This window comes from Cervus canadensis, chromosome 23, assembly GCF_019320065.1.
Source record: "Cervus canadensis isolate Bull #8, Minnesota chromosome 23, ASM1932006v1, whole genome shotgun sequence".
NCBI classification, from domain to species: domain Eukaryota; kingdom Metazoa; phylum Chordata; class Mammalia; order Artiodactyla; family Cervidae; genus Cervus; species Cervus canadensis.
This window is the reverse complement of record NC_057408.1, coordinates 6626096-6698184: the sequence shown is the minus strand read 5'-3', so window position 1 is coordinate 6698184 and position 72089 is coordinate 6626096. Positions and strand designations below refer to the sequence as shown.

General features: G+C 43.3%; 1 long non-coding RNA gene across 1 annotated transcript; it reads right to left on the bottom strand.

Annotated features, from left to right (window-relative positions):
- Positions 1 to 32035: 32035 nt before the first annotated feature.
- On the bottom strand, positions 32036 to 65025 carry LOC122425765. Its single transcript, XR_006264993.1, has 3 exons — positions 64916 to 65025; positions 56182 to 56411; positions 32036 to 32099 (listed from the first exon to the last, which is right to left on the bottom strand). It is a non-coding gene; the product is annotated as an uncharacterized LOC122425765 (long non-coding RNA).
- Between the last annotated feature and the right edge of the window lie 7064 nt (positions 65026 to 72089).

The following is a 72089-nucleotide window of genomic DNA, read 5'->3' as shown; positions in this document are numbered from 1 at the left end:
TCCTCACACCAGGAGATCTGTGTTAGATCCCTGGGTTGGGAAGATCCCCTGGAGGAGGGCATGGCAACTCACTCCAGTATTCTTGCCTGGAGAATCCCATGGATGGAGGAGCCTGGCAGGCTACAGTCCATGGGGGGGCATTTGAAGAAGCCTTTGTGCACTCTAATTTGAGGCTATTGGGGGAAATTTGACAATGTTTTACCCACAGTTTAAATCAGTGGCATGTTCTTGCCAAGTGGCCTAAGAGTAGCTGGTAGAACATCAGTCACTTTTTTTACTCTGCCCTTCTCTACGTGCATGTCTATACTTTGTAATTGAATCTAAATATGGCATTGGGGTACTTTTAAAATCCAGAGATTGGATATACTTATTGGAAGAGGCTGGCTTACAGGTTGGGAATTTGGCATTGTCAGCAGCTGAGGGGCTTGGAGAATATGGCAGGACGAAGGCTGCCCAGAAGCAGAGGGAGTGTAGAAAAGGCCAGGTTCGGCTTAAGAGCCTCAGCATCAGCTGCTGCAAACTGGCAAGTGGATAAGCAATTTTTTCACAGCCGGTCATAAAATTAAACGTATGGAAACAATAAAGTAAATGTTCTGCCTAGCCAGTGAGTTAAATTAGAGAAGAGGAGATGCTTCCAACCAGACCTGAAACCCAGTGCAGTTTGGTGGTCTAAGGATAGCCAGAAAGATAATGGTATTTCAAGTTCTTAGTCAATGATGTACAATACCAAGAGGTTGGCACACTATGGCCCGCAGGTCAAATCTAGCCCACTGACTGTTTCTGTAGGCTCACTGGAGAAGAATGGGCTTTACATTTTTTAATGGATGGGAGGAAAATCAGAAAAGAATAATATTTCATGACAAAGGAGAATCATATGAAATGTGAATTTCAGTACCCAAAAGTAAAGTTTTATTGCAACAGGACCACAAGTATTCATTAATGAATGAATGCGTGTCAGAGGTCACTTTCCTGCTACAATAACAGAACTAAATAGCTACAAAAGATACCACTTAGCCTGCAAAGCCTGAAGTGTTTATTTACTAGCTATCACTTTCCTAAAGTTTGCCAACCTCTAATATGCACTGCAAGGAGATCCAACCAGTCCATCCTAAAGGAGATCAGTCCTGGGTGTTCATTGGAAGGACTGATGCTGAAGCTGAAACTCCAGTACTTTGGCCACCTCATGCGAAGAGTTGACTCACTGGAAAAGACCCTGAGACTGGGAGGGATTGGGGGCAGGAGGAGAAGGGGACGACAGAGGATGAGATGGCTGGATGGCATCACCGACTCGATGGGCATGAGTTTGAGTAAACTCCGGGAGTTGGTGACGGACAGGGAGGCCTGGCGTGCTGCGATTCATGGGGTCGCAGAGAGTTGGACACAAATGAGCGACTGAACTGAGCTTAACTGAACTGAATATGCAAGATGAGTTCAGGTTCCATCCCTTATGAAGTAAAGGTCACATGTGACACAGTATAACGCATGAATTTAAAGTTCAAAGAGAATTTGGAAGACTCCTGGTCCAGCCTTCCATGTCCTGCAGAAATACAGGAGTGAGAACTCACAAGCTTCCAAAAAGCCTAGCCTTTCATCAAACACCTCCACTCTACATGCTATGTTTCTGATATTAAACTATAACAATCCTTACCTCCATCTATCTTATACAGATAAGATTTAAGCTTCCCTATCTATAACCTATTTCTACACTGAGAGGGTATTAACAAAAATCCTTTTGGATCAAAGAGAAGAATCCCACCTATTTCCGTGGGTTAGCACTTTGTATGTATTAAGAGGCTTTCACATAGAGTATTCCATTTTGCCTTCAAAACATCTTCCAGGGAAAAAGCCCTCATAATCATTCCTGTTATGGTGATGAACCTAAGGGTTAAGCTTATGGACTGAATTATGTCCTTCCGGAAATGCGTACAATGAAGATTAACTTCCAACATGACTGTATTTGAAGACAGAGCCATGAGGGAGGTAATGACGATTAAATGGGGCCCCAACCCAGAAGGACTGGTATCCTTGTGAGGAGAGGGAAAGACACTAGTGATCTCTCTCCCTCCCTCTCTCTACACAGACAAAAGACCATCTGAGGATACAGCAGGAAGGTGGCTATCTGCAAGCCGGGAAGAGAGCCCTCGTCAGAAACCAATGCTGATGACACCTTGATCTCTGCCTTCTGTCCTCCAGAACTGTGAGAAAATAAACGTCTGTTGTATGAGCCTCACAACCAGAGGTAGTTCGTTATGGCAGCTGGAGGAGACTAAGTTAAGAAGGATAGATATGTTCAAAATGAGGCAGCTCACCAGTGGAGAGCAAGGACGCATCACTCACTGCACAAATAATTGTTTATTAAATGACTACCAAGTGTAAGGCATCTTCTGGAGGAGGCAGGTCAAAGAATCACACAACAGAAGTAAAACCAGGACTATAATAAGTGCTACCACAGACAAGTGTATGTGCTACGAGATGTAAATAAGATGAACTGACTTACTCAGGAGTCCAAGAGGGCTAACTGGAGACACAATTGGACTGAGCTCTGAAAGGCAAAGGAGAGTTTACTCAGTGAAGGAAAGGAGGGAATATCCAGAGAGATGGCATGTACAAAGGCCCTGTGGTAGCAGGAAGCATGTGAGGATCAAGGAAATCAGAGAAGGCCAATGTGTCTGGACCAGAAAGACAGGGGGAGCAACATGAGAGGACACGGAAGAGGCAAGGATTGGTCAGATTTCTCACAACCTTGTCAGCCATTTTAAGCAAGTGTGGCTTTATTCTAAGAGCATTAGAAAGCATTAAAGGGCTTTCAACATGACTTTTTAAGATTTCTAATTAGAAAGGATTACTCTGGCTGCAGTGTGGAAAATACTGGAGAAAGTCAATGGAGCAACAGGAAGAGTAGCTGAGAGACAGTTGCAGAGGACAAAATGAGAGAGGTTTGTCTCTCGGACCACCGAGGCTGCTTTGAAGACGGAGAGAAGGAACTGGTTCAAGAGCTGTTTACGAGGTAAGACCATCAGGTTTTGTGACTGACACAGTACGAAGCTGAGAGGGAAATGCCAAGTGTGTGGTCGTGATTCCTGCACATATAACAGGATGGAGGAGATGAGGATGATGCTGACAGAGATGTGAAGTGGACCAGCACAGAAACCTACCTGTGACTGAACGCAGCTGGGTGTGCTGGCTGACAAGCAGGCGCACGCGACGGGGACCTGCAGAGCGCCTCAGTGAGAGGGAGCTAGAAGGGGCGTGTTGGAGAGTTTGGGCTTCACGTAGGTGATTTGGGGATCATGAGAGGAAATGGGGTTTCGCTCTGCTTTGGGTGCTGTAGAGAAGTGGGGGTGATTCTATGACTGGGTGAGTTCATAATTCGTTCCTGGAAGCACACAGGATGGGTGATGTTTGGTCATGTTTGTTGTAGGGACATTGTTCATGTTTTTGTCTGTGTTCAGAGACGACTACGGAATGACCTTGCTTGTGTCTTGTCTGAGCGGCCTTGCCTGATGCCAGTGTTCTCTGAAATCATTTCTGTTGACCAGAGAGCACCACGGTTTAGCTCTGCAGGACAGGAAGCTCCAGCAGCAGCACAGCCTCCCTGGCGGCCAGGCGCGTTTCCAGCTGTCGGAGCCGCTTTCTGTCCTCAGTCACCCCTTCCGGTCAAGGGCAGATAAAGTTGGGCGGCGGGACACTCATCTAGGATATTCCTATTGTCACCACTCCTGAGCTTTGGCTGATTGGGAGGTTGAAAAGGATGTAGTCCGTGGTGGGACTAGAGTTTGTCACTGCAATTCTCCTTGTGGTAGGACAAGTGGTTAACATCTGACAAGACAATGAGTGCACAGCAGCATTTACAACTCTGGACGGGATCAGCAGCCAGCGGTAACGCGGGCAATCACCAGGACCAGAAATAAAAATGGGACTTAGTTCATGTCATAGACCCAGAAGACAGGGGCCTAGATTACCAAACACAGGCAACGGAAACCTGCCCCACATTCCAAGTAGTGCTCTCTTCAGATCCAAATGGAGCCTAATTATAGATTTCTAATTTAGATGCAACAAAAAGTGTTTGCTACAACATAAATTTCCCCTTGGCTAGCTAAGGAGAAATTAAGGGCTGTGTGATTAGCCAAGACAATGCAGCTAATGAATTTAAATTTAAACTGGTTTGTGAGGTTTCCAGAGCCAAAGTTGTATCATTTATGATATTTGATAGGGTCAGAGATAACGTTCACACCACCTTTTCCATCTATATTATCCCTATTCTAGACTGCATGGTAATTCTCCCAAGTAGCCTGTGTTGGCCCCCTTGGGAAGGTTTCTGGGTTTTCTTTCCAGGGAACCTCATAAATCCATGGCCTGGCGCCTCATTTCCTCTGGCTGAGAAGGAGAACAGACTGAGTGCAGGGAGGCAACTGTCAGGGCCAAGAAGAGCAGTGACCCTCCTGTTGAAGAAGGGCTGACTGAAGCTGTTTCTGTTTGGGGTGAATTTTGCTAAAATTATCCCTTTTGAAATTATACATTTGAGTTTAATGTTTCAAACCCCTGATTGATTGCTCAAGTTAGAGCTGTGATGACAGTGTTGGTATTCTTCAAGAGGCTGAAAATGCCAGCTCTTGCGAAAATGACAGTACTTCGAGAAATAATCAGGTTCACTGCACATCTCTCTTCAATGGAGAGATTATCACTGGGTTCACAAAACTACCCATGATGGCCTTTCTCCCACAGCACTGAAGGTCTTTTATTACTAACTGAAATCCTATGGGAAAAAAAGGAAGCATTTCATTTTAACTTCCTGTTGGTGTCTATTTTCCTTTCACTAGCCATCTCATCACACATGCACAAATATTTTGCTTGAAAATAAAGTCTTTCCGAATGGTTTGAACATCTCTGAAAAGGAAAGGGTGGGGTAGATGACTTCCCTATGTCTCTTGGTATGTTGGAATGTTATGATTCCTGGATTCCTGAACTGGAAATAGCCAAAAATATATCATATGCTATTTCTGCCATATATAAAGTTAATCAATATCACAGGTAATAACCATACATCAGGATGGTGATGGTGATCATGCGAGTGCTGCTGCTGCTAACAGTGATCATGAAAACTTCTACTTTGGTTTGAAGTGGGGAGTAGAAGGTGTAAGACTCATGTGAGCTGAATTTCCAAAGAACTTGATGAACTTTGATTCCTCTTACTGGAAGTTGGAAATGAAAAAAAAAAAATCACAAGTTCACAAAGGGTGGGAGCAGGGATGGCTTAACATAAAGGTGCTGGGTTTTAGTAGTTGCAAAATAAGGATTAGACTCAGGTCCTCTGGGTCTAAGATAAAGGTAATATATTTGAAATCAATTTAAGGATTGATAACTTTGGGCCCCCAAAAGTTGCACTTTATCCTTATGAAAATGACTGACAAGAGCCTATAAGCTCAGAAACATCCCATTTTCTGTAGGAGAAGGTAAGCATTCACTCCCCACAAATACAAAGGCCACATCCATGCAACTGAGTTGACAGTTGCACATGGGACCATCTGGCTCTATTTATAATTGGTATAATGAACAGCTCCTCATTTCAAATATTACAAGCAAGATGATTTTATCACATGCTAAGTGAACATGAGGATGGACCTATCTAGTCAAATGATGGAAATGAATTTAATAATAAAAACCCACCAGGAGAAGCAACTGCTCATGTGGATTTCAAGGAAACTCATCTTGCCATCTGCAGTTGCTAGCGTTTTCAAGCACCATATTTGCCTGTTATCTTCTAGAGTCCAGTGCTGCTAAGCTCTTTGTATAGAATACTAGGCAGGAGAACAGTGATTGGAGGGATGGGAGTGAATGTCAAAGGCCCCTTACCATCTATAGACTGCTTCTACCAGCCAGGTAGACGCTAACAACATAGGAACCAATGCTGGGCATCGCCAGGAAAGGTTTTGTCATGAAGGACAAACAGGCGGACTTGCGTCCACCCAGAGATCCCCAGGGCCATCACGTAGAGCTGCCTGACCGCCCAGTGGTCCGCTGCCCCTCCTCCACGCCCCTCCTCTCCAGTACACACAAAACCCAGATGTCAGCAGTTCTAAAGACCAGGACAAAGAGGGTCTGCCCAGAGGAAGAACACATGCCTGCAGGCATCATCAGCAAACATCTTATGGCCATTTACAGTTGGCCCAAGGCCTGGGACAATGTAGAAGCTCGTTATAAGGGAAATAGGATTCTCATCACTAGGGAATCAGGAGTTGGTAGTGGTGGTGGAGGTGGAGGATTTTGACATTTCTCTGTCAAGAGAGACACTTAGGAGACAAGGTACTTAAATGCTCATGGGTCTAGGTGGGTCCCACCCCACAAGCTTACAGCAGAGAATGTGAAAATTTAGGGGACCGTGAGTACAGGCAGCAAGCAAGTGTTCCCCATCCCCTGGGGACCCTACTTGTTTGCACTGTGTTTCCTGATGAGGAGAAAGGGAAATCACACCTCAATGCTAGCTTAGTTCCGAAGGCTGTGGCTAGAGTCCACAATGTGGCCAGATTCTCCAGAGAGAGAACCACCCTGGTAACAGGGGGGCTCAGCCCTACCTCAGGGTAGATGATTTAGGCCCCTGTGGAGATACGCTATGCATTTCTTATGAAAAACAGAACTTCTGACAGTAGACCCTGGCAAACAGCTTTAAACCCAGAGAGGACCTGATGGACTGCCATCTTTGGGCACCTTGTAGGCCCACACAGGAACCAGAGCAGGGTTCTTCCCAGACCTGTGCTCCACAGGGGCACAAAATGATCAGAAAACATCTGAAGAGAAGCCAAATAAGTCACATCTGCATGCTCTGCTCCTGTCCATGGAATATAGCTGTGCCTGGCAAGGAAGACCACCTGTCAGCAATAGAAACCAATGAGGGGCTTCCCCAGTGGCTCAGCGATGAAGAACTGGACTGCTCACGCTGGAGACCCTGGGTTGATCCCTGGTCTGGGAAGATCCCACATGGCACAGAAACCGTGGAGCAAGTAAACCCTAGTAGCACAAGTACTGAGCCTGTGCTCTGGAGCCCGGCAGCCCAACTACTGAGCCCACATGCTGTAAGTACTGAAACCAGATGCACCCCAGAGCCCGTGCTCTGCAACAAGAGAAGCCAGCACACTGCAACTACAGGGGAGCCCTGCTCACCACAACTAGAGAACAGCCCGCATTGTAACAAAGACCCAACACAGCCAAAAATAAATAAACAAATTTTTTTAAACATGAGTTTCTAGGGCAAGGTCAGTCAGTGAGAGGATGACTAGCTGTTGGGATGACTAGCTTAGGGGATGACACAGCTCTATCAAGTTGGTTATAAGAGAAAGACTGTGAGAACTAGGGTGGGAAATAGCCTGGAGCTTGGAGACACAGTTCTTAAGCTTTTTGTTTGGTTGTGGTTTTGGTAGGAGTTGGCAGTGGGATAGAGGGCTTAAGAACATACGTAGGGACTTCACTGGCAGTTGAGTGGTTAAGACTCCATACTTCAAACGTAGGGGAAGTGAGTCCATCCCTGGTTGGGGAACTAAGATTCCACATGCCACGTGGTATGGTCAAAATAAAGAAAAATTTTAAAACAATAAAAAAAGAACTTATGTAAAGTGAAAACGACAGGTCAAGCTTCTTCCACAAAGAAATGCATATGCACATGATTTGCCTTCAAATTCAGGGAGCTCACAGAAACCCTGAATCCCAAGTATGCACCCAAGGTCAAGAAGACTTGCTTAGGAGGCATTCTTGAATGGACCAGGTGAGCAGTTTATTTATAGGACATAATAACCTCACTAGCCATTTCTCAGAGTGTGCCTCCTGCAGCATCTACATCACAACCAGCTGGTGCCATCACCTAGTCCTTGCTGTAAATGCAGATTCCTGAGCCCCTTCTCAGAATTAAATAATCAGACTCATCATTATAGGGTTTTGGAATTTGCATTTTTAAAAGCACTCAGGTAGTATTTATACTGTATATAGATTAAGAACTCCTGAGAGTTGAGAATGGCCCTAAAAAGGTCTTGGGAGTCCAATCAAAACCCAAGGCTGATTTTTTTTAAAAAGTGTCAGAAACTGATAACTAATTGATTGTCAATTGATTAAGGACTAAGAGGATAGGTGGAAATCAAGGTCATCTAACTGATATAGAAGAGGATGCCCACTGATACTGGTTATGAGCCAATATTTGAGTTGGCTAATAAGAGTCCAGCATCTGCTTTAATCCAAGCACTTGAGCATGTAGTTTATGCCATTTCCTTCCTCTCAATCAATCTTATATTCAAGAGGTCAGGGTTCAGAGAATTAAAATAAGTTGCACAGGGTCACGAAGCAAAATAAGGTGAGGAGCCCGATTCAATACTTGTGCATTTTTAAAAATTACACCAAACTGGGAGTATACAAGAGAAGTAAATGCATTCACATTATATTAAAAAATACGGAGCATATATTATCTCCCCTGGAGAAGAAAAAAGCTACCCACTCCAGTATTCTGGCCTGGAGAATTCGTGGACTGTATAGTCCATGTGGTCGCAAAGAGTCAGACACCACTGAGTGACTTTCACTCACTATACTGTCTCCAGTGATTAGGCAATACACTTCAGAACAAAAGATTTATTCAGATAAACCACTAAAGAGAAATACAAAATCTGATGCAAATCAACTGACAACAAATGAAGTTTGGGCCACATGTGCACTGGGCAACCAGGAATGGGACTCACCATACAATTCAGTGGATCGGGAATATCCTCTGGAGAAGGGAGTGGCAACCCACTCCAGTATCCTGCCTGGAGAATTCCATGGACAGAAGAGTCTGTTGAGCTATAGTCCAGAAGGGGTTGCAAAGAGTCGGATACAACTGAGTGACTAACACTTGTAATTTTTTCATACAATTCAGAGTCCCTGGAGGGGCAGCTAGAGAAATAGTGTTTTGAATCAGCTCTAAAGAACCCATATAATTTTGAATTCATTCTACCTTATGTATAGCCTGGGTTTAAACAGACCAGAATCTCCCAAAAATCCACCTCAAATATTTCTTTTGATAAGGAAAAATATCTATGGGTGACAGAGAGAGGAATTCCTGAACAAAGAAAAGCTTCCTGGTTTGTGAGTCCCCAGTTCTTCAATAGGCCTCTCCAAGGATAAGGCAAACTTTGCTGAGTGCTCACCGAGTGCCAGCCACGGTGTTAACTCACTTAAACCTCATCCAAACATTTCGGGTGAGGTATTATTGTTACCATGCGGGTTTTAAAATGACATAAACCTGGACAAGATGTAGCAGGTAGGAAGTGGTAGAAACAGGATTTAGACCCTGATAGTCCAGTGCCAGCAGGTCTCTCTAACAATCAGCTACACTGACACCCTAGCCTGGGTGGAAATTTAGGGGAATTTGCTGAGTTCATTACATTGAAAGAGAAATGTTAGAAAGATGATATGTAACAAAAGATTGATATTCATTTGGGTGCACATGTGATTATGTTTTGAAAGTAAAGGGCATTAGGTCATCAGTTTTGGAGTCAACTTCCTGAGTAACTATGAGATTGAGGGAAGAGGGATAACTGTTTATCTGTCTCTTTCTGTCTGGCAAATGACCCCATTCCCCGAGGAGAGTTTCTCAAACTTGAAAACATGTTTATTCCATCTCTGAGCAATGTTTTGTTCCCTTTGAGTCTAGGGAATAGTCCTGAGGGGCACTGACCTTGTTTTAAATGCCCTGCCTCTTTGCAATTCTCCCAAACTTTAATCTCACAATATGAGGACCCATATTTTAAAAACTGAATGGCCTGGCAGCAAAAAAAAAAAAAAAGGAGAGAAAGAAAGAGAAGGATCTATAAAGATGTGTAACTGTCCACCCAGGTGTCCACTGCCAACCCATCATGGAGAATCGTGCACACCTCCAGTTTCCTAAGAGGGAAGGTAACACTAGTACAGTGATAAAGGCTCTAGTGATTCAGCAATATGCACCCCAAAAACGATGGTCAGGTTTCAGCTGCTCTTAGAAGCTCATCCCTTATAGTTTCATGACTCGGAAAATATTCCCTCCAAAAGTGTCCATATGTTTGCCAATGGAATGATATCCACCTCAGCTTTCTTGTCAACATTTTTTCAGTAACTTTCTTTTGTTCATTTCTGTAGCCTTGATCTCTAAGGTTCTCAGCTTTGTTGTGGCTAATCTGGTTGACCCAAGAATGCTGGTGTTTCTGGCTCGGTGTTCATCCAAGCCATCCTCAACATGCTAATAATAAGAGCTAACATTATTAAGTGCTGGATATGTACAAAGTAATGTTCTGAATAATTACATACATTTAATTTAAATCTTAGTTAATAACTCCATGAATTAGAGTTGTTTTGCAGATAAAGAAATGAGAACACAAAATGTTCAGCCCTTTTCTCGGGATCACAAGGCTGATATGTAGCACAGCAGAACTCTGAGTCATAGTTTGGCTTCAGAACCTATGTGCTCAACCAGTGTGCTATTTGCCACCAATGTGTCTATACTTCAAACGTAATGTTACCTACTGTAGCTTTAATTTCTTCACACTATAATACCAACTCATGTGCACACACATATGCTAGAGCAAGAAAGATTCCCAGAAGATCAAAAATACTATTCAAATAGTAATAACAATAGCTAATGGCATTGTACCTTCTTTACGATTTTAAAAGCATCCTTGCAAAACTGTATAAATGACAATATTTTAGCTCTCTGAGTCAGACAAGTCAAGTAGATTGTTCAGGATTATTAGCAGATCTGTGGACATTTGAACCCAGATCTGCCAAATTCAGAGGCCCCTGCCCTTTCAACTATGACAGCATCCTTCTTATCACTTGCTAGGCAAAACCAGCTTAGTATAGTCAAATAAACACTCAGATAAATTGACTGTTGCCATGGTAGAACTATTAACAGCCAAAGAAGGAAGGAAGCATTGGCCATAACTAGACATAAAACCTAGACTTTAAGAAGAAAGTAATTTATAAAAGTTTGGAGAAAGGGGTGGTATGACTCCTTGGAGACATGATAAAAGTTAAAATGGCTAAAATAGGAAAGATTCATAGAAAAGAATTCCATCAGAACAATCACTAATGTCTTAGGTTGAGCTGCTGAAACAAAGTACCATAGACTGGATAACTTGTAAGCAACAGAAATTTCATTCTCACAGTTCTGGAAGTCAGAGGTGAGAGGGCCAGCACACTCAGTTTCTAGTAAGAACCCTCATCTGAGTTGCTGACTGCCGATTTCTCAATGAATCCTCACATGGCACAAAGAAAGTGATCTAGCTCTCTGACTTCTTCTTATAAGGGCACTAATCCCTTAGAGGCTCCATCTCCAAATACCATCACATTAAGAATTTTATCTCAGCATATGAGTTTTAGACAACACAAATATCCAGTCCATAAAAACTTATGATATTGATCAAGAAGAGGAAAGTGTCCTTAAAAAAAAAAAAAAAAAGCAAACAAAATCTATGCAGAGAGCTCTCTAATGAACACAGATTATAAAAGAAATGCCTGAAATACAAAAAGAAGTATTTATAATTGTGAAATACTAGCCAGTCTTAATATAACAAGAAAAAGAAAGCTAAAATTGCCCCAGGCCTAAAATGACAGTGTCAGGGCACTGACTGGCTTTGGGCTGAGGAAGAAGACTGAAGAAAGGAAGAGCCCCGTGCTCAGGGTCAGAGAATGTCCTGTTGAAAGTTAACAGAGAAAAACAGGACAAATGGTCCCTATCTTGCTTTCTCTATGAAGGAAAGTGATCTTCAAACCTGGAAGGCTTAAACAAATATAATTTGTAGGAAACTGAAACCTGAGATAGGCAAGGAGGCAATAAGAAAATACCAAGCATCTCAAATGGGTTCAAGTCCACAGGTCCGGGCGCAGTGAGTGCTGGAGAATTTGAGGGGATTTTAGAGAACAGACACATGCTCCAATTTTTAAAAACAAGGTCCTACTGTATAGCACAGGCATATTCAATATCCTGTGATAAACCATAATGGAAAGAATATGGAAAAGAATATATATATATATATATATATATAAAATTAAAAGATGCCTGCTCCTTGGAAGAAAAGCTATGACAAATCTAGACAGTGTATTAAAAAGCAAAGACATCACTTTGCCAACAAAGGTCTGTATAGTCAAAGCTATGGTTTTTCCAGTAGTCATGTATGGATATGGAAGTTGGACCATAAAGAAGGCTGAGCACTGAAGAACTGACGCTTTTGAAAGGTAGTGCTGGAGAAGACTCTTGAGAGTCCCTTGGACAGTAAGAAGATCAAACCAGTCCATGCTAAAGGAAATCAGTCCTGAATATTCATTGGAAGGACTGATGTTGAAGCTGAAACTCCAAAACTCTGGCCACCTGATGCGAAGAACTGACTCATCAGAAAAGACCCTGATGCTGAGAAAGAGTGAGTACATGAGGAGAAGGGGGCAACAGAGGATGAGATGGTTGGATGGCATCACTGACTCAATGGACATGAGTTTTATCAAATTCCAGGAGATGGTAAAGGACCGAGAACCCTGGCTGTGGCAGTCCATGGGGTCGCAAAGAGGGGGACACAACTAAGCGACTGAACAGCAACAATATGTATAACTGAGTCACTTTGCTCCACAACAATAATGAAACAACACTGTCATTCAACTATACTTCAATAAAAAGTAAATTTTTAAAAAATAAAATAAATAACATACAAAACAGAAACAAAAACCTCCAAAGAATGAATCTTAGAAAGAGGAAAAGTATCGAGACCTGGCAATTTTTTACAGATATGAAGACTTTTACTAGGGCAACCATATCCATAAGCATAAAGATCTTTTTAAAATGAATAGATGACCCAAGTATTTTTTGTTAAGTAGTAGTGGTAATTGAAGTAAAATCAGGAAAAATTTATTCTAAATAAAGACATTTCAGAATACAAACCATCTTCTGAAGTTCTTTAACATTGAGACCTAATCACATTATTTTCCAAATTAGAGTGACTAATAATTAATGTAAAAACTATAATTAATACAGATAACACAGATGATACTGTGTGTTTCCAAAGTAAAAAAAAATTTTGATTTAATATTTTATGAATCATGTTTGATATCCCAAAATGAAATTTACCGGACAAAAAAATGTTACAAAATCTCAGAAAAAACAGACAAGGAAAAGATAGACATAATGTATAAATAATGTTTATGAGTCATATGGATATACAGAAATCAGGTACAAAATATTTTGATACAATTATTTTGAAGGTATTTTGATAGCCCTGTGAAATAATTTAATTTTAAAGAATTTTTCTCAAATGCCAATTAACATAATTATATACATACTCATTTCCTGACCTTCATTCCACTTCTGAGTGAATTTTAGAGGGGAAGTAAGGTCAAACTCGAGAGTGAGATGAGACTGCGAAATTCATCATTGACTTTGCTAGGGAATTAAAATAGATGTGCCTGTATTTTGATGCACCCATTTTGATATGACCAAATCAAAGTAGTCACATCAAAATCTCCTTCCAGACCTGCTTTTCACATATTTACATGCGTCACAGATTTTGGAACTCTGTAACAATAAGGATCCATCTCTTCAGCTCTCTCTGAGACATTTACTTTTCAGGTCGGCAATAATTCATTGTGCTCCTAATACTTGTGAGGACAGAAAGATGGAGGCTGGTTTTAGAGTCAATATTTGGTAGATCTCCACCAAAACAGACGTTGTCTTCTTGCTTTGGGAATACAGGTAAAGACTGTGTATCATTCCAGGTTCTTTGTTCGTAAGAAGTAGAAACAGACCCTGGCTGATTAAGCCAGACAGGACTTTTTAGGAGGCTACTTGGTAACGCTTTCAATAGCAGAAGAGGCAAACAAGAGGTCTTGGGAAGGGCCCTGGTCCGAGTAGCTCCAGGGAGCTCACAAAGAACCCAGACACAGCTTCCGTAAGGAAGTGCCATCAATAGCTTCAGTTCCACTGGCCACTGGTCCTTCTGTGTCTCTGTCCAAGTTTCAAACTCTGTTTCATGTGCCCCCGTCCCTTTGATCAGAACGGTTGAGGTCATGAGGACAGAGGAGGGCAATCTCCCCAAGTGAAATGGAAGGGCACCGTTCTTAGAAGAAAGGGGTAGTGTGTGGAATAAGAAAAAAAAATAGGCCCACTAAGGAGATGGAAATACCAGACCACCTTACCTGCCTCCTGAGAAACCTGTATGCAGGTCAAGAAGCAACAGTTAGAACCAGAAGAAACAGCTGGAACAACGAACTGGTTCAAAGCTGGAAAAGTACAATAGGTTGTATATTGTCATCCTGTTTATTTAACTTCTATGCAGAGTACATCATGCGAAATGCCAGGCTAGGTGAGGCTCAAGCTGGAATCAAGATTGCCAGGAGAAATATCAATAACCTCAGATATGCAGATGACACCACCCTAATGGCAGTAAGTGAAGAGGAACTAAAGAGCCTCTTGATGAAAGTGAAAGAGGAGAGTAAAAAAGCTGGCTTAAAACTCAACATCTGATTCCATCACTTCATGGCAAAAAGATGGGGAAACATTGGAAACAGTGACAGACTTTATTTTCTTGGGCTCCAAAATCACTGAGGACAGTGACTACAGCCATGAAAATAAAAGATGTTTGTTTCTTGGAAGAAAAGCTACAACAAACCTAAATAGCATATTAAAAGGCAGAGACATTACTTTGCAGACAAAGGTCCGTCTAGTCAAAGCTATGGTTTTTCCAGTAGTCACGTATGGATGTGAGAGCTGGACCATAAAGAAGGCTGAGCACTGAAAAACTAATGCTTTCAAACTGTGGTGCTGGAGAAGACTCTTGACAGTCCCTTGGACAGCAAGAAGATCAAACCAGCTGATCCTAAAGGAAATCAGTCCTGAATATTCATTAGAAGGACTGATGCTGAAGCTGAAGTTCCAATCCTTTGGCCACCTGATGCAAAGAGCCAACTCATTGGAAAAGACCCTGATGCTGGAAAAGATTGCTGGCAGGAGGAGAAGGGGATGACAGAGGATGACATGGTTGGATGGAATCATTGACTCAATGGACTTGAGTTTGAGCAAACTCCAGGAGGTAGTGAAGGACAGGGAAGCCTGGCATGCTGCAGTCCATGGAATCACAAAGAGTCAGCCATAAAGAGTCAGACATGACTGAGTGACTGAACAACAACAGCAAAAAGACCTGAACTTCAGACAAACACTCATTTTCACAGGTGTGGCCTCACGTGCTTTATGTAAATAAGGGGTTTAGTCGGCTGTAAGCACAGTAAGAGTGCTAACACAGTCTTGGCAGTGCCAGCATCAGCAAGCTGGTGCCCCTTCAGACTCCAGCATGGCCATGGGACCTTCGCCATGGCCCCCTGGTGGCTCTGCTCTGCGATTCACTTCTGTGCAAGCTTCCTCTCATTCACCCCCCACTTATAGCAATGGTAGTTGCTTCCTTTAGTTACTCACATCTGGGCTATTTCATGTTTACTCTCTGTCCTCACATAGCTATGTGAGAAGCTCCTGTGTTACTTTCCCTCTACTGGAAATGTTGAGAAGATTTCTGTCTTCTTTTTGGGGTCTGACTGATACAAATGCTGAAAACCCAGATGACATCCACAGTAGGAGGTGGATACCATGTGGCACTTAGAATGTGTGTCTTGTTCAAAGGAAGACTTAGGGAATGTGATCACCAGCTTCAACTATTTGAAGAGCTTTCAATCAAAAAAGGGATTATATTTATCCTATGTAGCTCCAGAGGGCAGAACTAGGATTAGCAGGCAGAAGTTTTCTCACTCAATGGGAGCAGGTTTCTAAGAGGAATAGTCCTCTAAGCCTTTGAACTGTCCACAATGGAATGTACTGGTGACTTGTGTAGGGGGCTAGTCAAGCAGAGGGTTGATTTTCATCTGAGACTCGGGAGAGGTGCCCACCAGACTGACGTGCTGGGCCAGATCAACTCTTGAGCCTCAAAAATCCTCCTGCAGAATCTCTAGACTTTAACGAAAGATTTAGTCATTTCCTTCCTTTTTTTTATAATTGGGGTACAGTTGCTTGACAAAGCTGTGTTAGTTTATGTTATACAACAAAGAGAATCAGCCATATGTAGGTATATATAACCTCCCTCTTGGACCTCCTCAAACCCCACCCCCCAACCCACCCACCCAAGTCATCACAGAGCATCCAGCTGAACTCCTATACTATACTGCGGGTTCTCACTGGTCATCATCAAAAAAAATCTACAAACAGTAAATGCTCGAGATGGTGTAGAGAAAAGGGAACCGTCATGCACTGTTAGTGGGAATGTAGATCGATACAGCCACTATGGAAAACAGTTCCTTGAGAAAAATAAAAATAAAAACTGCCATATGACCCAGCAACCCCATTATTGGGCATATACTCTGAGAAAACTATAATTTAAAAAGGACACGTGCACCCCAATTTTCATTGCAGCACTATTTACAATAACCAGAACACAGAAGCAACCTCAATGTCCATTGACAGAGGACTGCATAAAGAAGCTGTGGTACATATAGACAGTGAAGTATTACTCAGACAAAAAAAGGAACAAACTTGGGTAGAGACGCAGATGGACCTACAGTCTGTTGTACAGAGTGAAATAAGTCAGAGATTAATCATTTTCTACTGGAGCTCAAGGACAAAACTGGGGTCCTTTGTGGTCTGCAGAAAAGAGTATCAGTAATCCCTCTAAGATTTATCTTGGCCCCAAGGGCCCTTTAAAATAATGACCTTTCCTCTGAGACTGAAAAATTCAACTTCCCTCCATTTGCATGCCCAGCTGAAAGCAACATCCATTAGTCGGCAGATTCCCTTCAATTGCTCCCCTCTCAGCTTCTAGGGCTTCACCCTGCATCCCTACATTTTATGCCCAGAGGCCCGTTGGAGGAGCCAAAGTTGACCACAGCCTACAACTAATGGAATCAAAGGATATGAGTGTTCTGAAAAGAGCTGTTCACCTTTGTGAATCTCCTTGGACAGATCCAAATCTCTGAGTCTGAGGCTTCCCATGTCAGTCCTGGATTCACAAGGATGGGCAGACAGTTATGTGGGAACCATACAAGTCTTCAAAAACCTAATGAGATTATCATCCTGCCACCTTGAAAATCGTATCACCCTTCCGATTCTTGCTGCAGATGTCAACAACTTGTACACATCTATACAGCCCACCTTTCTGCTGTGCGGGGCACACGAGTCGCACAACAGCTGTTCTCCATGTACCAGTTTTCCTTTCTTTGAGCAAAACTGCACTGTGGCAGTTTGGGGGGGGGGGGTTGGTGGGGGAGAAAACCATTCCTCTTTGAACCCTGCTAAACCAAATATAAAAACATAATATTATAACCTCTAATATGGTCAGAAAATGGTAACTTCTAGAACACTAAAAGAAATGTTCTCTTACATTTTCCAATGAGAACATTGAAGGAGAGAGGAAACTCAATGAGCTACAATGGTCAAAACCCCAGATAATAATAGAACCAGAAATTAAACTTCATTCTGACCTAGTCCAGGGGTGCTCCCCCTACTCAATAGAATCTCATTGCTTCAAACGATCCTATATTACAAGAGAGAAAACCACCGAATTAAGTGTTTTGGTGGCTCAGCCTAGTTTTCCGTAGAGCCAGGGTTCAAACTGACAGCAGGCCGTCTGTGACCTGGACGCTGCCTCTTTTGCCAACACAGCCCTTTGTGGGTGATCCTACTTTCCATCTGCTTCTCCTCAATTTGTCCCAACATTTTTGTCACTGCGACATTTGTCATATGTCTTACCCTGAGGGTGTGATTGCCCGGAAGACAAAGGAAAAATGCCGGAGAAGTGATGGGCAGGGCCTGGCCTGCATGTCAGCAACTGCCCAACTCTCTGGACTCCTCCCAACTAGAGAGGGTAGCTGTTCCCTTTCTCCAGGGGATATTCCCAACCCAGGCCTCCCGCATGGTAGGCAGATTCTTTACCGTCTGAGCCACCAGGGAAGCCCAGGTTAGACACACAAGGGTGAAATAAATACCTCTTAAAACACATACACACCCACACGCCTAGACGTCCAACAAGAGCAAAGAATAGTTTTGAGTTTAACAATAGCCTCTTCCCACAGCGTCTCTCGAAAAGTAGGGCTGTAAGGCCATGTTCTCCTAGTGAAAAACTGCCCGTTAGACCCTGCACTAAGAGGTGAGCGCCTGGTGCTAAGAGGGCAGTAAAGAGCAGGAAAAGATAATATCCTGGCATGGTGGGGGTGGGGCGGAGGGGGGCAGGGGCGTCTCTCATGGATAAGCACCCACTATGGGACCAGCTTTCCGCTGCAGGTCAGGTCAGCTTGTCTTCCAGCTCAAGAGATTCAAATTGCGATGCTCATCTAATGCTCTCTGCTCCTTCACCCCCCGACCCTCTCTGACCACCCCTCCTATTGTCCCCGTCTCTGTCCCTTTATGTCCCCCGGCCCTCTCTCGGCCCAGCCCCTCCAGTCTGGGGCAGCCACCTGGGGACACTGAGATCCAATAATTAGCCAGGGCAGCTGCTCCAGCAAACAAGCTCCGGAGATCCGCAGCTGGCGGCGTGGAGTCCTGCCTGGAGGAGGGGGCCCCGGGGGAGGCCCACGGAGCCTTCTCAGGTGGCCAGATGACGCCTAATGAGGCCCCCGCTCGGCAGGCCGCACCAGATGGGCAAACGCCCGGGAGCCTTAGGGAGCCGGCAAGACGCTGTGGGGACCCCCAGGGTGCAGTTTCCTTTCCAGCTGCCCCTGGGCCGTGGCGGAGGGTGGTTAAGATAGTAATTGGCGCAAGGGGTCAAGGGGCCTCACTTTTCCCTGCCAGGAGGGGAGATGCTCTGCTTCCCAGTGATGCGGACTCCGCGCCCCTCCCCCCCACCCCACCCCCTCCATTCCCCCTCCCCCCAAGCATCCCGTCCACCAGGCTGGAGTCTGAGTATTTGATGCTGCTGATTGAAAATGATTTCTTTTTAGATGCACACCAGAGGAGCTGGCACTGGGAACATTTTTATAGACCTAACAACACGTACCATGAATTCATGAAAGGTAGAATTAAACTAAAGGGGAACATGAAGAAAATGCATGGGTTTCACTCTGTTTCCCCAGTCAACAAGCTACAAACTTGAGCTACAAAGGGTGTGGCAGAGGGGTGAGGCAGCTGATGATTTAATTTTGACAAATTGCAGTTTCTGGGCAAGGGAGAAGACTGGAGCCAGTGCGGCGCGGGGGGGGGGGGGGGGGGGGGGGTGGCTCTGGAGGCGCAGACAGTTCTGTTTCAGAGCGTGTCCTGGCCATCAAGAGAGAAGTGCCCTGTGGTTCTCCTGACCCAACCTGCCACTGCGCCTCTCGCTGCCCCTCCATATGGTCATTTCTACAAGAAAAAAAGTCATGGAGGAGGGACAGGGAAGCAAAACCTTAAATTCTGCTGTCCAGGAGGAGTTTGCCTTTCCGTGGAAAGGCATCCGTGGAAATAATGAAGCTTACAATCATTCAAGGGAGAAAATGCAAGAAATAGAGGTAAAAATGGGCCGAATGACCTCTTCGCCCTTCCCTCTTCCTGCCTTCCTGAACTCCTTATGTGACAAAGGACATCTTTGCCTTTGATGAAGAAAGCGATAGCATCAGAGTCCTTAACTCAAATGGCCTTTTTCTAGAAAAGGAAAAGTCAGGAAAACACAAGAAATATTTCCTGCCAGTCATCACAGCCCTGGCACCCTGGTTTGGGATACCCTATAAGCATCCATATGAATTCAGGGGGAAAGCCTAGATACCTCATTTGGTGATTTCCTTTTTTAAGCTGTTGGAAATTGAATTCACATCAGAATTGGTTTACCCTCCTGCCCAGTGGCAATTCTTTTCTAGCTATTATATGCAGGGAAAATTTCCAAAATAAAATGCGATGTAAGGCTAAAAAAAAAAAAAGCATACAAATCATTTATTATAATATTCCTCATTTACCCTTGTTATTAATGTCCCATGTTTGTGGGACCAATTTGTGGATGGGACAGGCTGTGTGATTACATTCTTGGCCAGGAGAGAAACAGGCTGGCAGAAGCACGTCTTTGAGCAATCTCGGCTCTCTGTAGTTTCTGGAATATAACATATTTTTTACAGGTCTGTCTCATACTGTGGATGTTAATTGTTAATTCTCCAAAAGCCATCTGCTTAACCGAAGACTCCCTGGAAATCTGGGGAAACAGCGCCACCTGGCAGTCCTCTCTCTAAGTGCTTCAAAGCTGGGTTTGTTGACTGAGCCATGAGAAAAGGCTGACCATTCTTCTGAGGTTGACCGAGTTGGACAGATGGCCTCTGCACATCCACCTCTTCTGTCAGTGAGCACAATCCGTTGGCGACAGCTTGGAGTCCATTTTGCTTCAGGAAAGCAGCTCAGCTTAATATTCTGGATGGATAAGCAAGGTTTCATAAAACTTCATTACTGTAGGTCATTTCACCTATAAGACACTTTGGAGCTACACATTTAAAAGATGAGAAGATGGAGGCCTAAGGAGAAAAAAGTTGCTTCTTCAAGGTCACGCAGCTATTTTATGGTTGGGTCAGGCTCAAAAACTAGAGCCAATCTTGCTGTTCACAGGTTGGGAGCTCTTTTTAAAGGCTGGTTAGAGATGGAGGTAGGAACAAGACACAGAAGTAAGAGCATCCATCAGTAAGTAAATAAAGGTCTGGGTCTGTCTCTCTGAATCTATATATTGATAATACAGACAGATTTTGACTTGTGTCTAGGACACAGACACACACCACAAACAAACCTTTGAGCAGCCCTCCAAAATGTCACTGAAATGACTGAAACAAATATTTGGGCTAGTCTCCAACCCAACCTTTCTGTGGTTTGGTCAGTCACATTTCCCCCTCCAAGGAGAAATATTACAGATTTTAATTTGGGAATTAGGGATTTTAGGATTTTTCTTTTCTGAAGGTCCTTTGGAGCTTTGACTTCAAATGTGTCTGATGCTCTTCCTCTCTTGGGGAGGAACATCGTGGAGACTCAGGCTGTTAGAGCAGGAATGCAGGGGACAAGGATTCGGATCCTGGTCAGGGAACTAAGATTCCACGTGCTGTGGAGCAACTAAGCCCATCGGCCACAGCTAGAGAGTCCGTGAGCTGCAATGAAGATCCCACATCCTGCAACTAAGACCCAACGCAGCCAAATAAATAAACAAAAGAATGAGTTGGAGATCCAAGTAGAACGGATGTATACTAAAAAAAAAAAAAAAGATCAGTGCTAGGGCCCTACCCCAGACCAATTAAATATAATTCTCTAGTGTGGGATCTAAGTACAGTAGACCCATCACCCTTATCTGTGATTTCACTTTCTGCATTTTCAGTTACCCACAGTTAACTATAGCTCAAAAACTATTAAACGGAACATTCCAGAAATAAGTAACTCACAAGTTTTACATTATATGCTTTTTGGAGTGCTATGATGAAGTCTTACACCACACAGCCTGGGATCCCCAACCAGGGACATCATCATGGGAGCTGGATCCAGGATCACCTCCTCCAGGTGACCTGCTTTTGACACGTGGTCCAAAGGTCCATAGCCTAACACCTAGGTCATTCACCTCACTTCATCTCATCACATAGATATTTTATCATCCCACATCATCACAAGAAGAAGATTGAGTTCAGTAGTACAATAGGATATTTTGAGAGATAAAATGACCATATATCCAAACGATTATTACAGTATATAGTTATAATTGATCTATTTTATTATGAATTATTATTAATCTCTGTACCTAATTTATAAATTAAACATATCATAGGTGTGTGTGCATAGGAAGAAACACAGTGTATATAGGATTCGGGACTATCCCCAGCTTAAGGCGTCCTCTGAGAGTCTTGGAACGTATCTTCCACAGATACTGAGTCACTCTGGTGTTTGTATCAATATGTATGCTGCCAGGGTTGAGAATCACTGGCTTCTAGCCCAGGCTCTCCTCTTAACAATGAGAAAACAGAGGCACAGAAAGACAGAGTGGTCTGCCCAGCAACATGCAGGGAGCTAACAGCAGAACTGGAACCAGATTTCTCCTGCTTGTCCTCTACAGTCCTCCCTTGTCCTGCCACAGGCCCCTCCATCATGCTCGGCCTCATGAGCAACCAGCCGAGAAGCCAGGGTGGCCAGGCCCTGGAGACACAGCCCCGAGGCAGCTGTCTGTGTGTGGTCATCCGTACACGGAAAGTGCTCTGAGCACCGGGCAAACTTGGCATTCAGGAAAAAGAAGCGCTTAAACAAAGAGATGCTGAATTCTGACCCCAGTGGGGGCACTAGGTCATGTTTTTTTTCCCAACTATGATTTTTGGAACTGAAGAAATAACAACAAAGTAGGTCTGGGGCCTCCCTGGACCCACCGTGAGATGGACCAGGGCCAGACCCCACTGATCACCTGGTCGGTGGACTACAGTGGCAGTTTGGGTCTCCAGGGTCCTCTCGTCCCTGACAGTCTGGTTTTCTCCCCTTACCCCCGTGCACAGTCACCCTAACACACAGTCAAAGGCCCCTTTAGCGAGGGTCAGAAGGAAGATTCACAGCGTAAACTGTTGGCCGTGTGGCAGGATTTCCAAGGAGACTTTTCCTCCCATTTATCAAGAGGCTCTGTATCTATGAAATGACTCAAGTCTGAGAATGGGTTGAGGGATCACTGCTTTCTATTGTGGTGATTCTATTCACCAGAGCTAGAGCTTTCCCATTTATGCAAGTCAAGTAAGGCTTTCATAGCCTGCCCATCTATTTCTGCTCAAGGAACATCGTGATCAACAGGTCCATTCAATGGCATTACAGGCCATGCTATTCTGATTACTACTTTGGGTTCTGTGACCTCTTACAGGAAACACACCCACCTTGTCTTTAGCGATGCAATACGCCATCTTGGTGCTGTGTTCCGTCATCCCCACTGGAGTCAAGGAGCCCTGTTGGACGTCAGCTGCCCACACCATCCCTTCTGGTCCACGGATAACAGCCGCGCAGAGAACACTGGGGCTCCCCCATAAATGTATCTCCCCCAGCCTGGGTGAAGGGAGTGCCCTCTGGACCCTCTGAGGGGACACAGTCAGAAGGTCGGTGAGCTCATCTTGTACAATACAGAAGCTCCTGCTTTCCCAGTTCCTGAAGCTCTGGATATGTGCCTCTGTCTTAATGCCGCATCCTGGCCCATCTCGTTCATTAGGAGGACTGGCCAGGACTCATTACCTTACTGTCTTCATAAGGTAAGTAACTCAAAACCCCAGAGAGGCTAACTTGAACATTTTGCATCCAAACTGCATCTCTCATGCTACTTCTCAAACTTTAAAATAACCCAAAAATCCCATTAAACAGAGTGCCCCAGGTTTAAAAGACATCACTGAACATGAGCCATGAAATGAAGAATTGCATCAATGCCAAAAGTTAAGAAGAATGATGGGGGCAATCTTAGCCTCAGAATCTGCAGGGGGAGGTCAGCAGTGACCGGGACTCTGCGAGCTGGACATCAGCGTGAACCGCCCGGGCTGGGCTTCCCTGACCCCCTACCAGTTCCACCCTTCAGTCAGGGATGCCAAAAAGAGGGGAGGGTGAACTTGTGGGGCCAAGATGTGTTGAGGGCTCAAGCCCTTTTGCCCCTGGCTCTGGCCCTCAGCGTTGCTGAGAGAAAAAGGGCAGAAGCTTTAGAGGATGGCAAGTATCTGCTGCATGGATGGGGATTTTCATCAGGCCCCCCACTATACACAGCGATGATGCTGCCTGCAAGCCCTTTTTTAGATTTGAATATTTTGATCAGAATAACACAGGCTGTCAAAGAATTGAATTCAGGAATCCTTTTACATTGTGAACTTATCATGTGGCTCCACTTGAAACTCTGGATTGGCTTGGCATTTCACTCGGAATAGAGCCCTGCTCCTTCCGCTGGCTCCAGGCGCCAAGTGATGGGCACTTATGTTCCGCTCTGGCTCATCATCCCTTTTCCGCTCCCTTGCTCACGGTGGTCCCCATGCGCTGGTTTCCTTGTTCCTCTTCAAATATGCACAGAGTCTCCCCTGGCCATTCTGCTTAGCACACCCCTCGCCCCACTGTGCTCCTGACTGCCTTTGATCTTTGCCCAGATGTCACCTGAGAGCATCCCCGACAACCCCCTTGTACACTGCATCCTGCCTCCTCTGCCCTCCTCTGCCTCTTTCCCATTGTGGGTAACCTTCCACCATCCTGGGTACTTCATTTATTGTGATATTTTCTGTCTCCCCCACTAGAATGGGCAGCTGCTTGCAGGCAGACACACTTGTCTCTTTGTCACTGCTGAATCCCCAACCCCTAAAATGCCTGGCACGTGGTAGGGGATCCCATGAATATTTTGTAAGTGAATGAATGAAGCTACTATGTGTTTGGCTCTGTGGCTGAGCCAGCCACAGCTTAATCTTTGGGATCCACAAAGAGATAGAGGTGGCCAGTTTGCCTGCCTTTCCCCTCTACCAAAGTGGACCAGTTTCACAGCCGTCAGTCCAGGTTGTTAGGAATTGCCTGAGCTTGGTAATATGTACAGACATAGAAATTAACATTCTATGGTATTTCTTTTCTAAGTTCTGGAAGATCCTCTGGAGAAGGGAATGGCAACCCACTCCAGTGTTCTTGCCTGAAAAATTCCATGGACAGAGGAGCCTAGCAGGCTACAGTCCATAGGGTTGCAAGGAGTCGGACATGACTGAGCGACTAACACTTTTTTAAAAAAATTAGAAATACACATGGATGGCTAAAGCAAAATGTTTTCATGCTACCGTGGGCTTCACTGGTGGCTCAGTCAGTAAAGAATCCGCCTGCAATGCTGGAGACCTGGGTTCGATCCCTGGGTTGAGAAGGTACCCTGGAGGAGGGCATGGCAACCCACTCTAATATTCTTGCCTGGAGAATCCCCATGGATTCTCCATGGACAAAGGAGCCTGACGGGCTGCAGTCCATGGGGTCACAAAGAGTTGGACATGACTGAACAACTCAGCACACAAGCTTGCAGTGTCAGTGTTTTAACAATGACTCTTGTCCCACTAATAACGGCCTTCATCATTTTGCTTGGAGAATGAGGTTTTAAGTAAGAGGACAGTCATGATTGTGACCCTTTTACACTAGACTAATTATAACTTTACAAAAACAGGTCATGTTTATTTAGCTCCACAGATGTGCCTTGAAGGGGAACCCTAGAACACCTGAGGATAAACAGCCTCTGATCACAAGAGGAGCCAGTCACACTCATCAGATCTGTCTGAGTATTATTCCTTTTGGCCAAAGTTACTACAGTTTATTCTGAACGCAGACAGCTCTCTTATGTTCTGGAAACTGACAACAAAGTAGGAACATTCATCAACTGGGGAGTCTCTGATATAAAATTCATTCTTTTACTTGTTGAACATTGACTTAGAACCTCATGGGAGTGTTGAATATACCAAGTAAAACAGTTGGAGATGCTCTGTGGATAGTAAGGGGAAGAGGGGATTTGATGCTGGGAGAGAGGAACTCCAGGAAGGCCTCAAGGATTATGCATCTTTTGGACAGCCCTGGATCTTGGAAGTAAGGAAGCAGCCGTGCAGACTTAGAAGGGAGAGCGTTCCAGGGAGAGCACGTGCAAAGGCCCTGAGGTGGAAACAGCCTCAGCGTTTCAGGACACAGAAGACTCCTTTGACCTCTCTCCCTTCCTCCTTTGGCTAGAATCCCAAATCCTCATCCTATCCCAGAAGCCAGCCTCTCCGTCTCTGGTAGATCCAGGGCCTTCCCAGCCCCCAGTCTGAACTCGACATCTCAGAGTGGCCCTGCTCCCAAAACTTTTGTTGCCAGGGTCCTAAGACTAGTTCTTCCAGGCAAACCAAAGCCCTTTGTCCTGAGGACTCCGGGTCTTTCAACATGGGCTTTCCTTTGCTGACAAACTCCACGATCCAGTGGAGGTATTGACAAGACTCGATCCATTCCCGAGCAGACCCCTTCCCACCCCAGACCCTGCCCTCCCACAAAGGAGCTTGAAACATGGCGGGTAAGGGAGAGCTGAACTGCATGGAGGGCAGGCTGGTGCAATGCTCACTGGGCCCCCTTCTCACAGGCCTGAGAAGTCAGCAGGACTCCCCAGCACCCCACCTTCCCACCCTACCAGGGGGAGGGGTCAGTAGTGAGGAGGTGGGGGAGGGAAACCACCGCCCCCAGAGCCGGGCTGGGGTTGCAGATGAGGGACCTGCCGTCCAGGCCAGCCCTGGCTCCTGCAGGGTCACCCAGCTGGAGGGAAGTCCTGGTGGGAGAGGGAGCCCCACTGTGGGTCCCACAGCCTCTCCAGCCTCAGAGCGGTGGTCCGTGACCGGTGTACAGGCTGCAGTTTCTTCTGAAGTGGGTCCCGGCGTGTGAGTGTGTTCAGGTTTTCACTGTTGTCTCCCATTTGTCTCAGCCTGGTTTCCCACAGTTCCCAGGTCTTATCAACAAGACTGGCCATTTATTTGAACAGAGATGACCTCAAGAGTGAATTTAAAGGCTGCTAAAAAGACAAAGGGGACCAAAACAGCAATGAACGACCCATCCTCTGCTCACTACAATCCTGTCTGCTGTGATGCTAGATACCTTCTAGATACCATGTAACTGTTTTGTCAACCACACGAGGTGGGTCTTAGTGTTCCCATGTTGTTGGCAATATGACTGAGGCTCAGAAAGGTAGAGACACCTGCCCAAGGTCACACAGCTAGAGAAGCCAGGGCTGGACACAGTGTGTGTGGTTCTAGGAATCGTCTTGCCACTCAGTGCACACATAGAAGGGAATAACTACATGCTTAATTTCTGTGGATTGATTACTTTTCTAATTCACACTTGTGGAATGAGAAACAGGGCATCAGGATCCCACTCAGTTCACTGGCAGGAGGAGCAGAAACAGGGAGGACTGTGCATGATAGACACCAAGCCAGAGCGAGCATGGCTGACTTCCTGTGTGTGTCTGCCTGGGGCAAACTGAGCTGGCTTTTCTTCTTCTTCGGACAAAGAGAGAGACACCTGCTTTAGTCAGCACCCTTGCACAGTCCAGCTGCCTCCCCTGCCTGGCAACAAGCTGGTCTGATGTGTAAACAAAGGTGGGAGCCACCCCAGCTATATGGTAGGAGAGCCAGCAGGTCTGCGCTTGACAACCTCGCACCCTCGGACAGGCCTGAAATTTCCCCTCATCTCACAAACGCAAACACACAGCCACAGAAAGTGCATGAATCCAGCCCAGAAAACGTTGCCAGTCAGGGAAGAATCAAGGCGAGAGAAAAAAAAAAAAAAAGCTTATCACCCACAATTCGTTAACTGATTCACTCATTTGGATTCATTAGAATGGCCAAGACCCTGCCCTCCTGGAACTGATATTCAAGTGAGGAAAACAGAGAATAAATGAATAGATACACACTATACTTGGGGTGACTCAGAGCAGAGACCTGACTGAAGCGAGAAAATCAGGGCAAGGTTACCAGGAAGGGAACAACCTGCTGTGGGCCAACAGCAAGGAGACCAGAATATTCCGCTTGGATTCAGTGACGGCAGAATTTACATAGAGAGGTAACTGGTGTTAGACCATAAAGCTCTATGCACAAGGGATAGGACTTTAGATTATTTTTTTTAATAGTGATGCAAAACCATTAAAAAGATGAAAAGAAGGGACCATCATGATCGCCTTGAGGTTTTCTAAAAAAATCACCCTTGCTACCATGTAGAGAAGAACCTACCATGTAGACAAAGAACCTACAGAGAAGGACAAGTGGGAGACAGGGATGGCTTGAGCTCAAGGCAGGAGAAATGAAGAGCATAAGAGGGGGTTATACCCAGGGGGTGGAGCAAAAGTGATTTGCTGACGCATTACAAATGTGAAGTCTTTGAAGGATGACTCGTTGGTTTTCATCCTCAGTATGTGTTCAGATTGTGGCACCATTGATCAAATTGGAGTCTTGTAGATGTCAGAATCTATATCAAATTAACTTTTGTACCTCTAGCCCCCAGAACAGTGGATCCCACATAGGAGTTTAATAAACTTAAATGATCAGTTATTAAATGCAGTGAATTAACACATGCACATATACACAAACACAAATATTTAACTGTCCTACTTCCCTTTGACTTTTGCTGGAGTTTTTCAGTTATTTTAGCTTTTATTCAAATGAAATTTTAATTGGATACCAATATGTAAAACAGACACACTGCAAACATTTATTCATGAACATTTATATTTGAGTTCAATTATGATATTTGCTCATGATAAAGTCAATCAATGAGACCAAACAGTTCTGACCCATATAGACATTTGAAAAATCAGATGGTATGGATGACAAGTATAATTTTTCATAGGTTCTAATTTCCAATTTATTTCTGTTTTGTTTGGTTGCACCTTATGAACGGTGAAAGTTTTAAATATGTTGTATGCCAGTTAGTAATGACTTTGGCTACAGGTGAGAAAAGAGTTAAATATTAGAGGCTTAACCATAAGGAAATTCACTCTTGATTAACAAAATTTAGTAATGCAGAAAAATGCATAGTTAGAAATAATGGTTTAGAAGACTTGAACAAGTATTCTAAAGGTAGACAATACAGAACTAGCTCAACAGTATTGTAAAGGACCCCAGTCTTTTCCATACTTCCATCTCTAGGCTGTCCTTTCACCTCTGGGAAGTCACTTAACGGTCACGAGCCATCAAAAAAATCATCAAAAAACTAGGTCAAAGGGTGGCCAGGACAGGAAGAGACCTTCACTTTGTAAGCATGCTCTCCCTGTATCAGGGAAATACCTTTTCCAAAACCCTCCAACAGAATCTTTTATGTCTAATTTGCCAGACCACATGCTCACTCTTGGACCCTAGCCAAACTACAGCACTTTCTGCCTGATAGCAGAGCAACACCAAGACATAATTTCAAGAAACTTTTCAATAACTAATCTGGGAACTTGAAAGACGAGGGACAGAAACAGGTTGTATGATGTGAAATAAGTGACTGTACGTATACAAAGTTGGCCCACCTCCTGCTGCTCTCAGTGGCCAAAGGCAATTTTGACTGCATCTTTTCTGAAGGTTTCAGAAAGTGGAAATAAATTGACACAAAGAAAAAAAATACTAAAAATTATGCTTTCCTACTTATCTCCTCAGAGTCCCATTTGGCTGCTATCTTCCCAGATTCGTCCTCTTTTCTACAAACCTCTTTAAGAACTTGATCCTCTCCAAACTCCTCCCCTCCCATCTTTCCTCACATCCACTCTCCCTGTAATCACTGGCCCATCTCTTGATTTCTCCACTTGCACTACCCTGTCATTACCCTGCTGAGTGTAAAAAGGAATGCAGGCAAACTTATTTCCCCAAAGGCGCAGGAGGGAAAAGGCCATCGCACCCTGCTTCAGTAGTCTTACCTCTGTCACGTGATCATATCCAAGCGCAGCTCCCATCTCCTTTTGTACATATTAGAGTCAGGTCAGAAGTGCCCCAAAACTTACAATCCGGCCCCCAAAGTTACTCATCAGTCCACAGTATCAGTATGCAGCATAGGTTAAGTTACTGTTCTCTTAATAACTCAGCAGCATGATATGAACAGGCTCTGAGCATCTGCTTCCGTATGACCTCCGTAAACTTTAGGGCTGAACTCTTTGGTACAATTTTCGGTGCTTCGTGAGATGCAGGCTTGAATTTTTTGTAAAAGCTGGTACACACACAGCATAAGCCTGACAACACAAAGACAGTAATCTCCAGTGTTAAATTTGAAATGAAAACTATTTGGTGTGAAGTCCTTTTTCCCCTTGGTCTATAGTTTTTAGATGAGCTAAACATACATTATTTAGTTCAATTCACCCCATGGTAGGGCAAACATGAGTTATGAACAAATAGCTTTTCACGTTATTTTTCCAAAGACCCCTCCAACTATATAAATGTATTAACCAAGAAAAGTACCATGTTAATATATTAGCAAGAAAGACAGGTCTCCCAAAGAACTCCCAACCCTGTCTGTGTACAGTGGTTAAAATAAACCTAAGCAATTCAGTCTATGGATTTCATGCTGCCACGTCCTCTATAACAGGGATGTTGACTCCTTCCCATTGGAAGAACTTTTAAAATGTAGAAATTCAGCCAAAAAAGAAGACCCTTTGCTTGAAATGGAAAGAACCGTGACTCAAAGCAGTGGAAGATCCCATTCTCTACCTTGCACAGGCTATTTTGAAAAAACAGACTTCCAGGGATTGTGCCTGTACACCTAGAGGGCAAAGACGGAGTCGCTTGTTCTCCTCCGACATGGATGAGATGACTTACTAATAATAATCAGGCCAATAATGAAGCATTAGTTGAACAACATAAGAGTCTCATTTCCAGTTCAATTTTCAGCATCAGGAGTTCAAATTATGGAGCATTCCCTTCAATGAAATTGAAAACTGAAAGACTACCTTGATTGCAAACCAACCAGAACTGAAATTTTTCTGTCTTGAAAATCCTTCAGGAATACTTTATGCACTTCTGACTTGAAATAATGACTTCATTTCAAAATAAAACAGCTATGGATCTGGAGGTTGGCTTGCTTTTTTAATGACTGTGTTTTCTCAATCCAAGGCAGGAAAATTGGTTTGGTGTTAATCATTGACTCAGAGGACGTAACCAGTGTCTTGGCTACTGTTCTGCCCCATTCTTTGATACGGATAGCTAATAGGAAAAGTTCTTTGCAATGGCAGGTCCAAATGGAAACCTGCTGAAGCCCTTAAGCCCCTCCTACAGAGAAATTCAGGAGCTCTATGTCTAGTCCTGCCTTGCGTTCAGCTTTCTTAGCTGAGCTACTTGACATCTCTCATAAGCTCAGGTCTCTATAGTCCACTGGTTCTTTAGGCAGGGGACATGATCGTGAACTTTGTCTCAAACTCTATAGCTGGTTTTGTTTCTCCTGCCCCCAACATTCTACTCTCATCTATAGTTACCTGAGTCATAAATATCCATATCCCAAGACCTAGCAGTATTAAGTTCATGCAGGTATTTTCATACTTTATGAAAGTAAGTGGTTCCCCCCACCACCACTTTTAGAATCATACATTCTGATGACTAAGATTGGTCACTAGAGTATGCCTTTGCTCATGCTTTGGTTCTTAGTCTAATGCCTCATTCATTTAATTTTCTGAGTATGAGTTCTTAACACATCAAAGAGCTGCTAAAATACAATATGGTTTTAACAGATAGCATGCTTTAGGGAGCAAATAAGAAAAACCCTAATTCAAGTGATTTTGACAAAGAGCAAAAAAATTTAAGCCCCATAACTAGAAGACTGGGGATAGATTAAACCATTATTTTTTTAACTCCCTCATTTTTTTGAGGACTCAGATTTCTTCCTTCTCTTGACTCTGCTTAATTCAGCAAATCAGCTTGTAAGTCTCCTCCTGGTCACAAGATGGCTACAAAAGTTCCAGATGTCACCACCTGACTTCACAACATCCAGCAACAATAACAGCAGGAGAGAAACTGTTACCTTGTTCACAGCCCCCAATTCAGTTTATCAGTCAGAAAACCTTTCACAGGAACTCCAGAGGTCATACCCCATCCCCTCTTATTGCCTAGAATTGCACCACATTCCCACACCTCAACCAGTCACTGGCAAATAAGAAATGAAACCACCTAATTATTTTAAGGTCAATCTTTATTGCTCTGGGCTGAGGTTATAGCACACCTTTTCTAAAAAAAGGGGGGGGGGTGGGGCAAAAATAAGCAAAATTTAAAAATGAAGAAAGTTAAACATTTTAAAAAAAAAACAAAAAAAAAGGAAAATTCGGACCAACTAAGTATGCTAAAAGTGATACTGGATACTGGAGACTGAAATGTAAACAAAAGCACATTTACAATTACTATAAACCCAAAGCTACTATTTAATATGGTCAGATGTACTAAGAACCAACTTCACAGTAAGGGCAGAAATGTCAACAGAGCCATAAGAAATTTACTTGCTACCCTCGGTAAGCAGGATAAACAGTAGTAAAATTTTTAATGGGTAGCATAGACACCTCCATGTTTTAAGGTATCCTGCCTGAAAGGTTTTTGAAATCAGAGTGATTATTTCTCATCTAACACAAAATTGACTTACCATATAGGACACTGGATGCAGTTTATCTTCATTGTCAAGAGGTCTATAAATGCACTTGTATGACCTAATGAGAAAAATCAATACATAAATACTCATTCTATGATTTTAATACTTATTCTACAGCTACAGTAATTAAAACAGTGTGCTATGAGAATTAAGGTAAGTACATAGATCAATGGAACTAAACAGAAACTCCTGGACAGATCTATACATAAATGACTCATTGATTCTCAACAGACAATGCAAAGTAATCAAATGGAGAAAGAAAGGTTTCTTTTCAACAAACAGGGTTTGAACAACCAGATAAAAATGAAACTTGATCCTCACCTCACGTTATACGTAAAAATTATTTTGACACAGATCACAGTTACAAACATTAAAAAAAAAAAAAAGCTTCTTTAAGGACATAAGAAACGACTTTAAGACCTAAGAGGCAAAGATTTCCTAGGACACACATTTCAAGAAAAGCTTGCACAAAAATACTGATAGCAGTCTTCTTCATCAGTAACTTAAAGCTGGAAATAACCCAAATATCCAACAACAGGGAAAGGAAAAAAATTTACATTCATAAAAAAAAAAATTAACCACCAGTGCATTCAACAATTTGGATGAATATCAAAAGCATAATGCCGAATGAAGCCAGCCACAAGAGTACATAGGCTTTGTCATTCTATTTCTATTTTAATTCTATTCTATTCAAGGACAAGTGAAGCTAACCTGATGTGCTGCAATTAAGAACAGTTGGTACACACTACTACTGTATATAAAATAGATAAACAACAGGAACCTACTGTATAGCACAGGGAACTATACTCAGTATCTTGCAATAACCTATAATGAAAGAGAATCTTCAAAAGAATATATATGTGTGTATATATATATATATATATATATATATACGTGTGTATACCTGAATCACTTTGCTGAAATACTGTAAATCAACAATATTTCAACAATTAGAAAAAAAGAATAGTTAGCTTCCTCTGGGTAGAAGAGGTGGACAATTCACTGGGAAGAAGCACAAGTGGTGAAGGAAATGTTTATATCTTGACTGGAGTTATAATTACTTGAATGTATACATGTAGCAAAACTCACTGAATTGTACACTTAATATCTGTGTGGGGGATTTTTGGTAAATTATTTCTGAATAAAAAATAATGCACAATTGCATGAATGTGTGAGTGCTGAATTATAAATTGCATTTTTATTTTATGTCTATTTTAAGATCTGTAACATGTTTTAATTGCAGTCTAAAGAAATTTTCCAGCCATCTGGCAGTGAATTCTTTAAGAATAATATCAATATTTATTTATTTAGCAAAAATTTTACTGAAGTATAAAATATATGCAGAGATCTTAAGTGTACAGCTTGATAATTTTTTATAAAATAAATAATCTTATATAACTACCTCTGAGATCAAAATATAAAACATTACCAGCACCATGGAAGCTTCCCACTGCCCCCTCATTACTATGTAGTGTTCCAACAAGTGAATACACCACAGTTGATTCTGATATTAGTTTCTGGTGGTTTCAAATAAAACTGTCAGGAACATTCTTGTATACTTTTGGTGTGCATACGCATTTGTTTATGGGTCATAAGGTAGGCAGATGTTCAGCTTTCCTAGGTACTATCTAATAGTTTTCTAAAATGGTTATGCCAGTTTGCATTCTCACCAACAATATTTAAGAGTCCCAGTTGTTCTATACCCTTGCCAAAAACCGAGGCTGTCAGATCTGTGTTTAGCTTTTGTTTGGCTGCTTGGTTTGTTTCCATTGTGCTTGAGTTGAGGGTGGAGGCAGGGGTAAGGGAGGGGGAGTAGAACTCATTTTTGCTTTCTTTTTTTTTAATGTTTTGTTGGTATCTTATTATTATTTTAACCTGCAGTTCAATTTTAACTTAAGCCTGGATCATTAATTATTAATGATTTAAATTAAATTTAAATCAAGGGTCCCCAACCTCTGGGATCTAATGCCTGATGATCGGAGGTGGAGCTGATATAAACAAAATGCACAATAAATACAGTACACCTGAATCACCCTGAAACCATCCCCTCATCCTCTGTGGTCCATTAAAATAAATACTGTCTCCCATGAAACTGGTCCCTGGTGCCAAAAATGTTGAGGACTGCTGCCTTAAGTATCTTCAAAAAGATTACATGATAAAGTGACTTTATATGTTACAAGCCAAGAAACAGCATAGCAGGGGATGTGGAAATGTCATAATTTAGTGTTTTTCTTATAAAGCAACAACCCAATAACTAAGTGCCATGAATGACTTATGAGGGGTTAATGGAGCTGCACTTGCCATTGACCAAACACACAAGAGGGAAAGCTATTAGGGAAAGACTGCTAGGCCCCATCCCAGATGATGCAACCAAAAGCAGTAGAATTTGCCAAGTCTTCACGGTACCCATGAAATAGATAATCACTCCCTGGTGTATAGATGAGGAAACTGAGTAATTAGCAAAAGAATCCATACTCAGATGGGTGCAATTCTACCTGTGCTCTTTCCATATATGTCAAACAGATGTAAAAGAAGTAAAGAAAAAAAGTCATGACCTTTGCCCATATTAATCATCATAATCTGTAATTCTCAGAACCATGACCTTAGTAGCACAGCCCTCGGCACAACATTCTGTGCATCCAAGCAAAGCAGAGATGAATCCCCGCTTTCCTGTGAGAAAACTGAGAGGCTGATGGATCATTGTGATCACAGAGCTGGTTAGAGAAGCAGAACCAGGGATAAGATCAGAACCCCCCACTCTCAAGGGCAGATCAATATGCTTCATTGCCATAGGAGAAATTAGCCAAGCACAGCGATCTTCCATCACCAGTGTCTGTCCTCAGGCTTGAGCTACAGGCAGAGTGTGGGGTGGGGGATGCAAGGATTTCTTGGCCTCCTCCCCACCCCTTATTCCATTCTCTTTTCTCAGACAGCTAGCACAAAATAACCTGAAAAAGAACATTCACTCTCGGGACTAGGTGTTTTAACTGATTTCTCCTCTCCTAAAGTGTCACCAAGGATATCAAATTCTACTTAACGAAGGACTGAATAAATATTTTAGAGGTGATGGTCTTCTCAAGGCACAAAACCAATGTGTTAGTTAGGCCTAGAGATTAAAATATCCAGCAATCATAGGAACTACCTTGCCCTGAAAGGGCATCTCCATTTAGAGCTAAGAGTCTCTTTGAATTACACCATTCACGATAAGGATAAAGACTTCCCAGCCCACTGACTCACAAAGATGTGTTTAACTAGCCTAATTACGCCTGAAGTGGCAAATTGCCCTTACAAGAAAGCTAATGCTTTTCGCCAACGTATCAATGATCCAACTGTTCCTTTGTCTTCATAATGATTGGGTTAACAAGGCAGGAAACACCTTTAAAAATCAAGTTTGCGTACGTCGGGATTCATTGTGGCTGTCTGAGAAACCGTTTTCTCAACCAAAGGGGAACGTCCCAGCAACTGGGACAGCTGGCAAAACACAATCCATGTTTCAGAGGCATGATTAAAAAATGATAGACAAAGAATTTGTTTCCAGTGGGTGATAATCTCAGCAGATAAATAAGTCTCCAAGCCACAAGCAACACTGGGAAAATAATGAGATTCTGACTAGAGCTTGCTCGCCATTAAACAGTGGTCCCCAGCTGGTGGGAAAGACCTCCCTGACCAGCAGAGGATCTTGGCAGTAGCCCACCAGCCGTGTGGAAGAGGAAGGTGCCATTTCTAAGGCTAAATCAATCCCACTGGTGGGTAAACAGAGGCATCTGCATGCTAAACTGCTTCAGTCATGTCCAAATCTTGGCCACCCTATGGACTGTAGCCCACCAGGCTCCTCTGTCCATGGGATTCTCCAGGCAAGAATACTGGAGTGGGCTGCCAGGCCCTCTTCTAGGCGATCTTACAAACCCTCATCACTTATGTCTCCTGCATTGGCAGGTGGGTTCTTTGTCACTAGCACACCTTGGAAGTCCCTTTTAAAGGTTACGATTACTAAAAGGTGAAGTTAGAGGAAACTGTGAGAGAAACTGTGAGACCACTGAATTTTCTCCAGTGTCTCCAACTTTTGCTCTAAAATAGACTCTGGGAGGAATCATTTTGTAAAGTAAAGAATTCACCTGTTATATAAATAGCTCTCTGCTTATCTTTTATGTTTTATATGTTTGGATTTTCATATATTGACTTTTTACATAAGGCTACATTTCAGAAAATGGAAGAAAAAATCATTATGTGTAGATGGGGGAGTCAATAAAAGTCAAGGAAATGTGCATCAAATTATTCAGAAGCACTCCCTTTGATAATTCCCTTTTCAGTTCATCAGAGAAAATATTCTCTCCATTGAGAGGAGGAGAAGGATCCTGTTGGAAAACAGTGAAATACAGAATGACTTCTGGGAGAATGTGGATCTTCATTGAGTTTGAAAGTGAAAGTGAAAGTTAAGTCCCTCAGTCGTGTCTGACTCTTTTCGACCCCGTGGACTGTAGCCCACCAGGCTCCTCCGGCCATGGGATTCTCCAGGCAAGAATACTGGAGTGGGTTGTCATTTCCTTCTCCAGGGGATCCTCCCAACCCAGGGGTCGAACCCAGGTCTCCTGCATTGCAGGCAGACACTTTAACCTCTGAGCCACCAGGGAACAGACATTCAAATCTTCTAAAATGATTAGTGCATTGGTGAGATTTATAAAGCTGAAAGAACTTTTGTGAACACTAATATCATAGGCTGCTCCTCAAAAAATCATTTTCAAATAAATAAAAGCTTAATTTAACTCCCATATTAGAGTCAAAAGCATATCTGCATAGAAGAGACTAGGAGAAATTCTATAGTAAAGAAACCTGTTAACAATGTTTCACATACCATTTCCCAAACATTCAATCATGAAACCGTTTTTGCTTATAATACATAGCAACTCCTCAAGTGTAACACTCTTTGAAAAATACAGTTTTAGTTAAGAAAATATTGAAACTGTCCAACTTCCTCATTTACTTGGCGGGTTGGGGAAAAACAACCACAGTGGAGAAAAGGTAGTCTTTTCCAGTAAGTGGTGCTGGAAAAACTTGACAGCTACATGTAAAACAATGAAACCGGAGCATTCTTTTAACACCATATACAAAAATAGAGTCAAAAATTTATTAAAGACCTAAATGTAAGACCAGAAACCATAAAGCTACTAGAAAAAACCATAGAATATTCTTTGACATAAATCATAACAATACATTTTAATCTGTATCCTGAAGCAAGGGAAATAAAAGCAAAAATAAACAACTGGTACATAGTTAAACTTAAAAACATTTGTACATCAAAGAAAATAATTGACAAAATGAAAAGACAACCTACTGAGTGTGAGAAAACATTTACAAATCATGTGATAAAGAAGGGGTTAACATCCAAAATATATCAAGAGGTCATTCATACAACTCAAAAGTCAAAAAAAAAAAGCAATCCAATCAAAAAATGGGAAGAAGACTTGAATAGACATTTTTCCAAAGAAGACACACAGATGGCCAACAGGCACTTGAAAAGATGTTCAACATCACTAATCATCAGAGAAATGTAAATTAAAACCACAATGAAGTGTCACCTCACACCTATTAGACTCAGTCAGTTCAGTTGCTCAGTCGTGTCTGACTCTGCAACGCCATGGACTGCAACACGCCAGGCTTCCCTGTCTATCACCAACTCCCAGAACTTACTCAAACTCATGCCTATTGAGTCAATGATACCATCCAACCATCTCATCCTCTGTCATCCCCTTCTCCTCCCACCTTCAACATTTCCCAGCATCAGGGTTTTTTCCAGTGAGTCAGTTCTTCGCATCAGGTGGCCAAAGTATTGGAGCTTCAGCTTCAACATCAGTCGTACTAATGAATATTCAGGACTGATTTCCTTTAGGATGGACTGGTTGGATTTCCTTGCAGTCCAAGAGACTCTCAAAAGTCTTCTCCAACACCACAGTTCAAAAGCATCAATTCTTTGGTGCTCAGCTTTCTTTATAATCCAACTCTCACATCCGTACATGACTACTGGAAAAACCATAGCTTTGACTAGACAGACCTTTGTTGGCAAAGTAATATCTCTGCTTTTTAATATGATGTTAGAGTGGCTGTCACTAAAAAGAACACAAGTAAAAACATTGCTGAGGATGTGAAGAAAAGGGAAACCTTGTACACTACTGGTGAGACTGTAAAATTTGTGTATCTACTGTGGAAAACATTACAGATCTGTGTCAAAAAACTAAAAATAGAACTACCATATGACTCAGCAATTCCACTCCTGGGGATGTATCTGAAAAAACTGAAGATGCTAATTTGAAAAGATACATGCACGCCAGTATTCAGAGTGGCATTATTTATTTAATACAACTGCCAAGATGTGGAAGTAACCTATGCGTTCATTGACAGATGAATGGATAAAGAAGATGTGGGGTGTGTGTGTGTGTGTGTGTGTGTGTATGTGTGTGTATGTATATATACATATATATATAATTGAATTCTGTGTGCTCAGTCACGCAGTCTGACTCTTGGCAACCCCATGGGCTGCAGTCCCCCCAAGCTCCTCTGTCTGAAATTTTTCAGGCAAGGATACTGGAGGGGCTTGCCATTTCTTCCTCCAAGGGAACTTCCCCATCCAGAGATAGAACCAGCATCTTTTGCATCTTCTGCATTGTCAGGTGGATTCTTTACACTGCACCTCCTGGGGAATTCATAATGGAATTCTACTCAGCCATAAAAGAGAATTAAATTTTAGCATTTAAACAACATGGATGGATTTGAAGAGTATTATCCTAAGTGAAATAAACTAGACAGAGAAAGACAAATACTGTATGATATCACTTAGATGTGGAATCTAAAATATAAAACAAACTTGTGAATAATTTAAAAGAAGAAACAGACTCACATATGCAGAGAACTAATAGTTACTAGTGAAAGGAGTGGGAGGGGCAAGATAGGGATAGAGGATTAAGAGGTACAAACTACTATGTATAAAATAAATATGCTCTAAAGTTATATTACGGGCTTCCCAGGTGTGCTAGTGGTAAAGAATCAGCCTGCCAAAGCAGGAGATGTAAGCGACTCGGGTTCGATCCCTGATCAGAAAGATTCCCTGGAGGGGGGCATGGCAACTCACTCCAGCATTTCTTGCCTGGAGAATCCCATGGACAGAGGAGCCCAGTGGGCTACAGTTCATAGGGTTGCAAAGAGTCGGACATGACAGGTGACTTAGCATGCAAGCACCCATGCACATAAGGTTATATTGTACAACACAGGGAATATAAGAACTATAACTGGAGTATAATCTTTCAAATTGTGAATCACTCTGTGTATATCTGAAACATATTTTAGTGTATATTTTATGTATTATGTATCATATATATTATACCTCAATTTAGAAAAAAGTAAATCCAATCAATCAGTTAGGACCTGACACTTGATCTAACTTTTACCCAACTTCTCTCTAAATGATCCTGAGGATCACACTCATTAAGGAATCCTACCTGGCTATTTGTCAATTGTGAATGGTAATATGGAAGATTATAGGGCAATATTTTGTCCTCTGGGAGGGGTAAATATCACAAAACTCATCTGCTGACTCATCTTCCAATATAGTATGTCTCCTCTAGAAAGAATGGCTCTGGTCCCATTCTAGTGTCATTATAGGTTAAGTCAGCACATGGGAAAAGAATGGTAGGTGTCTGGCTATACTGATCCTCAGTATCACAAGAGCCTGTTGGGGTATATAGTAGTTTGGACGAGAAAATGTGCCCTGGATCACCCAAATTGCTTGAAGGAAGCCCCATGCAGCTAACTCCCTTGCTCCATGTCCATTCACACGGCAAAGCACCATGCTTGATCATGTACTATTCTGGTCAAAGGTCATGGGAAATCTAAAGGACATATCCTAGCTAAGAAGTTTTGTCCAACTAAAATTAAATTAATGGATTAAATACAACTATTTTCTCAAATTTAAATTAAATTAAATGTGACATCTTTTCAAAATTTATGTTATCTTAAACGCAAAATAAAAGATATTGTCCAGATTTCTAGTACATAAGAAGAGAAGGGGTTCTTAGATCTCATAGTCCAGTCCCATAATTTCACAAAGTGATTAAGACAGGTAAAATGGTCACACAACTGGTTACTAAGATGACTCAACTAACAGGTTTTTTCCTCTAGAAGTATCACCTCCTGCGGGTCATTTAGAGTTAAGATATGCCCTAGCATCAGGATCCACATTAGTGATCTTGTATTTATCACATTGCTGTCCCTTTTTTTCATCCTATTTGTTTTGATTTCTAGTGTGTTGACATTTCCCTTGAAACTAAGTTTCTGGCAGTTAAATTTTGTCGGGGGAAAATAAAACCAGCTTAAGCCATGATACTGAAAAAATAGGTTCAGACTATTTCTGCTAGTGAATATTTTTAAGAGAATCTCTGAGTTTGAAAACAAGACACTTTGGAGACTGATAAAATTGGTACAAATGATGTTTAAAAAATACAATGTGATGCTTGCCAAGAAGCTAAACAGAAAATGGCGTACAAGTAATTTTTCTTCTTGAATAAAATTTCTTGTAGAAATCAAGTATTAACTGAGGCTGTGGTGGTTTTCTTTCCGGCAGCACAAGAAAGAAGCTTCCTGGTCCAGGACCAGAAAAGTACCAACATCCCTTCCCATCATCACTTTCATCTCTCCAATTCACTCTTAAGCCCCAGGCACTCATCATAGCCATGAGCCAACAGGAAGCTTAGCCCTGTTCATTCCACATGCCCCAATCCATAGTCGATAATCTATGGAAACTGACTTGCTGATAGAATAAGTCCTGGTTATGATCAGGAAATGAATGGGACAGGAAACATGACTGCAAATTCTGAATAAACCCAGTGCTACCGATACCATTTAGGGTCTCAGGGGAAACATGTTACTCTATATATACGTGAACTCCTAGACAGAATTTCCTTCAAATTTCCCTCCTGTTACCCAAAGGTTAAGGCTTTCCCATCGGGAGCTGAAACAGGGAGTGATGGAGTTTTGTCCATAGTATTTAGGACTCCTGATACTTCATGGGCTGGACACCTTAGAGACTGTATTCTGTCTGAGCCTTCCACCAATGGCATCTCTCCCGCATATCCCCCTGTCAGGCTAGGCTGTGGGTCTCCTAGAGCAGAGCCAGACTCAAATATTCACAGGAAATGCTCAGCATAAAAATCATGTTCTGTCAAAATCCACTAGACCCAAAAAACAGTGCGAGCTACTGAAATCTAAGGAAAAGCAATGTGTTGCTAGAAATCTTATTCCCAGGCTAAAATGCTTGAGAGAAATTCACTTCTTCATCACCCACTGTCATGAATTAGCAAGGGGAAAAGTTGATTTCTGAACTCATTAAGGGAAAGAGAGAACTGTCAGAACTATGTCAGTAATATTTGTGGGGTCTATGCAATTGTACATTCATGATACGATTGTAGATTGAAGATATCCTAATCATTTGTGAAGACACCATCACGAAGGCAGACATCAGACTGAAATACCCTTAGTTCTATATGAATCATGTCCTCGCTCTCTTACACAAACTCGCTATAAAGAAAGGATAACCTATATTAATTCATATGGCAAGCATGTGATCATTATGATTTACTAACCCTCCCAAAGGTATCTGGGATATTTGTTAATTACTACTGCCAGAAGCAGTGGTTTCTTTTGGTAGCACTCTTTTTGATTTAACTAAACTTTAAACCAAACTTGCAGCTCAACAGAGCTGAGATCCAGTCAAGTTTGGTAATTTACTTTCTATATAGGTTTAAGGAATAAAAAGGATCATTTATATTTCTACAATTATTATTCAAAAGAGTATTTGCCTGCCAAAACATGTACCAGAGTGAACAACTGTGGAATCATAGACTGATCAATCGCAGCCTGGGGGGAAATAGACTATAAAATAAATCTTGAATTATGACAAGGGTATGATGAAAAATAGAAAAAATTATTTGTGAGCTCCTTTACAATAATTTTATTGCTCAGAGATGGTAATGTTTGGACTCTCCAATAAAGTTTCTTCCACCATAGCTCTGGATGTTTGGGTACTTTTTACAATTTTAGCACTAGGAGCATTCCTGGCAGCTCAGTGGTAAAGAATCTGACTCCTAATGCAGGAGAAGCAGGTTCAATCCCTGATCCAGGAAGACCCCACATGCAGTGGAGCAACTAACCCTTCGTTACAATATTGAGCCCTGCTTCAGAGCCCAGGAGCCACAGCTACTGGGCCCATGCGCTGCAGCTACTGAAGTCCGAGTGCCCTAGAGCCTGTGTTCTGCAACAAGAGAAGCCGCAGCAATGGGAAGCCCACACACTGCAACTAGAGAGTAGTTCCTTCTCTCCGCAACTGGAGAAAAGCCCTCGCAGCAACAAAGACCCAGCACAGCCAAAAATAAACAAATATATAAAATTTTTAAAAAATTCATAACTAAGATAAAGAATTTTAGCACTAAACTAGTGGGCCTGTTTTAGGTTGCAAAGGATTCCCTGTGTATAAGAAGAATAACATCAAAATGTGGAGGCCATTCACTTCTTTAATCTCAATAGATCTGCAAATAGGGAGAGAGGACTGCTCTTCAGAAAGACAACTTCCTAGCGGGCCCCATGGCTGTTCAATCGCTAAATCTTGTCTGACTCTTTGTGACCCCATGGACTGTGACATGTCAGGCATCCCTGTCCTTCACTATCTCCCGGAGTTTGCTCAAACTCTTGCCCATTGAGTCAATGATGCCATCCAACCATCTCGTCCTCTGTCGCCCCCTTTTCCTCTTGCCCTCAATCTTTCCCAGCATCAGGGTCTTTCCCAATGAGTTGGCTCTTCACTTAAAATATTGGAGCTTCAGCTTCAGTATCAGTCCTTCCAATGAACATGCAGTGTTGATTTCCTTTAGGGCTGAATAGTTTGACCTCTTTGCAGTCCAAGAGACTCTCAAGAGTCTTCTCCAACACCACAGTGCAAAAGCATCAATTCTTGGGTGCTCAGCCTTCTTTATGGTCCAACCCTCACATCCATACATGACTACTGGAAAAACCATAGCTTTGACTATATGGACCTTTGCTTGCAAAGTGATGTCTCTGCTTTTTAATACACTGTCTAGGTCTGTCATAGCTTTCCTTCCAAGGAGCAAGCATCTTTTAATTTCATGGCTGCAGTCACCATCCACAGTGATTTTGGAGCCCAAGAAAATAAAGTCTGTCACTGTTTCCACTGTTTCCCCATCTATTTGCCATGAAGTGATGAATGAATATTGAATTCTTGAATGTTGAACTTTATGCCAGTTTTTTTACTCTTCTCTCTCACCTTCATCAAGAGGCTCTTTAGTTCCTCTTCACTTTCTGCCATAAGGGTGGTATCATCTGCATATCTGAGGTTATTGATATTTCTCCTGGCAATCTTGATTCCAGCTTGAGCTTCATCCAGTTCAGCATTTCACATAATGTTCTCTGCATATAAGTCAAATAAGCAAGGTGACAATATACAGCTTTATTGTACTCTCTTTCCCAATTTTTTAACCAGTCTGTTATTTCATGTCCAGTTCTAACTGTTGCTTCTTGACCTGCATACTGGTTTCTCAGGAGGCAGGTAAGGTGATCTGGTATTCCCACCTCTTGGAGAATTTTCCACAGTTTGTTGCAATCCACACAGTCACAAGTTTGGGTTTCCCAGATAGCTCATATGGTAAAGAATCTGCCTGAAATGGGGGACACCTGGGTTTGATCCCTGGGTTGGGAAGATCCCCCAGAGAAGGGCATGGCAATGCACTCCAGTAGTCTCACCTGGAGAATTCTATGGGCAGAGGAGCCTGGCGGGCTCCAATCTATGGAGTCACAAAGAGTCAGACACAACTGAGTAACTACTACTTTCACTTTTACTTTCTTTCATACAGTCAAAGGCTTTAGTGTAGTCAATGAAGCAGAAGTAGATGTTTTCTAAAATTCCCTTGCTTTTTGTATGACCCAACAGATATTGGCAATTTGATCTCTGGTTCCTCTGCCTTTCCTAAAAAGGTAGGCCCCGTAGCCCTAGACAAATAAAAGTGGTAGGCTTACTCTCTGCTTCCTTGACTGTGAGTCTAGGAATCAGGGCTGCACTATTGGGTCCATGAACCATTTGATGGAGCCATAAATGTGGAGGAAAACAGCCTTGGAGGTTAGCCCATAATGAACTCTGTTTCCTAGGACAGGATTGGGGAGATGAAAAAACACGTGAGCCTGAAAGTGAGCTAGAAAAGGTAATTTCAGAAACATTTTCTCTGTATGTCCCTGTTTGTTTCATTTGTAAGTGAATAGTCCATTTTTAAAACTGACTTGCCTCAGTTGTGATAAAAGGAACAGAAGGAATAAGATTCAGTGCTGTTCTGATATCACTGCCCACATCCCAGAGGCCAGGGAGAAGACGGAAATATTAATGGTTGGAAGAGTACTCCAAAGGTAAGATCTCCAACTGATATGAGTCTGATTTGACAATTCCATCCTATGCATCAGCTCACAGGCCATAGGCATCATTGGGGGGCTTATAATGTACAAAGTTTGGGATTCATTTTGCCTAAATCTGGAGGGCAGAGACCTAGGCTGGCTTCTGGGCTGTTATATTAAAGATCACTGCAGTCTAGAACTGAATGGGAACATGAGAAAAGGTACATTTTATGAAGATGAATCAAACAACTTTATTCCAAGGGAGAATTGTTTCTTCCTGGAATCTGACCATCTTTTCTTTCAAAGGAAGCTAGAAGAGCACTACTATGCTTTCTGAGATACTAAGCCTATGCCATGACCTGTGTCTTGGACACTTTCAGTTTCCAACAATGGAGATACATTAAATGTCATCACCAGATACAACTGGTGCTTAAGAGATGTGCCCTAGAAGGGAAGCCCTAACAGGGGGTGGGGCAGGGTGGTGGTGGAGAGGTTGATCAGTTCTCCCCAGGGAAACCTCTATACACATAGACACATAAGTATGAAATTGCAGTGGCTATAACTTTTCAAATTGAATTTTCAAGCACCTCCCACCCACAGTAGAAAAAGCCCACAAATTTGTTCTCTCTCTCCATCTTCACAGCTCAGGTTATTGCCTCCCAGCTTAATGAGACTTCTGAATAAAATTTGGAAATCTCTTCTGTTGAATCAAACATCACTCACCAAGGACCTGTGAGATGAATCCCTCTACTCCACACCTGAGTTAATCATCCCCACCCCACCAACCCACATTAACTAGTCTCAACAAGCTATTTTTTTCTCCTTTCTTAGAATAATTCAAATCAGACCAGTGACAATTTTAGGGTCAAAGGAGAAAACTGGATGGGAAGCAATTTGTGGCAAAGAAGTGGAAGTCTTCCTGAGGCTGTGTGAAAGAGAATAGAGATGGGAAACTGCACAGGTTTAACTTTCCAAAGAAACCAAGGGAGAGCTGGTGAATGTCTTCTTTTGAGAAGCTCTTTCCCAACACAGTGACAAATCCATTCTCTTTAACTTGATCCCAGCAGGGAGACATCACTGAGGCCACTTTCAACAGATGGAAACACTCCACCTGCCTCAAGGATACACTACAGCCTAAATATTACTGTTTCTCATGTGTCTTGTTAACGCATTCTGTACACTTAAGTCCCATGCAATTATACAGTGTGTTTCCTTCTGGGAGCTCAAGGCCCTTGATGAAGCGCTTAATGCTTTACAAAGTGATTTCCTGGCTTCCACTCTGAAGTTCGAGTATTACGGCAGCTGTCAGATCTAAACTGGCCTATTCTTGTTCTCCGCTCGTGGATCAGACAGCTCTTGTCACATTCTTTGGGCTTCCCAGGTGATGCAGTGGTGACCTGCCAATGCAAGAGGCGTAGATGTGGGTTTGATCCCTGGGTTGGGAAGACCTCCTAGAGTAGAAAATGGCAACCCATTCCAGGATTCTTGCCTGGGAAATTCCATGAACAGAGGAGCCTGGCAGGCTACCATCCATGAGGTCCTGAAGAGACAGACACGACTGAGCATGCACAGATGGCATGGTGTGCAGTGGTCACATTCTTTTGTCCCTCCTTCTACCCCAACTGTTGCTAGAAACTAGCATCCTGGGAGTGTTCGTGGATAGGCCTTGCCTCAGCTGCACTGAAAACTCTTGCTTTCCATCCTGGGCTCCTCTGACAGGTGGTGAGTGACGCCCTAGAGCATAAGCAAGCTTAAAGTAGAAGGAAGTTAACCCCATACGGTTTGATCACTGGGGCATGTGAGCTAATTAAATGAATACTCTCTCTAGGGGGCAAACCACTGCTTCTCAAATGTGAACATGTGTAAGTGTCACCTGAAGACTTTGTTAAAATACAACACCCTGGTCCCCTCCCCACCAGATGTTTTGATTCAGGAGATCAAGAAGGAGCCATGAATTTGCATGTAAACCCAGTCAAGGTGAGGCCGGTGCAGCTCATTCAAGCGCCACACTTAGAGAACCAGTCTGTCCTGTAGTCTATCCGCTCCCCAGAGGCTCCCAGAACAGTCATAGGTCAGTCACCAATAGGAATGACCAACCCTTCACGTGCTTCTTCTTTGCCTTTCCCCAGGCCTTTGCTCCCACTTCCTAGAATCATTTCTCAAACACAAACATTCCTATCTCAGGCTCCACTTTCAAAGGAGACCCAGACACAGGCATAGACCCTTTAACCCCCACTTGCCTTCAGCACTCCTGTGGGACCCCATCTGACCTTGTTCCCCTGGACAATGTAGATATGAAACCTGACTTCCTATTGCAGCAATGAAGTGTGATCAGAACTAATAGCTTGACTCAGCTCTTTAAGCCATTAGGGCTTCTCTGAGATCAGACATTCAAGGAAAGTTTGTGCTGTTGTTTTTTTGTGCCTTTAAGTCAAGCAATTTGGTTTTCTAACTTTTTTTATGAGACTTCCATGATGTCCACAAGTTTACCAAAACTTTTCAACACTTTCCAGAGAATCCCTCACTGCATCAGGGAGTAACAAATTGGTTTGGGGGTTTTAATGTTGCCGTGTTAAGTGCCTATGCAGCGTCATTCCTCTCTTCTAAATAATAGCACCTGTGCTTTCCTGGTGGTCCAGAGGTTGAGAGTCCCTGTGGCAATGCAGGGGACATGGGTTTGATCCCTGGTCCAAGAAGATTCCACATGATGCAGGGCAGCTAAGCCCCTGGAACAACTACTGAGCCCATGTGCTACAACTACTGAAGCCCGCTTGCCTGGAGTTTGCGCTCTGCAACAAGAGAAAGCATAGTGAGCAGCCACTGCACCAAAACCAAGTGTAGTCCCCACTCACTGCAACTGAAGAAAGCCCACGAGCAGCAACAAAGGCCCAGTGTGGCCAAAAATAAAATGAATAAATAAAAATAAAAACTAAATAATAGCACCTGTGCTTGTGCAGTGTGCCCAGCCCCAGGGCATGAATCACGATTGCCTAATGCCGTCATGACCACATATACCACTGAAAGTGTAAGTCGCTCAGCCATGTCCAACCCTTTGCAACCCCATGCACTATAGCCTGATAGGCTTCTTCATTCATGGAATTCGCCATGCAAGAATGCTGGAGTGGGTAGCCATTCCCTTCTCCAGGGGATCTTCCCAACCCAGGGCTTGAACCCTGGTTGCAGACATACTCTTTACCATCTTAGCCACCCTGACTAATATACAGACCATTGCCTAATGCTCACTTCCCAGCCTTTCTGTTGCCGGTGTGTGTGGCCCATCAGAAACCAAGGGAAGTTTGGGAGTACTACTGAGAAATGTTTGTCTCCCTTGAAAGAAGGAAAAATCATACAAGGACACTTTTATGTTGCCTCCTTGGTTGCCTCACTGCTTCTGGCCTTTGAATGCAGACCTAGCACTTGAAGCAATGGCAGCCACCTTGTAGCCATGAGGTCACAAGCACAGACTTGAAAAGCCAAACTGCCAAGGACTGCAGATCTGCCTAGTAAGCCATGGAATCCCTGGCTCTGGACTTTCTGTTTTATCAGATAATTGACATTGTGATTGTGGGAGTGGGAATGTTGCAGCCATTCTGACCAACGGCCGTTTCTAACAAACCGGACGCCTGCCTCCACTGCAGGACAGTTTTAGCCAAACCGCAGCACTGCACCCAAAACCACTCGAGGCTCAGCACTGGTTCCACTCAGGCCTGGACAGGACAAACTCCGCTACTCCTGCAGAGCCAGACTCCCCTACCCTCCAGTCTGACCCATTCATGGTGCCACCTCAAGCTGCATCTTTTATCCTTCAGTGTTTCATCGTGCTGACCCCTAATGAACTCAAAGATGATCTTGAATTCGTTCTTATCTAATGGATAGATTTACCTATTTTTAGAACCCAAAATTAGTTACTTAGGCTGACAGTGACAGATGTAGCTATGGAGATAAGTAGTAAAAAGTATTTTTAGAATGTTTCTAAATAAGCTAGAACTTGTGATAAACACATCACTTTATAACTCATAGTGAATTAGTGATTAGTGAAGTCACTCAGTCGTGTCCCTCTCTTTGCGACCCCATGGACAGTAGCCTGCACCAAGCTCCTCCATCCATGGGATTTTCTAGGCAAGAGTATTGGAGTGGGTTGCCATTTCCTTCTCCAGGGAATCTTCCTGACCCAGGGATCGAACCCAGGTCTCCCACATTGTAGACAGACGCTTTACCATCTGAGCCAGGGAAGTCCAATAACCTCATAACTCTTTATTAAATAAATAGGCATTTTACATATTATAAATAAACATGTGTTGATACATATTGATTTTCTAGTTAAGGCTTCAGAGAATAAACACTAAGATTTATAGATAGCTCTCCTCTGCACACACACACCCCCCACATTCACATTCCCTCAATTCTCCCTTTCCATGTAAAAGCAGAAAGCATAGCAGAAGGAATCAAATAGAAAACACTGATGATGCTGGAGCAAAGGGGTATAATTAAAGGAACAACATCTCTGCGTAGAGATTAGGGCATGGAATACAGTGCATATGTGAAGAGTCTAAACTAAGCGTTAATACACTATCCGTGAAATGGGGAAAGATGGATCAGCAAATGGAGAAAATGTGAGTAGGTTAGTATATGGGCTTCCCTAGTGGCTCAGTTGGTAAAGAATCTGCCTGTAATGTGGGAAATCAGTGTTTGATCCCTGGATCAGGAAGATCCCCTGGAGAAGGAAATGGCAGCCTACTCCAGTATTCTTGCCTAGAGAACTCCATGGGCAGAGGAACCTTGCAGGCTACAGTCTGCAAAGAGGCCGACATGACTGAGCGACTAATAACAACAAGAAATAACAAGTTAATATATATGGTGGAGAGAGCACGAGGAGGTTCCCCTTTCGTTGCTTCTATTTTCTAAATAAAATAAGAAGCAAAGGTACTGGGTATATGTTATGGGGAGGAAATGTTTGAGGTTTGAAGAATAGAGAAGATTTTTGAAAGATTTGAAAGAGGGGAAGTATGAGTCAATTGGGGAAATACAGTACTGGGTTGACCAAAAAGTTTGTTCAGGTTTTCTGTAAGATGGTATGGAAAAGCCCAAATGAATTTTTTGGTCAACTCAATACAAAGTCTGGGTAGTTTCAAAAACCTCCCTAAGACTAGCAGTCTTGGATTCTTTAATGTGTATCTTACTTAGTTGAAATCATTCAGTAGTATATTATTTGAGATTGAGTATATTTGTGAGTAATATATAAACACAACATAACAGTGTATAAACCAAGTGTGAAAGTTTTCTATTACTGACATTACAAATTACCAACTCAAATCAACATCAATATGTTATCTTATGATTTCATAGGTCCAAAGTCCAAAATGGGTCTTAAGGATTAAAATCAAGTGTTGATGGGTTGCATTCAATTCCAGAGAATCTAAAGGAGAATCCGCTTTCCTGCCCTTTCCAGCTTCTCTCATCCTCTCCCTCCATCATCAAAGCCTGAAATACTACGTTTCTCTGACCCAACTTCCATCCTCACGCCTTTCTCTCTGACTGATTACAGCTGGGAAAATTATCAATTTTAAGGATTCATATGATAAGATTGGATCCACCTGAATAATCCAGAGTCCTCTCATTTAGGAGAGGACCTGAATTTAACCACAGCCCTGAATTTAACCACATCTGCAAAGCCCCTTTGGCCAAAGTAAGGAAATATATTTACAGGTTTTTGAGATAAAGGAATAGACATCTTTAGGAATCATTATTCTGACTAGCACAACATGATAGAAGTTCATTTTACTCTTACATGGGGTCCAGAAATAGGAGGTCTAGGTCTCTAATGCATGATGATCATTGTGATCATTAAAAGCCAAACTCTACATTCTCAACACATGACCACACTGCCTAAGACAGATGCGCAGGTTCCAGCTCTCACATCTGTGTTCTTTCCAAGAAAGAAGAAAAGCTATAGGTGTTCTCTCACACACACACACCCTTTCTTTGGGAACATTTCTCTTACACTTTATAAAACAGCTCTGCTTTCATCTCAGTGGGCATTTGAGAAGCCAATTTTTCCATGCAATCATAAATCTAGCTAAAATTGAAGTGTGATTCTACTAAGGAAAAGAAAGGGAGAAAGGGCTACTAGGATAGAAAATTAAAAGCTTCTGTCACAGCATGAGTGAGTGGTTTCACCTCAGATGATCTCAAGCTTGTTATTGGATAGAATCTGGGTGAAGGTTTTACCAGGCAAGTACATAAGAGGGAGAAAGATCAAGCTAGCTGATGGTATACACAAAGGCATAATAATAATAATGAATCATGGGATTCAAGTCCATAAAGACAATGAAAGTTGCTCAGTTGGGTCCAACTCTTTGCCACCCAATGGACTGTATAGAATTCTCCAGGCTAGAATATTGGAGTGGGTAGCCTTTCCCTTCTCCAGGAGAGCTTCCCAACTCAGGGATTGAACTCAGGTCTCCCACATGGCATGAAGATTCTTTACCAGCTGAGCCACAAGGGAAGCCTAAGAGTGGGTAGCCTATCACTTCTCCAGCGGATCTTCCTGACCCAGGAATCAAACCAGGGTCTCCTGCATTGCAGGCGGATTCTTTACCAACTGAGCTATCAAGGAATAAACACAATAAATGAGACACTAAAAGGGTGATAGATGGTGAGAAAGTACTAGGGTTATAACATTTGAAAGGAATGATTTGGAGAACAATTTGAAAGTTGGAACAGGAAGCAAGGATGACAAGGAAGGCATATAGTCTCCTTCTGGGCACAGAAGAATAAGAAGTGTAGGAAGGCAGACAGCCATCATCGAGGAGGGACGAAAATAAAGAAGTGTTCTCAGGAAAGAACCTGATCAAACAAGGAGGTAAAGGGAACACTCTAAGAGACGTTTGCAGATCTAAAGGATCTTGATAATGACTAAGGCAGCCAGATTGTTAACTTGACAAACTGGAACTATTTTGAAAACGAAGGGGAATTCCGTTGTCACAAGACAACAGGCATGAACTGGGACTGTCCAAGCAAACGAGGATGTATCATCATCCCACTTATGACTGACTTACAGTGACACCTCTTCTACAACCGAAGAACACTGGATGCCCGCTTGCCCTCTCTCTGCCACTGGCCTTAGATGCTTCTACCATCACCTGTGCTGCCAGAATGGCTTCTCCACTGCCCGCTCTGTGCTTCCTTAGCAGTGATTCAAAGTCTCTGCGGGGGCTGGGGAAGTTGTGTCTGATTGGCTGGGCCTAGATCACAATCCCACACCAGCTGAAAAAGAGACTGGGAAAGGATTTGGCCTTTTCAGTTTGCTACCCGGTCACCTTCTCAAGCAGGATTCTGCCTCCTGCCATGATTTGTGAAATGGGGGATTCCTCAAATATAGGTCGTTTCACACTTCAGGCAGTCAAAACAGTAAATGTTCCTATTAAGTCACCAGTTCACCCTCCTTGGTTGAGGCCTTGCAAAAACATCCTCTGGGTCTTTTTATTTAATCTTGTAAGACATGATTAGTATTTCAATTTAGGAATATTTGATTAAATGATATAGATTAAGTCAGAGCACATTTACTACTAATATGGCAATAATCTCACATTAGAAGAGATGATTGTGAGCAATAAATTCACTTTCTAAAATGCCAATTTCATACAAATAAAATCCATTTGAAACGAATTAGCTCACAGCCACTGACATTTTCTAATACAATATGAATGATTTAAATTATTCGTAATCGGTGTTACAGAAGGCTTGAAGTTTTCATGGGTTTTCCCATAAAACGTGTTATGACTTCGTGCCTCCCTGTCTACCTGTGAAGACTGTGGCTAAGGCTGCTCAGATCTCTCAGCGAGTCCTCCAATCAACCCTCCCAGATAAGGTACAGCTGTTCTCTTTGACCACAAGCATACATGGGGATGATTTTCTTAAATACAAACATATACCTGTTAACGTTAAAGCAACATGTCAAATTTATTTGGCACAGTATTTGCAATACGGAACTTATTCCCAGGTGGTGCTAGCGGTAAGGAACCCGCTTGCCACTGCAGGAGACATGAGATGACAGTTTGATCCCTGGGTTGAGAAGATCCCCTGGAGGAGGGCATGGCAACCCATTGCAGGATTCTTGCCTGGAAAATCCCATGGACAGAGGAGCCTGGCAGGCTGCAGTTCATAGGGTTGCACAGAGTCAGACATGACTGAAGCGACTTAGCACGCACACACACAATAACAAAATAACAATATTAGACCAGATGAATGATCTGGATGAATACCACCCCTCATTGTCTCCCTTCCCACTTTATCCAGCCTAAAGTGTCAGAGCCCTGATAGGGGTTTCTAATGATGGAGTAACAGACGTGGGTTTATATTTGGGGCTATTGCCATTAACTTGCTAATGTGACCTGAGATGAATCACGTAACCTCTCTTAGACTTCCACTGAAAACATCTTTAGCTCCACTGTCCCCTCTCCACTTGACACACACCTAGAAAATCCCAATCCTTGTCAAACTAAAATATCTATCTATCCTGAATCCTCTCTATAACACCTGAATATTTCTAGGGAGGAAAAAAAAAAAAAACACATGTTTCATTATGCCAAGTCATCTTAATCTAATGACATAAATCCCAAATAAATACTAGACATTGCCAAGCAATCCTACTAAATGTCCCTAGTAATTTCCCTTTTACATTCTCTGGAGTTAGTTAACATCTTTTCTCCATCTTCTGATCTCCAGAGAATACTCAAACTCTAGTTTAGTCCACTTTAAAAAAAATCAAATGAGCACTTCTCTCCAGGTCATACCCACTCCAAATATCCATTCCATTTCTCTCCTGAACTCCACAGCACAACCACATGCTATATACTGGACCTTCTTCTGGCATTCAGACCATGAGGTATCATTTTAGGAATGGGGAATTCTTAACGCTATATCCCCATCAACTTGCAAAAGCCAGAAATCCCACTCTGATACCTTTGCATGAAAGCTTTTGTTCCTGCTAAAAACACACTATCAAATCCTTTTTCAAATTTTTCTGTCATTTTTAGGCCTTTGAGTAAATGAAATATCCAATGATAATGCTCATGTGGGTGAGAAGAGGTACTGCTGCTGCTAAGTCGCTTCAGTCGTGTCCGACTCTGCGTGACCCCATAGACGGCAACCCACCAGGTTCCCCTGTCCCTGGGATTCTCCAGGCAAGAACACTGGAGTGGGCTGCCATTTCCTTCTCCAGTGCATGAAAGTGAAAAGTGAAAGTGAAGTCACTCAGTCGTGTCCGACTCTTCAAGACCCCATGGACTGTAGCCTCCCAGGCTCCTCCGCCCATGGGATTCTCCAGGCAAGAGTACTAGAGTGGGGTGCCATTGCCTTCTCCTGAGAGATACCACAATAAACCAAAACATTTCACCTCTGCTGACACTGGGGTCTTTGGGGCATATACTTCCTAAGTCTGCTTTATGATCAATCAGGCTAGGGAACACAGTGGTGATTTGCATGGGCTCACCTGGGGGCAGGTTGAGAGGCAAGAAAGGAGAACCAGGAGAAAAGAATAGGCTTGTTTCTGTCTTTGGTAAAATCCAGGCCAGAAGATAGTTAAAAAAAAAAAAAAAAAAAAAGAAAGAAAGAAAGAAAGCCAGCCTCGGGTCTAACTTGGACTTGAGATGTACAGACAGGCAAAGTGCAAGTGAAAGTCACGCAGTCGCGTCTGACTCTTTGCAATCTCATGGACTAAACAGTCCAGGGAATTCTCCAGGCCAGAATACTGAAGTGAGTAGTCTTTCCCTTCTCCAGGGGATCCTCCCAACCCAGGGATCAGACCCAGGTCTCCCGCATGGCAGGCAGATTCTTTACCAGCTGAGCCACAAGAGGCAGCTGTCAGAACTAGACACTCCAGCTGGCAGAACTGAAGCTGTAACTGTGACCCAGATATGCAGGTCTCTCAGTGGAGGTGGAGGTCTGGCTGACTGTGAGTTGGGGAAAGACTCAGAGAAAATGGAAAAAAATTGTGCCCAATGCTCAGGCTCAGGTCCCTAGTGCCAGCCGACCTTCACCCTGCACCTGAGTCTATGGTGTGGTCACTGAGCTTAATGAATTAGGCCCTCCTAAAAGGAGGTAGGGTCCCACATGGGCTAAATGAGAGCTTTCCACTAAGTTCCACACCTCATGGGAGCTAAATCACACTGTCCACCTCTGGTCCATCAGCTCAGCCTTTGAGGACATTCAGGTATAGGAGTGGATGTCTGTGAGGATCACTGTTGCAAGGACTTGACCACAGCGTCAGCCTCTAGTTAGACTGTGAGGAAGGATGGGTCTCGTCTCTGATGTTGACCAGTGTCAGTCCAGGGTGCTGCTCCCTCATCATACCTTCCTCCCCAGGCCCAGCAGAGAAGATGCAGGTGGCTTGAGAGACACTTCCCTCTGCAGAGCTCAGTGCACTCACCCACCTAGCCATCCCTTCTTTTATCTGCCTACCTCGTATTCACTTTTCATGTAACATAGTTTGGGGCCACTTTTCAAGTCTACAGTTGAAATCTCTCCCTTGAACTCCCACAGTTCTGGTATTCACCATGCAGAAATTTCCAGTTTATGTGTCCAGTTCCCATTACACCTCTTTGCCTCTGCCCCTAGGGCATCAGTGAATATTTGTTTTAGAGCCATACCTTATTCAAACCTGCTGAGAACCTATGGGAAAAAAGGGGGGTTCAATCAACCTCTGACCTTTTCATGCATCTTTAAAAAGTCCTCCAGCCCCATCTAATGTGACCTCACATGGATTCCTTTCACAGCAGGGGTGTGTGTAGGCCAACTGCTCAGCATGGACTTCCAGGAGAGACTCCCTGGCCTCGGGGGACTGGTATCCACTACAGGAACTGATCTTGATCTGCCTTTTCCTGTGTAAGGTCAGCATTGTTCTATCCAGTTCTTTCCTGGGACTCTAATGCCTGGACACAGCAGGCAGAATGTTTGAACTTCCACTCCTAGTGGCTGGCACTGTGATGATCTTTGCTATCCTCCATGTAGTGGGAGCCCTCCCCAGGCATTGAGAACCAGTGCAAGGTACTCTACTTGACAATTTCCAATCACATTTCATAGGCTAGAACTCATTTATGTGGCCACACTTAGATATAAAAAGGGATGGTAGACGGTAGACCTTGGGCAGCTACTTCCCAGTGAAGAATCTACATTACGGGAGAAGAGCTAGCCATCTGTGTCACTCTCTCAGAAAAAAACAATCAGCAAACATTTGTAGAGCAGTGTTATAATTTTCCCAGCAGACATCTTCTTTCCTCAAAAAGCACTCGCATGCACATGACCCACATAAAATGAGGTTTGACTCCTCCCAGAGACAGTTCCATTTTAACAAAAACTGAAAACTTAAACCAAAAAATATTCCAGTCAGTGCAATCCCAGCTGTCAGCCACTCACCTGACAGCAGGCAAGGGGAGCTGAGGGGCCGCTCGGCTGCTCCGAGACCTCGGTGCAAGGAGCTCCTGCCGAGACACAGCGTCGGCCTGTCAGGCTCTCCCCCGGCATTTGACCACAAAGAGAGTCAAGGTGAAGAGTGCAAGAACAAAGTCACACTGGATCAAAGTCCTGCAACTGGTGTGCCTCCAGCTTCTAAGGTATTTGAATATTTGCTTAAATTTTCTATAATTCAGTTTCCCATTTTCTTACATGAGAAGAATAAGTCAAACCCCAGGGTAAGCACTGACCTGGGAGAAGTCACACTGACTCCAAAAAATCCCACGGAGAGTTCTTTGTAGTCTTGAACTATGATGTGTTCTTTGGCTCCAGGAGAAAACTTGTTGCCACCTCCCTCCCATCAGTAAGATATCTTTACTAAACGTCTGCAAGTATTGGAGTATGGATTGGGTCTTTCCTTGGTGGGATGTGGGGGAGGTGCTGGCTCAGGCTTCTCTTTGGTCAAAGGAATGTCTGGAACCTAAGGATGCGATTAATGAAGATTAAAGAAACAGCATTGTTAAAAAGGCAATCTGAAGTCAGGGCACTCAATTAAGACAAGCTCCTTTGCCCCTTCACTTTCCTTGTCTTCCTCTCTCATACTCACATTCCCAGTGATTTTCTTTCATAGCCTTACTTTGTACCACAGGAAAAATGAGTGTGCTAGGAAGATAAACTCAATATGCCTGACTGACTAACAAAGCAATGAAAAGCTAACAGAAGACTATCCGTACAGCAGATGGTAGAATGTACCCAAAGCAAAGGGCTAATCAAAGCCCTACTCTCAGCATCCATCCTCAGACATCCAAAGATGTTAATGCTGTTTTGCCTTGCGAGCCACTGACCCATCGGAAAATCAATGGAGGTCTACAAACAAACGAAAAGCAACCTAGTTCTTTATTTTCCCTGGAGAAATAGTAAGTATTCAATTCACCTGCTTTCTAAATTATAAATAAGGAGACCATGGAACAATTCAATAAAAATATAACAGGAAAAAAAGAGATTTGTAAGACAGAAAAAAAAAGTAGAGTTTTCTCTATTATAACACTTCCCTCCAAAGCTAATTAGCTTACTATTTTTCCTGACTTTTAGATCAACTTTAACCTTCTAACACAGTGGCTGTTAACCAGACAACGCACACCAGAATTATCTGCAGAAGGTAGCAAAAATGTGTGTTCATGGGCCTGTCACAAGATTTTGATTCACTAGGACTTTGTCATGTATGTACAAAGATAAATGACATTTATCTTTGTCATGTATGCAATCTCCTGGTTCAGACCTCAGTTTTATCCTATGCTCTCAACAGGGAGCCCCCCCAGTCACAAAGGGATAAAGCATTCTAATTCTCTACCTAATCAATATGCTTAGCCATGTGACTTGATTTAGCCAATGAAACGTGGGCAAAGTGAGATATGTCACTTTGGGTAAAAGAGCCAGCTCATGGTTCATCCGCAGAAGCAGCAGCATGGTTCATAAGCTTCTTTCTCTCTCTCACCGTGACTAGTATATTCCAGTAGTGTCCATTCTGTCCTCTTGGATCCCACAGTGAAGAAGAGATGCAACTGGCCCACAATGAATGGGCAGCAAGAATAGAAAATAAACCTTTGTTTTGTAAGTCACTGAGATCTGGGGATTGTTTGTTACTGCAACACCATCTAGCCTATCCTGACTATGTCCCCAAATGAAGTCAGTGCTGTATCTCCTTCACAAGGTAGAAGGCTCCTGACTGTGTTTTAAGTAAAGGAGGAAACTAACCCTTATTGGAAGAAACTAAGGCTTCATGACTACTCCCTGCTTGGTACTTTATATGTGGTGTCTTTTCAGTGTTTTATCCTAATGGCCCTGTGAGGAAGAAAGCATTATGCTTATTACAAATAAGGCAGCTCTGACTCAGAGAAGTTAAGTAATATCCCAAGGTTGGTAACAAATGACTGATCTTGAATTTGAACCTAACCACCTGTGTCTATATTTTTGGGCTCCAAACTCACTGCAGATGGTGACTGCAGCCATGAAATTAAAAGATGCTTACTCCTTGGAAGGGAAGTTATGACCAACCTAGATAGCATGTTAAAAAGCAGAGACATTACTTTGTCAACAAAGGTCCATCCAGTCAAGGCTATGGTTTATCCAGTGGTCATGTATGGATGTGAGAGTTGGACTGTGAAGAAAGCTGAGCACCGAAGAACTGATGCTTTTGAACTATGGTGTTGGAGAAGACTCTTGAGAGTCCCTTGGACTGCAAGGAGATCCAACCAGTCCATCCTAAAGGAGACCAGTCCTGGGTGTTCATTGGAAGGACTGATCCTGAAGCTGAAACTCCAGGTACTTTGGCCACCTCATGCAAAAGAGCTGACTCATTGGAAAAGACCCTGATGCTGGGAGGGATTGGGGGCAGGAGGAGAAGGGGATGACAGAGGATGAGATGGTTGGATGGCATCACCGACTCAATGGACATGAGTTTGAGTTAACTCTGGGAGTTAGTGCTGGACAGGGAGGCCTGGCATGCTGCGATTCATGGGGTCGCAAAGAGTCGGACACAACTCAGCAACTGAACTGAACTGAACCCGTGTCTAACTCTCAAGTCCATACTCTCCACCCCAGAAAGTCATGCAAAATATACCTATTTCCATCCTTCTGCCTTTTATTTACCTGCTCTACCAGTGTTTCTGTTCATGATATCAGAAAAGAAGGCTCATGACAAAAAGGAGAACTGGGAGTGAATGTCTCAGAAAGTAAGAAAGGGGATATGAACCCTGCATGAGCAGCAGTGGGAGGCACTCTGTCAGGGGCACCTGCAACAGGCCTCTTAGCACAGCTCTGCAGCAACCATTAGCAGTGTGTCTCTCATGCCAGCAAAGCAAATGCTGATAATTTAAAGAAAATGAAATTATTAATGCAAATTGCATTAAGATGTAAGCCAGTTTATTTCCAAGATTATAACTGATTATAAAACATACTTGAAGAGGTTTGATTTCTTGTTCAAGGAGTTACATATTTATAACCCCTTTAAAAATAAATTGTCATGCAAGTGTCATGCTGGGTTCTGAGTCGCCATTACTCCCAAAATAAACATGGGAGTGCAGCCCAGAGCAAGTCACAAAGAGCCCCCAGGAGCAGGGCTACGTCGTGATCACGCCGGAGGCAGACCAAGGAGCTGCCTGCTTGTTCAGCTCACTTGCTGAGCCCTGTGCTGTGGACTAGAGTGAGGACACTCCTCCCCAGCATAATATGACCCTAAAGCCAAAAGGTTACACGGTTCTTGAGACAACACAACACAACACACATTTACACTCACACACAGACACACACACTCTCTCAGCATATAAAACGTGAGGTACCTACACAGAAATATTTACACTGCTTTACATTGTTAGAGGGGTTTGCCAGGTAACTCAGTAGTAAGCAATCCACCTGCCAATGTAAGAGATGCAGTTTCCATCTCTGGGTCAGGAAGATCCCCTGAAGAAGGGCATGGCAGCCCAGTCCAGTATTCTTGCCTGGAGATTCCTATAAAGAGAGGAGCCTGGTGGGGTTACAGCCCACGGAGTCACAAAAAAGTCAGACACAGCTTAGTGACTAGAGAACAACATTGTTATAAGAGAAGCTCCTACAATATAATGACATGGAAGGACAGGGACTTGTCAGGCACCCACCCCGCCGCCCCAGGCCACAGCGCCAGCTCCCTGGCCTGTGCAGTAGGTGGTTTGTCCCTGACTGAGGTGTCCCCTTTCTTATCTCATTCCTCTGTTCTCCAGACACCCACCTTTCATCTTTGGGATTTATCTTTATCCAGTCCTTTACCTGGGCTTCCCCAGTGGCTCAGATGGTAAGGAATCTGCCTGCAATATGGGAGACCCGGGTTTGATCCCTGGATTGGAAAGATCCCCTGGAAGAGGGCATAGAAACCCACTCCAGTATTCTTGCCTGGAGAATTTCATGGACAGAGGAGCCTGGTGGGCTACAGTCCAAGGGGTTGCACAGAGTCAGACATGACTGAGAGACGAACACTTTCACTTTCACACTTCAGTCCTTCACCTACTTTATCAATCTGACTTTCCAAGGATCTGATTTCATTCATAAGCCTCATCACAGAAAGAATCTGTAACAGAGCCCCTCTCTCCAGGAATGGGCACATTAACTATTTCATGAGCATTGTCAGTTCAGTTCAGTTCAGTCGCTCAGTCGCGTCTGACTCTTTGCAGCCCCATGGGCTGCAGCAGGCCAGGCCTCCCTGTCCATCATCAACTCCTGGAGTTTACTCAAACTCATGTCTATGGAATCGGTGATGCCATCCAACTATCTCATCCTCTGTCATCCCCTTCTCCTCCCGCCTTCAATCTTTCCCAGCATCAGGGTCTTTTCAGATGAGTCACTTCTTCGCATCAGGTGGCCAAAGTATTGGAGTTTCAGCTTCAGCATCAGTCCTTCCAATGAATATTCAAGACTGATTTCTTTTAGGATGGACTGGTTGGATCTCCTTGCAGTCAAAGGGACTCTCAAGAGTCTTCTTCAACACCACAGTTCAAAAGCATCAATTCTTTGGTGCTCAGTTTTCTTTGCAGTCCAACTCCCACATCCATACACAACTACTGGAAAAACCATACCTTTGACTAGATGGACCTTTGTTGACAAAGTAATGTCTCTGCTTTTTAATACGCTGTCTAGGTTGGTCATAACTTTTCTTCCAAAGAGTAAGCGTCTTTTAATTTCATGGCTGCAGTCACCATCTGCAGTGATTTTGGAGCCCAAAAAAAATAGTCTTGTCAATGAGCATTGTCTTTTGGATGCAATTTCAAGCACCTGACAGCAGGGAAGGAAGGGGAATGAGGATAAAGCCTAAAGTCTCTCCACTCCCTTCTCCAGTCCCCAAAGCCTCTACCATTTAGTAGGTCTCAGATTCCCCAAATGCAAACAGTGCTTTGGTTCTGTTGAAGGAAGCCAAGTGAACACAGAGGAGTGAACCACCATAAGTCAGCTTGCTGTCAGAGAAACTGCCATGGTAGGGAGCTGCACCTTGGACCATCTTTATCTGGGATGGACCGTGCCATTGCCTTGATGTGAACTCTCACTATCTCAGGCTTCCCCACTCTGTTTTCCTGCCAGTGTCTTTGTTTCTTTTATTAACCACTATCCTGTCTGAAATATTTCTCTAAAATCCAGGTTGAAGAGTCCTCTGTATGATATATTCTCTGATTATTCTCATTTCTCTGTGCTTTCCATCTTTTCAGAAGCTCCTTCCACACTGCCCTTCTGGGATCTGCATTTCAGTATTTAATTACACACCATTTGTTATTGTATATTATGTGTTTCCCGTTAGGATACCATAGACCATTCCTAGAGTGGACACATGGGGATTTGTTATCTGCACAGCTTTCCAACCTATAAGAAACTTCCTCTCCCCCTTTCTAAGATAATTCTGCTTCATCCTTTTGGTTGAGGTGGGTTAGTCCTGACACCCAAATTGGACATAAGACTCAGATTTATCAAAATAGTGAAATGACCCTCTCCCCCAGGGAGTGGTTCTCGGATGAAGAATACACTAAGCCAGGATCACTTCTGGAGCCATTGTCCAAGAGGATTCAGGACCTGTAACAACAGTTGGCTCTGAGACTGCTGGCAGTCATGCCAATACACGATGAAATCCAAAGTAAGGGTCTCGTCGAGATAAGGAAAAGAGAATAGCACTCAGTACCTCTGGACCAGCCAGTCAGTCAGTCAGTTCAGTTGCTCAGTCTAACTCTTTGCAACCCCATGGACTGCAGCACACCAGGCTTCCCTGTCCATCACCCACTCCCAGAACTCAAACTCATGTCCATTGAGTCGGTGATGCCATCCAACTATCTCATCCTCTACTGTCCCCCTTCTCCTCTTGCCTTCAATCTTTCCCAGCATCAGGGTCTTTTCAGATGAGTCACTTCTTCGCATCAGGTGGCCAAAGTATTGGAGTTTCAGCTTCAGCATCAGTCCTTCCAATGAATATTCAGGACTTATTTCCTTTAGGATGGACTGGTTGGATCTCCTTGCAGTCCAAAGGACTCTCAAGAGTCTTTTCCAACACCACAGTTCAAAAGCATCAATTCTTCAGCATTCAGCTTTCTTTATGGTCCAACTACCACATCTGTACATGACTACTGGAAAAACCATAGCTTTGGCTATACAGACTTTTGTCAACAAAATAATGTCTCTGCTTTTGAATACGCTAAGACCAGCCAGGTCTGGAGCTAAATGTACTTCGCTTGAACTTCACATTTATGTTAATTAATCTTTTTTTTCTTCTCAGTTTCAATTGAATTTCTGTCACTTGTATAGTTAAGAATTTTTACTAATACATCTTTCTAATCTAAATCAAATTATTAGAGAGTGTCTTTTACTTTTTTGTACTCTTTACCGGAAGAATGAAGTGAAAATAGCCTGGATGCCAATCCCCATATTTGAGCACATTGGTATATTTGAACAGAGGGAAATAATCAAAACTATTGCCTCACTTTCTGTATAGCAATATGAGCATGCCAGATATGCATAGAAAGTAGGATGGGGAAACCCTTGTTGGGCAACTTAGAAGTAGGAAGAAGTCAAAATATCTTTAACCCAATGATACAAGGGCTTAATATTGGGCTGGCCAAAAAGTTCATTCAGGCTCTTCCCTAAGATCATACGGGAAAACCCAAATGAAATTTTTGGCCAATCCAATATTTCAAAACAGATAAAGTGAAATCTGTGTTACCTATAGAACTCTGTTTGTCATGAGATATTAAATAGGATTGCCTTCTAGGACCCTCAATTTGGCCAAATGAGATTGCTTCCTAGGTGAATAATAAGGAAATGGGCTGTAGCTATTGGGGCCAGAACATACTCTGTTCAATCTACTGCAGCTAAGGAATACTTCTATTAATATCTGGACAAAGAATGGACCTTTCTCATTTCCAAGACATGCAGGGACCAAGGATCCCACCTTTGCTTCTGAAGGTGGGTGGGAGAAGGCCCTTCATGAAGCTGAGGATGAACAGATCCAAATGGATGCATGAGAACAGGGAAGACAGAGAGACAGGGAAGGAACACTCATGGAACAGCCTCCATTCAGGGCCTGAGCCATGAACTACCCTTTAGAGGCATGTCTAGAGGAATTAATCCTGCTGGAGACAGGCTCCAGTCTCTGACATTTTCTCACTGTAGGCCTCTAATGCTAGAACTCCTTTGTGATCTTCCTGCAGCCTAGAGTATTTGACCTGGTGAAGCCTGGTAAGGTGGGTGACCATCACCTAATCTTCCAGGGTTACAGAAGCACCGCAGGAGACCTCCTCCAGACTTGTCAGGCAGTACAGTTCTGGTTCCTGGTTATTAAGCCCTCTCTACTGAGGTTGGCAAAGACCATCCTTTTAGAATAAAGGTCCCAAGCTGGATCCAGTTAATATGCTACTATGCCCAGCTATGACTACTCATTCTTCCTACTGATATGACCATAGAGTCAGACCTGGAGGTCTATATACTTCTTGATATTATTTATCAGAAATTCAACTCTCTCAAAATAATGTCCTTAATTGTTTTGCATTTTCACTGTACAGTATTATAATGTATTTACAAAAAGATAATACACACACTTACCCATATACACACAAACATACAGAGATGATCTGTTCTTAACCATCAGAAAATCATTGAAAGAAAGGAGGTCCAAAGGTTTGGAAAGGGAGGAGCAAAAAGAAAAATATTGGTGTAAAATATGGCACATAGACAAATCAGTTTTCATGTCCTTTTAAAGCATTGCTATTTTTCTTAGGAAAAAATGTACCAAAAGTCATATTTTAACGACTAGGTAGTAATAACCTCTCTAGAAACAACAAAATTCATTGTGTGTTAGTTGCTCAGTCGTGTCCGACTCTGCAACTCTGTGGACTGTAGCCCTCCAGGCTCCTCTGTCCCTGGGATTCTCCAGGCATAAATACTGGAGTGGGTTGCCATTCCCTCCTCCAGGGGATCTTCTCGACCCAGAGATTGAACCCAGGTCTCCTGCACTGCAGGCAGATTGTTCACTGTCTGAGCCATCAGGGAAGCCTTCTGGTGTAACAATGCTAAAAATGAGATGGGATTCAGGAAAATGACAGCTAGCCCAGAAATCATACCCAACCAAACCAGACAAAAGTTTATTCAAAAGTCCCCATTTGGAAGCTACTATTCTGCTGTACTCAATTTTCAATAAATTTAACAGGAGGACTTGGACGGCACACTGGACTACAAGCTGAAAAGTCTTAAGGTTTAGTCCTGTCTCTATGACTAAATCCCTCCGTGACCTTGAATAAGTTATTCCAAGTCCCCAGAAATCAAACACAGTGATGTCCAAGAGATCTGTAACTCTAACTTCCATGATTAAATGGAAACATCTGTATTACAGAAAAAAAAAATCTCAGACAAGGAAATTTTTAGTTTAACAGTAACATGTTAACTTATAAAAATCCATTGATGATAATTGCATTGAAATTAAAAGAAAAGCTCTCATTTAATAAGCACTTATTAAATGCAAGCCATATACTTATAATTTCTAATCATTACACTCCAAAGAAATATTTTACTACTCCTATTTTACAAATCTGGATATTGAGACTCAGAGAATTTAGGTAAATTGCCCAAGATTTACCCAATTATTAAATTTTGGAGCCAGGATTCAAACAGAGGTCTTATTCGGGAAAAAAAATGCCATTTTTTTTTATTGTAGTTAGTTGCCAATTCTATTATCTGCTATATAAAAATTCCAATAAAGAGTAGAAAGAAGTTTCTGAAAACTATGTTGTGAAATTTCTGAGAATTATATAAGAGACCATGACAAAGACAGACAGCTGTGCACCAAGAAAGTGGACCCATGTGTCGTGGGAGCATGACTGGGAGACACGGAGCCGGACACATTTCCCAGCACAGCCCAACTCCCTCCCAGGCAGGGCCATGCATCTGCCTTTCCAACAGAATATGAAGGAACTGAAAATTTTCACTTACAGGCCATGGCTTTTGCGACGTACGTGGAACTTTTGCAAACCCCCTTCCCCAGAACAGGGAATTCCAAGTCCGTTAAGGATGTAAACCTCAAGGTGGAAGGAGCCTGTGTCCCTGAATCACCATGCGGAGCAGATCAGCTTGCCTTTCCATCCAGGACTACTGAACTATTATTAATACATTAGTGAGGAAAATAACTTTTACTATGTGAAACACTTCAGAGTTTTAGCGTTTAAAATGTGAAACATTTTAGGGTTTGCTTGCTACATCGTCTAGCATTTCCCGAAGACAGAGTTGTCAGATGAACTAGGTAGGGAATCTCCTTATCTTTTTGCCCTACATTCCTCTAACATGTGTTTTTGAACCTGCGTGTTGGGAAGAAGTCAGGGAATTAAGGTAGGAGGATGGGGAGTTGCAAGTTTGTGCCTTCAAGGACAGGGATGTGGGCTACAGAAATGATGTATCACATTGCCCCAGCCCATTCACAAATGATCCCACCTTGGTAATCATGACACACAGATACATTTAGTAATAAAGCCTTGCTGGTTAAGTTATGTACCAACACACACCCACCTTCATAACAACCCAGCCACATCACTCGAGAGCCACTGCCCTCGCAGCACCCTTTTTGGTTCAGTCCTTTATCCATCTTTGAAACCCGTCTGACTCTCACACAGAGGATACATAAGCAGGGCCAGACCATTGCTTTAGCAGTTCCACATCAGATTAACTTGGTTACTGAGTTTCTTAGCAATGTCATAACAAATTACCACCAACTGTGTGGCTTAAAGCAAAATGAATTTATTCTCTCTTACAGTTCTGGAGGCTAGAAGTCTGAAATCAAAGTGAGTTGGTTCCCTCTGAGAACTATAAAGAAGAATTTTTTCCATGCCTCTCTCCTAGCTTCTGGGGGTTGCTGGCATGCCATGGCGGTCCTTAGCTAGGAAGCACATGACTCCTACCCCTGCCCACATCTTCACACAGCCTTCTTCCCTGAGTATCTGCTTCCACATTTTCCTCTTCTTCCAAGGGCATCAGTCACATCAGATTTAACCCACTGGGGGATATTACTTTGATTCTATTAGAAAAGTTATATTTCCAACTAAGGTCACAATCACAGATTTGGGGGTTAATCTTCAACATCTAATATTGCGGGGGCTGCAATTCAATCCAAAGCAGCTACTAAGGTAGTTGCCAACTCATAGCCAGGTTCTTCTAACTGGCCTCCTGTAATCTCTTCTCCTAAAACTAAGCCTTGTTGAACAAAGGTTTTTGGAAGAAGGTTCAGCTCTTACCTTACCCTTTTATGCATAGATTTCAGCTCTGTCTTTCTCTCCTGTGTTCTTCCTGGCACCAAAGTCCTAGCTTCTACAAGCCCCACAAATGTCCCTTCCTCCTTCCCCTGGGCGTTCTAAATTAGACTCTTCTACCCTTCAGCCTGTTATGATAGGCTGAAACCTTCAGCCTTGAGACCAACTTCCCATTCATCCACCCCAGCCAGCACTAATGGAATCTGTGCCGAGTTCAGTATGTGCGGGCTAGGCAGCTCTCCGGATACTGTTACCTTCCTCAGAGCCTGGCCCCAGTCGGGATATGCAATTACCATGGGCCAAAGCAGCTTAGTAGGCAGAAACCCAGGATGCTCCTTGCAAGTAAGGGAGAATGCGGTGTCTGTCCAGGTCAAGAAGGCAGCTGGGAACCTTGCAGAGCAGAGCATCACTCTGGGCATCTGTCTAATCATGTCTGGGCTAAATCTGAAAGGAGGCAAGTTTCCTGCTCAGCTTCTTATGTGCTTCTTCTCAGGGCACAAACACATTCTGAGGGATGGCCAGCTCTGAGCCCACGGAAGATGACGTGTGGGTAGAAACAGTTAAAACAGAAACACAAGACTTTAAAAACAAAGAGATACTTTAGAAATCATCTTGAATTCATTTTATTTTACAAAAAAAAAAAAAAAGGGATCAATCTCGGTTTACCTATAATAACCCAAGGAGTTGGAGACAGAAATAGAGAATGAAAAAGCAAAATGCCTATGGTCACTTTCCTGCCAGGTTACTGACCAGGACCTGAGCGCAGGCAAAATTACAGATCAGCCTCGTTGCCTTCCAAAGCTTTAAGCAGCAAGCTGTGAATGGGAAGAGCTGACCTTGCTAGAAGGAGCCGTCAAACCCTCTAGTCTCCCTAGCACACTCTGAGAGATTCCCAGCTTGGTCCCAGTTGGGAACACCCAGGCCTAACGTCAGAATCCAGGAAGCCAACTCTCTTCCCCATTGCTCACTGGCAGGTGGCTTTGTTTGGCAGCACCTGGCTTGGGTGGAATCACCTTCCACCTCACAACAGTGTTGAGAGCAACAAGCAGGCTGAACAAATCTCAGCCCCACAGCAGCAGATCCCACTGAGAACTCTGTCATGCTTTTCAAGATGTACTTAGAGCATAAGTGTCGGCCCAACTGGGACGACAGGAGGCTCTCAGAGGCTGGGCTATAATCAGAGCCCATTCATTAGCGAGCCCAACCCTCAGGACAATCAGAGTGAGGAATATTCTGGCTGGTGTCGCCTGTGGTGTTTAATCAATCAGCACAACCACCACCACTGTGGGCCCCCAGCTGCCTGCCCAACTGCTCCATGAGGAGCTTCCAAAGAAGAAACAAGGAGCCAAAGAAAACCAAAGCTGACAAGCCAGATCCAAGTGATGGGAGACAGCCCCGTGGGACTGGGCGGCTCTTCAGAGGAACAATGACGTGGAGCTGGACCAAGCTTGGCCCAGAGGGTCCCTAAGGCAGCCTGTCCTCTGCTCTTTAAAGAGGTGAGACAATAAAAAAAAAAAAAAGAGGTGTGACATCCAAGCATGTCAGCCCTACGGGAAGGAGCAGGTAACACATCTGAAGGAGGACTTTACTTTGCCTCCATCTATTCCTGCATCTCCCTCCCTGGAGGGGATCGGACACTCCCCTTTGCCAGATCATCTCCCTTAGCCACAACTGCCCTTCTCAGCATCACTGAGAGCCTTTCTGTGTGATGCTCTTCAGTTTCTAGGAGGCTCCGTTTTACCCAGGTCTCTCTCCACCTGGAAGAATTCAGTTTTAAAAAGCTTTATCCCCAGAGATTTGTTAAGCATTTTGTTCCAATCAGAGGATTGGTTCAAAGGCATCATCGAGAGCACTGAGTCCAGCCTTACCATTTCTCGGAAGAGAAAACTCAGGGTGTTAAAATATGTTGCAACGAAGAGCTAAATGTGCAACATCTGCCAGATGTGTGATACAACATGGGAAACGTAAAGGCTATAACTTTTGAAACATTAAGAGTAGAAATCATGAAAGTTCTGTAGAAGCTGGTAGTGGCTAAGACTATCCACCTTACAACCCTTGGCTAGAAAAGAAGGTGATACGTGAGTTTCCTAGGGCCCCCCACAACAAAGTATTGATATCAATACTACAGAAAGGAGTGGCTTAAACTGAGAGAAATTGAATCTCTCTCGGGTCTAGAGGCTAGAAGCTGGAAATCGAGGTGTCAGCAGGGTTAGCTCCTTCTGAGGGATAATTTGGTCCCTGCCTGTCTCCTAGCATCCACTGACAGCAGCAATCCCCAGCGCTCCTTGAGCTATAGAAGCTCTGCTCTCTTCTCTGCCTCCATCGTCACCTGGTTTCCCCTCCATCTCCTCACATCATCTCCCTCTGTGGACGTCTCCTCTTCTCTACCTCTAAGGACCCCAGTCATACTGATTTAGGGTCCTCTTTCATCATATGGGGCTTCTCTGGTGGCTCCACAGTAAAGAATCCACCTGCAGTGCAGGAGATTCAGGAGACACTGGTTCAATCCCTGGGTCGGGAAGACTCCCCCCTGGAGAAGGGCATGGCAACCCACTCCAGTATTCCTGCCTGGAGAATCCCATGGACAGAGGAACCTGGTGGGCTACAGTCCATGGGGTCACACAGAGTCAGACATGACTGAAGCAACTTAGCACGCATGCTCATCCTATACGACCTCATGTCAACTCGATCACACCTGCAAAGACCCTATTTCCAAACAAGTTCACATTTATAGGTACCAGGGTTAGGACTTCCACAGTCCTCTGGGGAACACAACTCAGCTTATAACAGGCAGAACCCTCTTTCCCACCTTCTTACTCTTGAGGATAATAGATGGTGATGGACATTGAAAGCATGGAGTTGGTACACACATGTTTAAGCTTTGTAAGCAAACTGTTTCTCAAAACATCTATTTTCCTTGAAAGTAAGGGATGGCAAACACAATATCCTGAGCCCCGTGTCTCTCCCTCCCTATGCAGAACAACTAAAATTCGCGTTGCTTTTTCAGAAAATCAATCTGTATGTAAGTAATGCTAGAAATGACCAGGGAGCAGCTTTCCTCAGGCAAAGTTTGATTTCACCTTCACCCAAGGTTTCAGTGAAGACAACCAACGCCCAACCCCCCAGTGGTCGGCCACCTTTAGAGGCAGTAGACACAGTGAGATCCTCTTGGGCGTGTGTGTCTGTGTCTGTTACAAAGGATTGAAGAGGAAGAAGGTTGGAACTAAACATAGCTTCTTTTATGGGATTTAGAAGATAGGAAAAGCCTTCCATCTCTACCCTTGAAACTTTTCTTTCTGAATCTCAACTGCCCTGATTGCCACTCTCTTCACCCTCACAGTAACTCCTTGTGGCTTTGAGGATGAGATGGCGGAGACACCAAGGCCACCTCACCCACTCAAGATTGCCCAAATTGTAACTGGCAAAACCTAGGACTCAGTGGGGTGTAGAATTTCCATTTTTTTCAGATTCAGAACTTTCTTTGACATGCTTCAGCTCTGTACAAAACTAAGATTCTTAGAAATATAATTGGAAAGGCAAGTCTAGAGCGTCTCTGGGTTTGCAGCTGAAGTAAGAAGGTCAAAGTCTAAGGGGAAAAAGAATTCAAAGATGGATCCTGCGAGGGTTGCAATGAGTCTAGTAACTCTAAATGATTTCTGGCTTTCAGCTATATCCTTACTAACCATTAAAGGAAACTTTTCTTAGGACAAATTAGGTTTTAAGTTCAACTCATTATAGTTTCCTCAGTGTGAACCAAGGTCTGAAGCACCAGGTCTAATGAAAGACCAGGAGGCTCTTTGGCCTCTTCTACATATGTAATTAAATTTTTAGGGGGTGGCCAGTTTCACTTTCCTCTGAGCACTGCAGAGGTTACATGAGAAGCCCATGACCCTGCTTCTTCCCTGAAGGACTTTAGAATATCACGGAGACCCGACTTACATATCTGAAGCAAAGGATTTTAAATGCTAGTATAACATGCAGTGCTAAATAAAGTATAATCAAAGTCCATCATGTGCAGTAAAAGCCACAGGTGGTTCTCATATGGAGGGATGGATATGGTGTGGGGTTAAGGGAAGATTCTCCATGGAGTCCGTGATGTCCATACTGGCTTGGCCTGGCTACAGTTTCTGAAACCTTGAACTTGCAGCTCCAGAATAATCCCAATCATTAGGTTTGGAAGGTTTGGAATTCCTCCTAGGTTTCCTCAAGTTTTTAAGCATAACACACAGTAAGCAAAATACTACTACTTTCTATTGCCACTCGTCACTCACAAAAGCATCAAGAAGCAGTACTATTCTAGATTCGTTCTTCCAGCTGATGTATATGCACCGGATCCATTGACTCATTTGCTCTCTGCCCGAAGGTGGTCTTGGCCAATGAGAGGAACAGGCAGGAGATGAGGACACAGGAGCAGAGTGGGACAGGGCATTTTTTTATACTGGCTCTCACTTGCCAGCTTAGTGTGAGGCATTTGCTTGCTTCCTCTGAAGACCACAGCCCCATCAGGCAACTCCTCACACTCCTTACAGTATTCTGGAAGCTCTTTCCATTTACATCTTCAGGCCTCGGAGTTGTGTTAGTCTCTCAGCCGTGTCCGACTCTTTGCGACCCCATGGACTATAGCCTGCCAGGCTCCTCAGTCCATGGGATTCTCCAGGCAAGAATATTGAAATGGGTTGCCACGCCCTCCTCTAGGGGATCTTCCCAACCCAAGGATCCAACCAGCATCTCTTACATCTCCTGCATTGGCAGGTGGGTTCTTTACCGCCTGAGCCACCAGTGAAGCCCACAGGAATGGCAAGGTCTCCCCTCCAATATTATGCCCCAATGCTGCACCATCTCTTGCTGCTTTTGCTCTTGCAAATAGTACTTTTCAAGTTTAAACTAACTCATGTTATTCAATTTGAGTGTCATCTGCTTCCTGAAAGTATCTCATTGATACAAATCCTTACTTCAGCCCTGTGTGATGCAATCTGATGTTTTTTATTCCATTCTTAAAAGCAAACAAACATGTAAAAAATATTGCCTCTCACTTAATTGATTTCACAATCAACTAAGGAGTAGTGACCCATAGTTTGGGGAATAAAACTTGTCTTCATCAAAAATAACTGAACTTACTGTTCTAACATAAACCATATTCCCATCAGTGGGATGTCTGGAATTAGTCTTATGTCCTAGATGAGCCCCTGGCTGACTGGGCATTCACTGACCTGCAGATTCTCATCTATACCTGGCCCCCTTTTAGAGGTCTCATCCCTGTAACTGAGCCTCTTTCAGTCCCAGTTACTGGTTTTACCTAATCCCCAGTGGGCCTCTAACTGGCCTGAGCGTGAGGTCCATGGTCTGGTGGATCAGTTTCCTAGGGTTTCAGTAACAAACTACCCAAACTAGGTGACAGAAAGCAATGTAAATTCATCCTCTCACAGCTCTGGAAGCCAGAACTCTGAAATTAAACCCATACTGTGCGGAGGCTCTATAAGAGATTCTGTCCTTTGTCTCTTCCAGCCTCAGGCTGTTCATTGCTCAGTCGTGTCCGACTCTTTGTGACCCCATACACTGCAGCACGCCAGGCCTCCCTGTCCATCACCAACTCCTGGAACTTGCTCAAACTCATGTCCACTGAGTCGGTGATGCCATCCAACCATCTCATCCTCTGTTGTCCCCTTCTCCTCCTGCCTTCAATCTTTTCCAGCATCGGGGTCTTTTCCAATGAATCAGCTCTTCACACCAGGTGGCCAAAGTACAGGAGCTTCAGCTTCAGCATCAGTCCTTCCAGTGAATATTCAGGACTGATTTCCTTTAGAATTGATTGATCTCCTTGCTCTCCAAGGGACTCTCAAGTGGCTTCTCCAGCACCACAATTTGAA